Raw genomic sequence first — 72089 nt, forward strand, 5'->3', positions numbered from 1 at the left:
AATGTGCTCGGAGTCCATTTGTGGGAAATGTGTTGACGGTCAGATGTCTGCCCTGCCCTGCCCATCTGTGGAGCTGCTGGTCCAGCTTCCACCGTGTCTAACGGGTGGGTGTCTGCCGATTGCAGGAAAAGCACATCTCCCATTGAAAGCCTGTAAGAGCCCAGCAAGCCCCGTTTCCATCTGCCAGGAAGCTGAGAGAACCCGCGCTGGTTAATCTTTATCCCACCCCAGTGGTCTGTGACAAAAGTGCACACAATAGTCTTGTTCACACACCTGAAGCTGTGCTACTAAGCATTAGTACCCTGGACAGGCCTGGTAGCAACTGCGGTGAGCCTATACTGATGGTGTTTTTAACCATGATGGACCTGTTAGTAGACAATGGGTTTGCACAGGCCGTGTTACACTGTCTATTGAACATAAGATAGGTTCCCAACAGCAAGAGGTCATTTTGCCATTTGGTAGTTGTACTGTTAGTAATTGAGCCAGGGATTCCATACAGTTTTTTCAAGAAAACAAGCCTGGGCATCGGCTTTGAGAGCATCATTGGGCGGCTTATTTCATAGTCCCACCACCCTTTGGATAAAAGTGTGCCTTCAGCCCTGATTAGTGTTATCCAGCAGTTTCTTGACATAAGCCAGGATATCAGCTTTGAGAGCAAGGCTGGGTAGACTGTTCCAGACTCCCACAAACCCCAATTGCATTGTTTAAGCTAACTGGTGGGGTGATTTAACAAAAACACACTAAACACTAAAAAAAACTAATATAAGCTGTCAGAAAGAAAATCACAATATCTTCGTTCTTAACTGATTTAAGATATAGCTGCAATTTCTCCATTTGTTCAAATTGATTATGCTAACAATTGGTATATTCTCTGAGGAGATAAACAAATGCATATGATTGTGGTATTCTATGAGTTCCCGTGAACTTCAGATGTTCCTTTGCTTTAACCATAATGAATTATGTTTCCACATTAGAGGTCTGCATGGGCAGACATTATTTATTCATCCATTTTTCTAGCTGTTGTATCCCATACAAGGTTCCAGGGGAGCCGGAGCCTTTCCTGGCAAGCCAAAGGGCACATGGCAGGATACAGCCCGGGCAGGACACCAGTCTATCATAGGGCACACACTTGTACCAGGGCCAGCTTTACCAGTATCCAATTAACCTACCCAATGTTTTTTGGACATTGAGAGGAAACTGGAGCACCCGGAGGACCCACATGAACACAGGTAAAACATGCGAACTCCACACCGACAGCACCCCAGGTCTGTAAGTTCACCCAGGGCCCTGGCGCTGCAAGGCAGCAATGCTGACCACAGCCCGGCCACGCCGTCCCACTCATTACCCTACATAATGGAAACCTGATACAAGGATTATTACTATGGAATATTTACTGGGGTATTTTACAAAATCCTGTATTGATAACCACTACTAAGCTTGGAAAATGAAAGTGCTAAAACATTCAGGGAAGCTATAAGGTGCGATGACTATCCTGCAAGTAAAGATGATTACAAGACAGAAGATCTCATTACTATCTTATTTCAAAGATTATCTGGAAATTGTGCTTTGAAGGCCGTTTCTTCCCTGATGGTGAAAAGTCAGTAGGTACTGTTATAAAACAAAATATATTTTGTTTTGTGCAGTATGTGTGCTGTGTTCATGATGGAATATCTAGAATACGACAGGAACAGGTACTGGCTACAACACACACTGAGCCCAGTTCAAGTTACACACACGGTGCTTTGACACTTTCGAAATCCTTTAATTCTCATGGGTCTTTCTAAAATTCTGACCATCAGTAAAAAAAAAAAATGTTTTTTTTGGGGGGGGACTACAGCTCAATGCACAGACTGGGTAACATTTCAATTTCAGTGCAAACTATTTTAGTAAGAAAGAATACAGCACACCTAAATATTTAACTTTCTTATTTCAAGTGCTAATGTTAAAGATCTATCATAGATCTAGATCTAATCTTCTTATAGTTGTGTGGTATATTTAACAATGCATTGCTATTTTGTACAGTATGTCACTGTGTTAACAAAGCTGCCATTATGGTTAATGAATAACCAATATTTTTGCCTGTTCTGATTAAATATTATTTACTAGATAGACTATTGTCAAATCTCTTGCCAAATGTGACCTTTTCTCTTTTAAAGCAAATCAGGTTAAAGAGAGACAATCCTGGTAGTCAATAATCTAAGATTACAGTTTGCGCATTGGTTACAATTTTGTGGAACAAAGCATGCAGTATCATCCCTGCAGTATTTAAAATATTTTCCAGTGCATTTTACATTCTTTCTACCTTTGAAATTCACATTAAAGAAAAAGAGATCATTACCTCTTAGTAATTACTCGACACTTTTTAATAAAACTCATGAGAACAGTTTGTTAGCTTATGTAAAGAATCAGATTTTAAAAATGCAATAAGAAAAACTACATTTATGAAATTCTTTTAACCATTCTCTTAACACAGGCTTATAGACAAAATATAGGTCACTGTAATGCTAAATGCTAAATGCTAAAAATTTACATACATTTTATTACAGTTTCATTGTGCTTTTAAAAGTCTCAAAAACATCAGTGTGGTTCTTCTTTTCCCATTCATGACATTCGTGGCTGCCAGGAGAAGATCTAATGTAGCAATGTGTCTTCTACAGTACACTATGAAACAATCTCCGTCAAGGGCAGATCCAGAAACCTGTTACAAATGGCTACAGTAACTACAGCTGGCCAGTATAGATTCATTTGTCAAGCGCATCTTTGTGACAAAAAGGTTTCATCGCAGTTCTAGATGTTACAAAAGATGATTTCAGTTCGGGGTGTAGAGAAATACAGCCGAATTGGATCTCTGGACATAACAAAAGGTTCTCAAGGGTGGGGTTCCCTGCCAGTGAGAGGATCTGTGTGAATACTGGAACTGGTTCGCTCGTCTTTACTAACGACGTCACTAATACTGGTAGCAGCAAAAACATCTTATCTGTTTATGCTGAAAGAAATGCTCCCATGCTTTCTGGATAGTGCTTGACCATGGTGGCACAACAGTGACACAAAACAGACAGGTTTAAAGCCCTGGACTGGCCAACCCATTCTCCAGCCTAAAATGCAGTTGAGGATAATTTACATGCTGAAATAAAAAAAAAAACTGAAAGTCAAACATCCCAAGAACTCAAAATGCCTGCAGCAAAGCATTTCACATGATTACCAAAGGCGTTTGGTGAATGCAGTGATGTGACAAACTTCAAGCAGTTATTACCTCAAAGGGATTTGCAATAGAATAGTTTTACACTCTGAAATTGACTGTGTCCCATTACCTATGTGCATGTGACAGCACTAGGTTAAATACGAAGCACATTCTGTGCAAAATGATCAGATATACGAATGGAATTACCCAAAACTAAAATACATATTATGTATGTTCATATTAATGTTAAGATAAGATAAGACCACTTTATTGGCGATACACAATTTCTTGTATGAGGAATTTGTCTTTTTTCGCATACCCCAACTTGCTCTCCATGAGACACACAGACAGGGAGAGAAGCTTGGGTTCAGAGCGCAGGGTCAGACATTTATAAGGCGCCCCTGGAGCAGTTGGGGTTAAGGGCCTTGCTCAGGGGCCCAACGGAGTAGGATTCTTCAGCTGGCCGCGGGATACGAACCGGCAACAGAGGCATTCCAGAGGCGCAGATCCTGAGCCACAGAGTCACCGCCCCATGTTATCGACACAAAGACTAATTTGTGAACTGTGAAGGAGTTGTTGCTTGTTTTGATTTTTTTAAGCATTTTGTAACAGCACCAACCATGTGTTACAGCCAAGTCCTCAGAGCTACAGCTCCTGACCCAGCCGGGGAGCGTCGAACACCAGCATCCTCTCACACAAGCGTCATCACGTCAGGCACTTCCTGTGCCACTTAGAGCTTGACTGGCCAGAAGCCAGGCTTGTGTGTTGAAGAGAGGACTGATATGCACATCACTGGCGAGGAGAATTCGACCCTGGGCATTACTGAATGAGAAGGGGCAAATGAACCCCACCCACTCTCATTTGTATCTCTTCTTATATTCCCAGTGTTGTAGAGCTACAGCGGACAGACAGTTTTCTGCTCTTCCACACCTCTGCCTTTTCTTTTTAATCTTCTCATGCATCTGCAAAACACAGCATTCAGATCTCCTGCACAAGCAGAGTTGTTCATTCAGTAATGGAAACAGATAAAATGCTGGGGAACAGCTAAGTCATGGTGACAACAGCATCGTTTTCAAAGATCTACTCTTTTCAAAGATGCAGTATATTCTAGTAATATTGGATTTCCAATACTTCAATACATCAAAGTTATTACAGCATGATGTGTCATGGAGCTGTTACACCGGGCCCAACAAGGGGTTGAGACGGGCTCAGTGAAAATTAGTCGATGAGACAAGATATAAGGCGATCAAGGAATTTATTTGGTGGCAGCACTGAAGAGGATCAACAGAGCTGAAACTGAGAAAACAGCTTAAGCAGTAGCTGCACAGCTGAATCAGGCGGAGGCTGGAGGCTGGAGGCTGATACTTTTGAGAACCTGAGACTGAGAAACTCATGCAGAGTTAGCAACTCAATGTCTGAGCCCTGAGGAATGATTCTTTAGGGCACTACAAGAGCAAATTCAGAATTCACCTTTTCTTGGACATTTAGGTATTGTATTCTATGTGTGTATACGTCAGGGGGCACTAAAATAAAAGATTCTGAAGTCTAAAAAGATAATATAGCTAGTGCCACTTAAGTTATGTACAGGACACTTCCACTGCTGTCTCAGGGTAAGTTAATTGCTTTTATGGTCTTGCTGTTGATGAAAGCAGCCTTCTTGAATCCAGCCTGAATGAAAAATGAAAGAGAAAAAGAAACATTCAATGCAAAACATCTGCCTAGAAATGCACTCCACTTGTGTCGAACTGAACCAAAGATCAATTCATGTTGAAACTAGAAAAGATTCTTCGCATACACACATCAAAAACATTTTTAAAACCCTGATTCATGGCTTACTAGAGTTTAGTAATTACATCTAGGCAAAATATTTAGTGTACATAGAAATGATAGAAGTGATGAAGAAACTGACCTACTTCCTTCACACACAATCACTTTTTATTGAAAAAGATGGTGCAAAAAAGACTATGTGGGCACCAGAAACAGGCACTCAAAATCCTGACAAAGTCAGCCCTTAGAAGGATTTCAGGACCAGCAGGGAAATATGGGTCTAAGAACACAAGTAGAAAGGAAGAGGGTGTTACTGACATTCTTGAGGTCCTTCAAGAAATGACTAGTCAAGTTTAGTCTTGACCTTTCAACTACAAGACATCCCACGCAAGATAATCTGAATGCCCTCCTCTTGCTTGTAGCTTTTCTTAAATGCTTGTACTCAGGACACGAATTCCCCTTCACGACGTACCTTTCTGTAGAAGTTGTGAAGCTCGGAGAGTCTCCACATGGCGTGAAGCAGGCTTGCGGCTGCTTTGGCCACTCTAGTAGGACCGTACCTGAAAGCAAGGGGCTCGGCGTTTGAAAATGCAATTTTACATCTTTAAATAATTTGTCTTGTGTGCAACACATTTTCTCAATAATAGACGGGTAGGAGAATCCAGGAGTCATAATTACAGTATTTATCACAACATAAAAAATTTAGATAGTAGTTGTAGTAGTAGTAGTTGTATCCATGAATCATTCAGCTATTAGACAGATTTAGTGTTTTCATTTGTTTTGTTTTTTGGCTAAGGGAGTTTTGAAATGCTGTCTGGTTGCCTGCATACATACTGTATATGCTCAGCTGTTTCAGTCAGTAGTGAAACAAGGACACGGGGTCACAACTGAAAACTTAAGGGACTTTATTTAGGCAAGAGAACAGGAAACTCTTTGCTCAAAGCGTTGTGGGTGTTGGAAACGTATTTCCCAGCCAGGTTGTTGAGGCCCAAACTCTAAACTGTTTCTGTTTAAGAAACAGCTGGAAGACATTTTAGATTCACTCAGCTACTAAACTACTAAACAAGCAAGATGTGCCACACAGCCCCCTTTCATTCACAGACCTTCCTTCTGTTCATATATACAGCGAAGTCATGATGGGTGATGGGGGGCCTGGCAATTGTGGAGCAATACATCCATGCAAAAACCCAGCGAGTCCTGGTTTTCAAGAGAGAAACCGAGAATAAAATAAACTGCTTTTCCCAAAACGCTCAGCACTCCTGAGATAGAAGGTCCCAGGAGGGCTCACCTGTGCTGCTGACATGGTATTTAAAAGAAGATTCTGTTCAATTTAGCTTTGAAATGTGACTGGCAGGACACCTGCACCAGCTCATTAACTGGGAAGGGTTTAGCGGAGCTCTGACAGAGCTAGTCTTTATTGCTTTACTGTTTCAGTTTCTCATCTTTTAGTATTGAAAGAAAAGCATGGCTTTATAGCATCTTTGAAGTCTGAGAGAAACAACAAATAAAGCTGGTTTTGGTTAATCCAGCTCTGTTAAAATTTTGTACTGTGACCCAGACATATGCTTAGTGGAGATGGAAGTCAGTAATGCTTAATAAGCAGTATTCTTCTTCTCATTTAATATTCTTTAATGAGCACCATTTCTACGGGAATCTCTATTGAACACTGAGTCATATTGCTACGATAGCTACGACTAACAATGCTGATAGGTCTATGTCTTGCTAGATACTATAGGTCCAAAAAGTAGCCTTTTATCTTCATGTATGTGAAGAGAGGAACACATGACAAAGAACACCAGTCAAAGAGTCAGTTTAATTTGACCGGTAAAAGTGATGGATCAGCTGCTCTAATTTGTTCACTCTGATCAACAGCATAGGAATCTGATGAGGAGGAGCTTGTGTTACAGTGTGATTGCAGACAGCGTAGTAAAGGCAAAAAAAGTTGAGAAAAAAAATAATCACCCATTGTCGCTGGTGCTGATGCTGATGATTTTATTCATCCCTTTATTGTTGACGATGCTGCGTGCGTTCTGGGTGTCATCCTGGACCAAGTTCATGAGGACGCTGCAAATGGACACGGTGGTTTCTGGGGGAACATCTGTGCTGGTGCCAGAACTGGGTAGAATCGTCAGGAGATCAGGCAATATCTGGTTTCCTGGAAGAGAAAGTAAAACATGAAAAGACAGCCAACATGCATGGTGAGGCCTGTGATACCTCTGATCTGGCCCGTGGTAAAAGCATGAAGTGGTATCAGGCTGCTGGAAAAGAAGTCTCCACTCTGGCTTATAAAGTGATAGTAGTAAACCAGTTCTACAAAAAAGTAACAAAGACCAAAACAAACTGAGTCTAACAAATGCAAGGTTAACTATGTTAACACTGTAACAGCCAGCGGATGCCATGCCCAGTATCACAAGAGGTCAAATCTGGGGTTCTCCCTCAAAGCCGCTGTCTTACCCATTTCCCTGTGCAGCTCGTGGTACCGGGACATGTTCCTCAGCAGGGACACGGCTGTCCTCTGCACACCGCGGTCCGCTGACTGAAGCATCTTCTGGATGTGCTGGAGGCCGCTTTCTTTCCGGACAATGGTGTGTGCGATGGAGTTCGACAGCTGCGTTAAGCAAATGTTGAGTTACTCATTTAGAACAGGGATCCTCAGGCCTTGCCTTGCCCTGGGTGTCCCCAGTTGTGGATATTTTATAAGTAACCACCACGTCAGCAATTTCTAAAAGTCCTGGGACATACAAGCTGCAACCAATCAAATTTGCAATTTGTTAAACTGTGTAATTGAGAGATCATCTGGGACTCAAGTCAGAATATCCTTCATTCTGCAAGGACCAAAGTTCCCTTCACTGAAAATATGACTTTGTTAATTGTCAAATTAATTGTTATGACTTAGTTGATCAATTACATTTAAAAAACAGATGATTCAAACTAAACTTCAGTGGATATAAGAAGTCTAGACACCCTTATTGAAATTGCAGGTATTTGTGATGTAAAGCCAGAAATCAAGATAAATCATGTCAGACATTTTTCCATCTTTAATGTGACCTTGCAACCAACAAAATTCAAGATAAAAACAAATAGATAATTATTAGGAAAAATAATTGAAATTAAAAAACCTACAACAGCCTGGTTGCATAAGTTTTCAAACCCTTTTATAATGGAGAATGTAGCTGTGCTCAGAGTTAGCCAATCACATTCAAAATCATGTCCAAAGGTAGCATACACCTGTCATCAATGAAACCGATTCTGTTTAACCCCAAATAAAAATCAGCGTTTCCTGTAGGATTTCCTTGAAACTTCCATGGTTGCATCCTACTGGGATAGCCATGGTCCAAAAGGAGCTGACAAAACATCTACGGGCTCTAATTGTTGAAAGGTTCCGATCAGGAGAGGGGTATAAAACAATATCAAAGGCACTGAATGTACCATGGAGCACTGTAAAGACTATCATCAATAAGTGGAGAAAATGTGGCACCACCGGGACATGGACAAGATCAGGACAACCCTCCAAAGTTGATGACAGAACAAGGAGAAAATTTATCAGGGAGGCTACCAAGAAGCCTTCAGCAACATTAAAGGAGCTGCAGGAATTTCTGGCAGGTATTAGTCACTCCTTGCATGACAATCTCCCGTATTCTGCACACGTCTGGGCTATGGGGTAGGGTGGCAAGACAGAAACCATTTCTCACAATAAAGAACATCCAAACTCATCTAAATTTTGCAAAAAAATACATTCAATCACCCGAAAACATGTGGGAAAATGTCTTATGGTCTGATGACAAAGGGTGAACTTTTTGGCCTTAATTCTAAAAGATATGTTTGGTGCAAAGACAACACAGCTCATCATCCAAAGAACACCATACCTACTGTGAAGCATGATGGTGGAAGCATAATGCTTTGGGGCTGCTTCTCTTCAGCTGGGACAGGGGCTCTAGTCAAGATAGATGGGATAATGACTAGCTCCAAATATCAAGATATTTTGGCACAAAACCTGCTGGCCTCCGTCAGAAAGCTGAAGATGAAGAGGAATTTCACCTTCCAACATGACCCAAAACACACATCCAAGTCAACCAAGGAATGGCTTCAGAAAAGGGAGATCAAAGTCTTGGAATGGCCCAGTCAGAGGCCAGACCACAATCCCATGGAAAACCTGTGGAATGACCTAAAGAGGGCTGTGCACTGGAGATCCCCTGGCAATATGAATTTCTGCAATTTCCCTCACGGGATCAATAAAGTATCTATCTATGAAGGAGCTTGACCTTTTTTGCAAGGAAGAGTGGGATAAATTTGCAAAGTCCAGGTGTGCAAAGTTGATAGAGACTTATTCACAAAGACTTACTGCTGTAACAAATGCAAAAGGTGCTTCCACAAAGTATTAGTTGGGGGGTGCACCCAAGGTGTTGTAGGTTTTTTAATTTCAATTATTTTTCCTAATAATTATCTATTTGTTTTTCTCTTAAATTTTGTTGGTTGAAAGGCAACATTAAAGATGGAAAATGTCTGACATGATTTATCTATTTTCTGGCTTTACATCACAAGAACCTGCAATTTCAATAAGGGTGTGTAGACTTTTTATATCCACTGTATAAGATTAATAAGACTGGAGGCTCTCGGTTTACTAGTTATTTGATGACACTGAAACAGACCGGAAATAAAGAACAACAACCTCTCCCCAAGCCTGTGGTCTTGTATAGGAGCTCAGTTGCTTAGAAAAACTTTCTTAGTAAAACAGCACTATCACATACCATTTGAAGACTGCACATTTAACTCGATTCCATAGTCAACTTGGACATCACCAAAAACTATCTGGGGTATGAGCTTTTCTTAGGCCCTAAGCAAGGTTGGGTATTTTTTTCTTCGGTCTGTGTTTTCTGCTGCTGTGAAATCATCTTTAAATTTCCAGAAAGTGTATCTTTTATATTAGACCATTTTTCCCCATATTGGCTGAAATTGAAAATGTTCCCTAATGTAATGAAATTTCTGAGAAACGAAAATGAAAACTAACCAACAAGCATAATCAATTATAATTCAGTCTTATTTTTATGCATTATTTTCAATGTTTTGGACATCTTAAAACAACTGTGAACCTGCACAGAGACATTACGGGAGTAGGAAACATAAAACTGAACAAACTCATAGAAGAATATTTCATGACCATTAACAGAGTTAAGCTGCAAGTTAAGCAGCTTCAGTGGAGATACATAAGAATAAAAAGGACTGAATGAAGATAGCAGCACTGTCTGAACTACATTTCCCAGGTAGGTCTGTGGGCAAATGAGTAGCTGCTGGGCATTCGTCTTCTGGAGTTCAGAGAGTAGATCCTCTGTGAAGTCCTACCAGAGGGAAAGGGACAGACTAAGAAACAGCGAGTCTTGAGATGTTGAAAGTTTTGTGAAGAGTATTGCAGAAAGATTTGGATTTGTCTGGAAGACGTTTGTGACGAGTCTCAGAGAGAGACCAAAATACTGTGTTTGTTTTGAAGCCAATACGCAGCTTAGCTGCCCTGCGAGTTAGGCAGGGAATGAAGAATTGAGCTGGTAGCTCAAGGGGAGCTTAGGCTTTTGTTTTGTTTTGGGGTTTGCCTAATTCCTGCACTGTAAATAAAGAGCACGATTTCTGAACAGCTGTGTGTTGGTGTGTCTGTTGTTCTGGACCCGCCTATTTGAAAAGATCCCTTTACAACTTGCCCATGGGAGGACAAATGACATTCTATGACTCATGATCCTTTCCCAGTATAACAATGCGTTTGCGTGAAGGACAACAGAAGCTTCAGCAGGGGGGCATCGCTGTTACGCGGGGTGATTCTATCTATTTACCAAGCTGTTCCCCGCAGTGAGGTTCTGCAGAGACCCGATGGAGGCCTCCTGAGTGAACTTCCTTGTGCTCTTGGCGATCAGTGACAGGTACATCCTGATGGTGATGGGGCTCCATAGCCACTCCACTCCTCGTGGGTTGCTCTTCTCTTCTGGGAAGGGTACTCTGCTTTCTGGGGCCTAGAAATGATAATAATAAACTTTATTTTATATAGGAACAAGTAATAGGTTTATTCCATGCTGAAAAAAGAAGAATACAACGTTTCGGCCGTGGAGCCTTCTTCAGGTTATTTTATATAGCACCATTAAAAGTGTCTTCAAAAAGCACTTTACAGAACACAAAAATACACAGTGAGAGGATATAGTAGGATGGGGGATTGGATATTACATTAGGAAAGCAAAGGATTAGACAAAGGCTCAGTTCCATACAAGCCCGTCTAAAGAAGAAAGTGTTGTCTAGATATGAAAGAGCTCGGGGAAGGTGACTCTTTGATATCCTTGCGGAGAGAGTTCCAGAGCTCTGGGGCGCAGCAGGAAAAGACCCAGTCACCCACAGAGTGTAGACGGGCTTGGTGGACAGACAGGAGACCAGAATTAGAAGAGCGAAGGTTGCGAGGTGGGGAGTAGTAGCTCAGACGGGTACTGAGGTGCCAAGCCATGCAGAGTCTTATAGGTGAGCTTGAGGATTTTGAAGTCGACGTGAAACCTGATTGGAAGAAAATGAAATGAAATAAGAAAAACAAAATAGGAAAAACCGCCTTCAGTGTGAATGCAAAGCTAGGCTGAATCTCAACAAGTGCATGTTCAGTTTAAAGAGTTACCACTGCAGAACCTATAAAAAAGAGTTTGCACTGAAAGACTGAGTGAAAGGCCATGTGGACAATTCTGGACAGCTCTAAGCCTTTAACAACCTTTTATTAAATACCTCTCAATGTAGACCTTACAGAACTGACAATACAGTGTTTTCTGGAGCAATGATGACCTTTATTAACCAGCTATCGCCATGCATGAAGTAAACGTCTTAAGTGAGAAATAGGTTGCTTTTGACCAATTATTTTAGTAATAACAATCCATTTTCCTCTTTTGCCTGCAATGTCTAAACTGCATTAGATCCACCCACGTCATCAGTTTCAATAACGTACTTCGTTAGGCTTTGTACTTCGAGACCCAAAACAGCCAGGTGTACTGTTTGGTGCCGCCAGGTTCTGTCTTGACTCGTGGATCTCCTTGATGTATTTCTGGGGCAGTTCAGCTTCCATCTGGTAGCAGAGGTTGTGAAGTATACACACACAATTCTCTGTGGACTGCAGAACACAGTGAAGTGAGACACCGTGAGCACACGCCTCAGACACAGAAGAATATTGATAGGCTGAGCTTCTTTAATAAATAAAAAGGGCAAATAATTTATGTTAGGTACAATATGCCTCTAAACATAATATGCTACCAACGTTTTCACATCCATTAAAACTGTACTGTGCATCTTCTCAAAATACATTCTTACAGTAAATACACACAGACAAACACTCTCTTAATGTGAAATTGATGTGGAAGTATTTCAGAACTCACTGGAGGAAGAGGACTGTTTCACTCATTATTCCCCGTTCAATATTTTGGTATTAAAGAGCCTCATTTTGAAACCAATTTTCATTCTACTGATATATAAGGCAGGCAATCTCATAAGCTGTACAACGTTAGCGATTAGTTACATTATCTGTCCAACAATTAGTACTTATGAAAAAGATTTCAATGACCAGGATGTGATGCCGCACAGGGATGTGCCTTGTAAGTTGTGGCTTTTCCTGCAGTTTGTATCGGTCTATTTCAAAGCTTCCCAGGATCAGCTGGTCATCCTGCTCCAGACTGTATAAATTGAGCGCCGAGCAGTGAAGAAGGTGGTGTTGGTGAGGGGGTGAATCCACTGAGGATCTCAGATTGCCCAGCACAGACTGCATCAGCCCGTCTGAAGGTTTGCAGCTCATTATAGTTTTTCTCATCTTTGGCTGAAAGGGTAGCACTACTGCCAACTTATTCTTCCCTAGCTCTGGGTGGAGGGCCACTCTTTTGCTATTAATTTCCTCTCCAGCTTAGGCTGAAGGGTAGTGTCATAGCTCACTATTTTTCCAGTAGTCCTGTGGGTAGGGCTGTGATTTATCCTTATTTTTACCACAAGACAAGACTCGAAAAATAAAAGCCTTATTTTGTCTATTTTATATCTTGTGTGAAGGGTGTGTCTTGGGGTTCTGGCTATGGCGGCCTACCCCCATGCGGCATCACAGGTATCTGTGGCGAGTCCAGGCCTCCGACATCTATCAAATGAGGTGCTGTTCAAGCCGCAGACCTCCGATCTGGATGGAGGGTTTTATTAGATGAGTCACTCATGCTAAGATATGCGCCTTTTAATGAGCACGATCACCATGTGGCTGATGATGATAATGAGATATTCATTATTCCCAGGCCAAAAGATAAAAACTTTTATCTCAAATGTTCTCAGTTTTGTAATGAAACAGAAAATTCTACAGCCATTGAAAGAAATGCTATAAGCACTCAGATTGTTTACCTTGTCATCTGGTTTATAGTCGGCAATGGTTCCCCGGACATAATGCACAAGTGAGTCAATGAAAGAGTCGCAGGATCTCATTGCCTTCCGTCCCTCCGGGCCTCCTGAACTAATATTCCTAGGAATCGAATAAACATTCACAAATTATTTTATTGTTTTGTTTAGCAGTGAAAAGGACAACTCGTAACAATGTGCTCCTTTTTGTCCTTTTAGTAGAACATAAAATAGTAATGCTTCGTTATATACAAGGTTGAATGGCCTTCTTTTGTTTGTAACCATTCTTATTTCCTCACTGGATCCATTATTACAGCTGAAAATACGATGAGTTTGAACTGCGACCAGGTGGAGAAGATCGGCACTGTACTGTTTTCAGGCGGAAGTGTCTTATACAGCACGTTCTTTGTGCGGATTTCTGTTACAACACCAGTACCGTTTGTCAGGCTGGAACACGTGACAGCTCTTCAGGCCACAGTACTTATTTAATGACTGAAAGAACTAAAGGTTAGTACGATCACAATTATAGCAAAACCAGAAAATGAAACAGTGAAATTCTCTGAAATACAATGCATTAAAAATACCCTTCTTTTAGCTTTTATGTATGTATTACCACACTTAAGAAAGATACGGAACTGCTCTGTAAATTATGGAACAAGGAAGGACCTTTTGCATGCAAAAGAATTGGGGAATTAAACAATCATTATATGCATAAAGTAATTTCACAAACATTTACTGCACTAAAGAAAACACTACAGAAAAGTTCTTTGAATGGACTGTTGAGGAGTGTTTTCCCTTCCTCTTGCTTAGGGAAAAAAAGCAGATAGAATTTAATCTGTTAATCCAATTTAAAGTAGAGGCATTCAATCTGTTAAAAAACCTCTAGCTCTAAACTCTTTATTTGGGCTTCAGCAGATGATACTGTGCCAAAAGCGATGGTTCAGATAAACAAATGTATTCATTTATGATAATTTAGAAAAATCAGGCAGTTTTCTAAATTTAGAGATTTAGTTTAGAGATGGGGATTATTAGGAGACCGGTAAAGTCCAGGGGAAACTTTGACCAGAACACCAGGGTTAAAAACCTTATTTTTTTTAGAAAAGCTCTGTGATTTTCAGCCTCCCAAGAGGTTTCCCATCCAGGTACTGGCCAGGCTCACTCCTGCTGAGCTTCAGAGAGCTGCCAGTTGTGAGTTGCATGGTGATACAGGTGCTGGCAATGTTTGTCAATGTGTTGTATTAAGGTTTACCATCTCGTATTTAAATGATTATGTATTTACTATGACTGCTGCTGTTTGCATTAAATGTCATCTGCTCGGTGTTTTCCCTGAATTGGAATCTGTATGAATCATTTTGAATTTCCTTTGCTTTTCTGGTAATCCACCTATTTTGAAATCATCTGCAGATTTGAACAGATTAATAACTATATACAAATCTAGGTTATTAACACGAATTTAAAAAAAGCAGTAGTGCAGTGGTACCCCACTAATTGACACCTCAAATTATTACAAATTTATCTGTATTTAGTTTTTGATCTATATACCAGATTCTAAATCTAAAGACATGCACTGCCTGCTTTCTGCCTGCAAACCTAGTCTTTTATGAGAAATTGATAAAAAGTCTCTGTATTCATTAAAGAAACAAATTAGATATACTGGACACATGAATTTCAGAATCGTCCCAAATTCTGATGTGCTTATCGATCGGAATATTCCATTTAAATAATAGAGATCATAATCCAGATTTTTAAATATATTAGTATACTGTATGTACTGTATACTATTTTTATACTACTATACTATGCTAATATATTAAAAACTATACATCACGTAATATATATGCTTATATAATAAAAACTTTATTATACACAACATGTTAGAATTGTGATGAACTTAGTCTCCGTAAAAAAGTGAATCGGCTAAATCAATTACATAAGCAAAACGTCTTGTGCGTTACCCAGTGGGCTCAGGACCGGCCGAACGAGTTACATTACTGCCGTGTACAAAACTTCTGCAGAGAACCACTGAGTCACAGGAGGAAGAGGAAGCAAAGCTATCCTCTGCAAAGGCAGTGGAATTATTACACAGGTGTAAAATGAAAATGGGCTCGGTATGTATGTAGCCCTGGTAGTTAATTGTCTTTGACTTTCTGAGAAATACAAATTAATTATCACTTCCAGAATTTTAGAATTAGAGAAGCATCAGCATATGCTTGCTGCGAAGAGACAAGTAAAGCTGAATTCCACACTGAAAGTAGAACGAATAAACACATTTCAGCTGGCTTCTGCGGAAACTGACCCTGGTGAGCGTGTGTGTTTGTGTCTGAGTGTCTGTGCTGTGATGGACTGGCGTACTGTCCAGGGAGTATCCCGCCTTGCGCCCGTTACTTGCTGGGACAGCCTCCGGCTCCCCAGTGACCCTTTACTGGATAAAGCAGTTAGAAAACTGATGAATGGATGTGTATTAACAAAATACACAGTGTATGTACAACTTCTCTTGAATTGATAGGATACCATCAGGCCACCATCTGATTTGTTTGAGGTGATTCTACCTAAGTTTCAACTAAGTACCTGCAAAACTTCTGTAACTTCTAATTAAATATTAATTACAGAACTCAGGTTAACATCTGAAGAAGATATTCATTTAGCCTATCACTCATTGTCTTTTAATTGTCTAAACAGTCTCTCATCCTTTCTTTAAAGAAATATCCTTTATTTCAGCCTCCATTGTAGAATCACCCGTAAGTCAATCAGACAATCCAAAGTACTGTATTAAAACCTAATTTATAATGAATTATTAAGACTTGCAAGGTCTTCATTTGGACAGGTTGCCTGGCAACTGCACCTCACGATAAAGCTGTTTTTAAAGAGCTGGGGAAGCTGGGCTTTCTGCCAGGTTGCCATACAGATTACAGCTCTACCAGGGCTTAGTCACTGCTCAGTCAGACAAGGATCAGAGGTGTGTCGCTGTGAAAACTGAGAAAGTGCAAACAGTGCAGCTGTGTGTCTGAACTGATCTGGCACCTGCTGACACTTTGGCAAAAACGTGAACAGGCAGAGTGGAAGGCTATTAAAGATGGGCCAATTGAAAAGAGCCACACACAGGATGTTCATCTTTACCACCAAAAGTTCTCCTGACTGCCTATGAAAAAACAAGAAGTGTGGTTACTTTCAAATACTGAATTAAATGGCCACTGAGGAAAAACAGGTCTTCGTGTGAACTTGTGAGAACTGACATGCCAGCACAGTGCTGCACAGTGACAGTTTCGCTCTTGAACAAAACAGCTTTGCCTCTGCCCTAGCGTTCGCAGCAGAAGTGAAACTTTGGTTTTTGGCTTTTTGTAGCGTCCCTGTCCTGAAACATCATTGGAAAACAAAGGCTTGGAATTGGATTGGGTTACTACTTATGGTTCGGGGTCAAATTACGCCTTGTTGAAAGGCTATAGCTGATGCATATTTGTTTAATGTTCTTTTATGTTGTCCTGTATATTTATTTAAGTTTTAAGTGGCTGCAACAGCCAAGCAACTTTTAAAATAGTTGTATGCCTTTATTTTGCACACATGAACAGCAGACTATATTAGGAAAAATCTTATGTCACATACATACTGTACACCTGAGAATAAAGGGCTTTTCATATCTTATTTGCAAATTTCTAAACTTAAAATATGGATTTAGTATTTACAATAGATAGCATACATAGCTTAAAACAAGTGAGTCACATTTTATTGAATGATTTATAAAGGAAAGATATATTTAAAATCAAATATTTATCAACAAAAAAAAAACATCCCATGCTGGGAAAAATCACTTCTTAAACATTTTTAAAAGTGAAGGTATCAAAGTTACTGTTTGTAAACAGATAACATGTGCCATGATCTGCCCTCCCATAAAACTCGGATTCTCTTTCTGGAGACAGGAAAGAATTGTTAAGCTGTAATTAATTTACCAAAGCAATAATCTGGTTAAGAGTCGGTAAATTTTTAACAAAGTTAAACAAAAGCCTTTTGTGTCATAGGTGGAATAAAAATTGTGGGGGAGTGGGATATGAGTCTGGAACAAACAACTCAGCCATGTTGTTGAAGCCGAAGCCCTGACTTCTTCCAAGAAACACCTGGATGAGGTCCTGGGATCACGTAGTAACTAGTAACCAAATGGACTAGATGGACTCGACGACCTCCTCTCACTATTTATTTAAAAGCCCTTTTCCATTTTGCATACTGACATAAAAAGACCTTTGAAATGATATCCCAATTCACCCCCAGGTGTCAAAACCATCACATCTGTGGCTGTATCGATTCCACTTTCATTTGTACAGCATTTACGGTCAGAAATTCAACATCATGGGTGTGCCTTGATATTTGTATTACAAATGTGGCATTTACAAAAAGCATTTTCAAACTATTCTGTATTTTTTAAATACTGCCTTGTTAATCTATTTGGTCAAATCAGGTGAACCAGATTTTATTTGGATTTTATTACAAAATCCAAGCAGAACGCATAAAACTCCAACCTGCCACCATCATTGAGGGCTGGAATTCCCACATCTACGAACAAAACTGTAAATTTGTAGATTTGACTTAAAAACAGCTGGAGAAAAAGCTGTGCTCGAATGACACATCTATGATCACATTAAAGTTAATCAATAGGGTGCTTCTTTCACCTTCTAAAGCTAGAAAGGGCATAGAGCAAACAGCGCTGGGCAAACCTTTTTTCACCTTTTCTGCTGTGCTGAAGAAAACACTTTAAAATATCAAAGAAGAGAAGACCTTAGAGAATTAAACTTATTATACACAAGCTTGCAAGGCTCATCTTGACAGTGGACAATGCAAGACAGACATACGGTTACAAAGGAGAAGTCGGCCTTTTCAGTCTGGAATTAACCTCTACTGATGCCTTTGCAGCTGACGCTGCACACAGCTATACAAACATCTTCTACAGATGGTTGACACCTCTATTAAGAGTCAGCAAAAAGGACTGGAACATAGTTCATGGAACAGGAGCACAGTTACCACCTGAAAGCAGGGAAATGCTAATCCTGAAGAAAGAAAAAAGCAAATGAGTGCTTGTATTCATACAACCCTAAAGGCAAACTGCAAGACCAGATAACATTAGGATTTACTTTTGTTCCCATAGCACACTCTCTTTTCAAAGTCTACATTACATGAACGAATATAATACTAATTTGATTTTCTATTGCAATCGTCTGCCTCTGCCTCCCACTGTGCTATTTGATTTAGGGTTTACTGGCTCTCTCAGCTGCCTTCTGACATGCTAACTGATTCTCCATTACGAAGTGTTCAGATGATTTACCGCTGCAGATTACCTGCTTAAAACTATCTTATGAGTTGGACACTGCTGTACTAATTAAATTACTTTGGTATCAATTCAAAGCAAAGATGTCAGCAGAGATACATACATGATGCACAAATCCTGATTTTAGAAATGGTCTGCATTTTAAATCAAACGCCTTTCTAATTCCTTAGTTTCATATGCAAAGACCTCATCTTCAAAGATGCCGTACCAACTTTCAAAGCAAAAACGCAAATGAAGAAAAGCCGCCGCTCTTGCCCTGCTCCCCCCGCCACGGCCCGCTCTGAGCCTTCAGCCCCTCCTCTGCTCCACCCCTTGTAACCACTTGCTCCCCGAGTTCCCATGTCCAGGTCTTGCCACATTCCAGTCGCTCTCTGTATCTGCCAGTTGGCTTTGAGTAAACAGGAAATGAAATCCTCTCTTGCCTCCCGTCTTGCTCCAGACATTCTCACTCTAACCGAAACCCAGGTCAATCCCGACAGCTCTACCACCCCCACAGCACACAGCTGGATTCCTCTCTCCCTCTATGCCTCTCTCCCACTTATCTCTTTTGACTTTCATGCCATTGAATATCTTCCCCTGCTCGGCCTCTTATCACTGTTCTCTACCTCCCACCAGGTGCTCTCACTGCTTTTAGCGAACAGTTGGATTTTCTCCTTTCCTCCCTCCCTGTTCTCTACCTCAGTGATCTTGGCGACTTCAAACATTTGCCTTCTAACTGTGACCCCTCGACTACGCTACTTTCTGACTTGCACTCCTTTATCTTCTCCAAGAGCCTCTGAGTTCCCTCTGTCTCCTGTTCCCATTACATTTCTGCTCTGCACCCCTGCTGCTTCTTCCCCAGCAATACTGGCCTGTAGAAAATGAAATTCAACATTGTTTAGGCAAATTGATCCATGCTGGATATAAGAACGTACACTATACATACCGTATGGGTGCTACAGAGCTAAAGGAAGCTACACATGATGATCAGAGTGTTGATGGAGACCTTTTTCTAGGTCCTCATTAAGACAATGTAGGGAAGCAATAAAAAAAGCAAACAGAATGCTTAGGTACACAGCAGAAAGTGTGGAATTTAAATACAGGGAAGCTTAAGCTCTGCAATACACTAGTACAACCTCATCTAGAATACCGTGCATTCAGTTTTTCCCCACCATACCACACAAAAAGATATGATAATGATAATCTTAGAAGGAATTCAAAAAATATCAACAAAAATTATTCCTAGCCTCAGGGGACTGTTGTATACAGTCAGGTTGAGGGAGATAAAACTCTTCAGTCTTGAACAGATAAACAGGCATAAAAATTCTAAGGGGAATATTCATCCCAGAGGACTATTTCAAGTACATTGGGTCACTCTTGGAAACTTCATTCAGGACAGGGAATTCATTCAGGGCAGAGAATAGGAAACACTTCTTCTCTCAAAAAGTCTCGAACAGGCTTCCTAGTATGGTGGTTGAGGCCTAGACTCATCAAATGAACAAGAAGGCGTAACAATACGGGTTTTTGGGAGGAGCCAAGGCAAATACACAGGTAAAAGTCAACAACTGGAGGTACTGGTGTGAGGTCAGCAAAAAGACAGAAAAGGAAAAAGAAAAAACACACTTCTTGGAACAGCAGCATCCAGACTGGAAAATAAAGAGCGAGGCCAAAAGAAACTCAGCCTGCCCCGGTCAACTCTCACAGCGGGACTGGAGAGGAGAAAAATACGGCCTTAAGGGTCTCTCCACAACCCCCTCTGGGACTGTTGCTCTTATGTCTCCCCTTGCGGGGGTTCAGGACTAGAGTCCTGCTAGCTGGTCCCTCCAGGGATGTGTTCAGTGTGATCTTAAACAGTTAATCCAAAGATGTGGCTCATTCAAAATTAACCACCTCTGCTGTGGTTGTCAAGGCAACAAGTCGCCCTTAGACAAGGGCTCTGCCTCCACACTGAACACCCACCGCGAAATGCCACAAAGGGACGAATAATTTCTAGAGCTTTCTGTATTATTGGCAGGGTCTGCTGCTTCCTCACTATCCTGTCTGCATGTCTAGCTCAGGCCCTGGTCTCCTGCCTGGACATTAGCAGCTCCTGCCTGCTGAACTGCCTGCCAGTGCTGCTCTTCTTGTCCAGCTCAGAGGAATTCTGCCGCCCTCCTGGTCCCTCCTCCACCTCCTTTCACTCCACACCACACTGTTACTCCAGTCCCTCCTCTGGCTCCCTACAGCTGCACACATCGGCTCTGCAAAACTCCTTTCTCCAGGCCCTCTTCTGTCCTGATTCCCCCTGCTGCCCTCTCCACTCCTCCTCTCTGATTCCCTGCCTCCAGGACCAGTTCAGTCTCATTGCTGGAATGAACAAGCTGTAGAAATCAGAAATGCTCAGACCCTCCTCGGGACTCATCTGTCCACACAGCAGATCTCTCGGACACGGCTGCGATCTTTCCCTCTGCTGTCCTGTAATCAATTACTCTTTAACTACAGGTGGTGTACTGATAGATGGACATTGTTTTCTTACTGCACTGCAATGGCTCTGCACTTCTAAAATCTGCCTCACTGTTTACTCTTGTCACTTGTATTTATGCGTTTTTTTAAATAATACTTGTATTACTATACAATGTGTCACTAATACCTTTTACAGTTCTGTGTAATAAAATACTTAATGTATATTCATTCATGTATATATTCATGTATATTATAGCCTGCTTATGTATAAGATAAGATAAGACTTTATTGATCCCGAAGGGAAATTGATGTGTTACAGCAGTCCAGCCCAAGACAAGCAAAAACAGACATCAGAATAGACGAACAATTATACAAAATAAATATAAAATAAATAAATAAAAATAAATACATAGGTGTGTGCAAAATATGATGATCATAGTCACTGTAAAAACTATAAAATATGTGCAAAATGTGCATAGGTTTATACAAAATGTGTGCAAAATGTGCATAGGTTTATACAGATTGATTGTCCAAAAAGTACAATGGAGCAACATGCTGTCCATAGACGAGCAAATAGTCCTAGCCTAGGGCAGCGTTATACACCCTGACAGCCGCCGGGAGGAAAGACCTGCGGAAACGTTCCCTTGAACACCAATGACTGTATATTCAGTACAGTCAGAAATGGACTAAATTGCTCACTAAACATTTCTCAATGCAGGAAGGTAAATAAAAGAGTTTTATTTTAATGCTAAAATAAACCTGACAGTTAGCCAGGTTGAATATTTTAATGCTAAACCTCCTGCATAAAAAAGCTGATTCGTTTACCAAAGACACAAATAATAAAAACTGAATGTTTTAAATCATTAAATATAAAATACCTTAAGAACACCTACCATATTTGTCTAGCTAAAAAGATCATTTGGTTTATTGTTTAATTGACCACTGCAAAAAAACACGGAAAGACACCAGGGTCTCCAGGAATTAATTTAAGACAACCATGTTCTGAATTAAAATGTACTAAATTTCTAAAAATTCTCATTCTCTGAACAAAAAGAGTTTTCAAGGGCCTCATTGCCAAACATGGCTATAAAGACTTGCATTATTTCCAAAGAACCAGAGATTTATTTTTCCTTTTTTCTTCTGTTTGAACACTGGAATGTAGAAAAAGGCAGTGAAATTAGAGGCTTTTAGGTCCAGCTAGATTCCTCGGCCATGGGGTTATCTAAGGTCATCGCAGCGCATACTTAGAGGTTACATACCGCAGACAGCCAGTAGCATTGTAGAAAAGGTCTGGATCCACCAGCAGGTCTTCCTTTGGATAGTCTCCATCTGACAGCCCTGAGCATGGGATAATGACTGTGTCTGTGATAGTCTGGAGGGCCTCTTGGGCAAGATAATCTTTCAGGAGGTCATGGGAGGATAGGTTCCACAGCAAACCTGATAAAGAAAACAATTAATTATTTTTAAAGTGTAAAATCCTATGCCACAGAAAAGAAAATTCCAAATGTGGACTGTTAGCATGCCCAAAACAAGGGACACTGGGAAATCATCTAGGATGAAATATTTTATGTAAGTACAAGAGCCAAAACACATTCATCATTGACCAGTGCAGTTCGATCTGAGCCTTACAGCTCTTCTTTTTTGAAAGATGAAACACAAACCAGAGGACACAGGTGGAAGTGGATTTAAAACAGGAGGTACTTTTTTACTCAGAGGATTGTGAGAATATGGAACAAGCTGCCCAGCCATGTTCTTAAAGCCCATACCCTGGCTTCTTTCAAGAAATGGCTGGATGAGATTCTTCATCAATTTACTACTTTGTGTTCTGTAGAGGCCCAAATAAAAGGACACTTTAACCAGTGTAATGGTTACTGTTTGAATAGAACTCATCATCATAAAAAAATATAACATTTCACAATCAGCTGGTGTCTGGAACAAGCTACCCAGTCATGCAGTCACAACTGGTCCCATTAGATCTTTCAATAATCCTCAGATCCAGTAGTTACTGCTCTAGCAGCCACATTGGAGGAAGGTCCCTCCTATCATACAAAGCCCGTTTATGTTCCTGTGTGTTCTGTGTCCCAAGAGAGAGATAAGAAGTTTTCAAATATATTATTACTAAATACAGGGCATTTGTCTGTTGTTTTTATAGTACATGCTGGCTATATTAAATATAAGGTATTACTCTAACTACCCATCTCTTAACTTAAAACTGACCTCCAGATGTGATCTACAGACAATGATAAAGAAATCTTGTCCAATGATTCTTCAGTCACATTTCAATTCTTTCCAGTTACTGACTGCTGGATTGACTAAATGGGCTGTATGGCCTCCTCTTTGTTCTCTTATCTTTCTTACATTCTCCAGTCTTGTTTTTAACTCTGTGTAATAGTTAAGTAAGCATAGACAATGGATGGGTTACTAACTTGAGTTTTCTGAAAGACTCAGAAAACCCAATAAAACTGTTGAGCATGACTGTATAGGTCTGACATGAACTCACAATCCTGATGCTCCTTTTTTTTTTCCACAAGGTTGCAGACGGGGCATGTCTGAGTTTGAACACTGCAAGTAAGATTCAATTTTTGTTTCTCATTCCTGCTACAAGGTCACTTTTTCTCCATTCCTGTGGTGAGCAGAGCAAGCCTTTTAACTAAATTCCCATGTGTCCCTTAGATAAAAGGCAGACCTGCATACTGAGAAGCACACAGTTCAGCTTCGGAGGATAATAAATGGGAATGGTGCTGGCTGAAAAAGGTTTTATGATTTTGTTACATTTCATGGAGCGCAGTGTTGACATTGTTGTGTACTTTAGTAAGACAGAATGCAATCCCTTCAAAAAAGATCAGACAATGCTAAATTAAAAAAAATAACACAAATGTTCAACCTTATCAGTCATCTTTCACAGTCCTAATGGATTTACAGAGCACTTTTCAGCCCAAGGGACCCCAGAGTGTTTTAGTGCTTTAGATCCCCATTGACCCCATTAGCCAGCAGCCATATCACTCTGCAGCTCACAACTGGCAGCCCACTGAAGCTAAGCAGGTGTGAGCCTGGTCAGTACCTGGATGGGAGACCTCCTGGAAAAAACTAAGCTTGCTGCTGGAAGAGGTGTTAGTGGGGCCAGCAGGGGGTGCTCAACCTGCAGTTCATGTGGGTCCTAATGCCCCAGTATAGTGATGGGGACACTATACTGTAAACAGGTGCCGTTCTTCGGAGGACACATAAAACCGAGGTCCTGATTCTGTGGTCATTAAAAATCCCAGGGAGATTCTCGAAAAGAGTAGGGGTATAACCCCGGCGTCCTGCCATTGGCCCTTACCAATCATGGCCTCCTTATAATCCCCCTCTATGAATTGGCTTCATCATTCTGCTCTCCTCTCCACTAATAGCTGATGTGTGGTGAGCGTTCTGGTGCACTATGGCTGCCGTCACATCATCCAGGTGGGGCTGCACACTGGTGGTGGTGGAGGGGAGTCCCCATTACCTGTAAAGCGCTTTGAGTGGAGTGTCCAAAGTGTAAGCAATTATTATTATTATTGAAGTGCAGCTCAGACCTGAGACACATGAGTCAGCCATTCTGCACCAGCAGATTAGCTAGAGAAGTGGGAAAATATACTAGCTGTATTATTAAAGGACAACTTTAGGCCAGACTGTATAGCTCAGAGAGCCCACTGATAACACCTCTACTCTTCTGAACTGTGCCACATGACCTGAAACACTGAATATCTTGAATAGTTGTGGTAACTATGCTACAAGAAAATATATCATATCGCTGCTTTGAAATGAGTTCAGAGATGGGCAACTAGACACTACTAAACTACTAAATAGTTTAGTCCCCTGGTCACCATACTGGGGCAGTGGTTTAAAGATTCTGGTTGACAGGGAAGATATTGAGAAGCTCCCCTGTCTCAGTGCTGACCAGTCTCAGAGCCGACCAGTCTCAGAGCTGTCTCAGTGCTGACCAGTCTCAGAGCCGACCAGTCTCAGAGCTGTCTCAGTGCTGACCAGTCTCAGAGCCGACCAGTCTGAGAGCTGACCTTTGCATGGCTTCTGAGATCTGACTAGATCAGCCTTGAGGGTGTTAATGCTACCGTCAGCATTCCTGTGCAGCAGATAAACATCTGGTTATCTTTTTTAAAATGTGGTCTCTTCAATGCAGGTTTTGTTTGCTGGGCATTACAATGCTTAGTGTAGATTAACTGCTTTATGTTGTGTTGACACAACTCATTCTTAGAATGAGTTACTATAAAGACAAAACTGATACAGCTACCAATACTCATACATAAGTAGAACAGAGGTAATCTTTTAGCTGCAATTAACATTTTTATAATGGGTTTTCAGATAAAGAGTGTTTTAAAAATATAATAAAATTTGTTGATCTATCAAGTTTGTTGATATGGTATCATTAATATACATATTATCTGAGGCAGAAAGGTAAGGTCTTTCATCTATTTTTCATTCTTATCAACAATGTAAAGTATTATTCAAAAGTATAGTATATAATGGGGCATAAATTAAATTTTTTTTTTTAGCTTTCCCATAAGAATATACAATCTTCATGTAAAAACTCAATTTGTCTTTTTCCAGAAGTGAAGTGTGAAGGGGGGCCCTAGATTCCAGCCCGTCACAGTGCACACCCTGCGAGTGTTAGAGGCAACAATTAACCGGGCCAGCACGTCTTGGAAAAAACAAGAGAAAACCCACACACAAACACAGGGGGAACAAGCAGACTTCCAACAGTCTCTCCAGTCCAGAACCAAACCTTTCACATGAACTGTTACTTCGCCATGCTGGCCTGGGCTCACCTCAAGCAATGACAGATAAAGCAACATCTGTCCTCCTAAAACTATCCAAGGAAAGCGGTGCGACTTACCAGTGATTTGCTTCTTGGTCTCTACGTCCCTGGTTCTCTTCAGGAGCCTGAGCAGGGCTGGAATGCCATCTTTGTCCTTCACCTCCATCTTGTTGTCATTGTTCTCGAACACAATGTTGCGAAGAGCTCCGCTGGCAGCCCTCTGGAGCTCCACGTTGTCGCACTCCAGGATTTTAATTAGTTTGGGAATGCCATGCATGTAAAACACCTGGCGAGACAAGGGCCCCATTATTAGTGACTCCTGATCTAAACTGTATCTTGGGAGAAGGTGAGGTCCACATTTAATTGATAAGAAGAGCATCTAAAAACTTTAAAAACAGCTATCGGATTTTTAATCTTTGTTGAAATGGGCAAGAAAGAAGATGAACAAGCTTTTACCCAATTTCCAGTCGCACTATATATGACTAAATGTGCTCCTTTGTCAGGTTCTTTTGTACTTCAGTATGGAAGAATATCTAAATCCGCATGAAAACATTAAATCAGTTTGCTCTGTTAATCATTTTTATATCCCTGTATGTTCTACATCATATCTGGCATTTTTCTTTTCTCTTTCTTCAATAGCTCTTCACTCTGGCACCTTTCCTTTTGAATATTAAAAAGTCTTCTCAGCAAAAACAATTCTTTTGGTCACTCTCTACCTGGTACTGACTGTTCGTCACCCATAATGACCTCTCAGTAGCTTCCAACACTGTTCACCACAACTCACTGCCTTTTTCACTCTCTGAAACTCGTATTCCAGATTCCAGACACTCTCTGCACTTGTCTTGCTCTCCAACTGCTCCTTCCAATTCTCATGGTGTGGTTCTCTTTCTTCAGAATGCCTCCCTCTATAAACAGGTGTTCACCAGGTATCAGTAGCAGGACCCATTCTTTTTCATTCTCTTTACCTGCTCTTCAGATTCTCTTATTTCCTCCTATGGTTTCTCCTACCACTTTTCAATCTGCATTAAGAGCTTTTCTGTTAAATCCTTGATTTTTTGCTTTGCTGTCCTCTGCACATTTCTTTCCAGACACTTATCTTTCTTTAAAAAAGTCTTCAACAATGCAAAACCTTGTTTCCTCTGCAGCTCTCCCCTACACTGCATGCCTCTTCAACTCTTCCAGAGATCTGCCTATCTTTCTCTCTGCCTGGTGTCTTCCATGATAACCCTCTTCACTGGCTGGACCGCTCACTTTAAGATGCCTAGCCTTACCTATGTCTTCTCTTCCTTTGTTACTCTGCCACCCCCAAACCCTTTCCTCTCCTTATACCCCTGAATTCCATAAACTCTTCTGATCTTCTGCTGTCTGCTTGGTTTTTCCTTTTCTTAAATTTCCTGCCTATTGCATTTTTTCCTCTCTTCTTTCCCTGTTGCTGAAACAGGATATCTGGAAAGATCAGGACTGCACCATGTCAGACTCCCTTCTTGAGCCTCCTCTAGTCTCACTTCAAACTGTAATCTTTAGCTCTTCAATGGCTGCGATTTCTATACTTCTGCTGTGTTTTATAGCTTTTATTCCACTAATTGTAAGCTCTACCTTTAAAGCCCATTCTTCATCCCTGTAGTTCAATACTGTTTGAATTCAGTATTTTCTGTGAACTATTCCAGCTTAAGACTATCTTATTTCTGCCCTAAAGATGTTAGCTCAAAAACTGCATTGTTAGAAGTTTTTAGTGTGCTTTCTGTCTTATTCGCCAATAAATATTTTTGCCTGCGCGATTAACTATAAATAAATCTTCAGATGCAATGCAATTGGTATTTTGAAAGAAGATAACAATGGCAAACATTGTTATAGACTTTATTAAGATTATAGATGTATGCACACATTTTAAATTTGCATTTTGTGACATACCTGTGGAAAAACAGCTAGAATACTGTTTGTAAGAACATGCCTATGAGAAACACACAATGAGCAACACACAAACACACAAAATATCTTACCACTTTCTTAGCTTCACTGCTTAAGAAGCACTGATGTTGGATGACGTTGGCAGCAGAAATCTGCATCTCTATGCTGCTATGAGTGAGAAGATTCACTGCTTTGTCCACTGTCAGCTCAGTTATCTGTCCCTCTGCCTTCCTATGAGAAACCAGAAATTATTTAAATTTTGGAATATCCTCAAATAATTATCCACAATGAAAAAGAGATCATTTTGATTCTTAACATATGCCAACATAAGACATAAGAATCTGTCTGAACTATATTTCCCAGAAGGTATTAGGGAATGACCTGCTGTCCTCAGTCACCTGACTTCTTGGAGAAAAACAATTGGTTGGTTGACACTTGAAACCACTGAGTAGAAGCTGTAACAGGAGCTAGCAGATCCCGGTTATGTGTTGCACCATATAACAGAAGGAGCAGAAGAAAGGGATCATCCAGGGGACTTCAAAGTGGGAGTGTTTGGAATTCCCTGAGTCTTAGTCTTTAAAAAAAACAAGTTTCTGAGAGAAGAGACTGAAACCAGCTTCGCTTCCCAGCTGTACTTTAGAGAAGTACTGAAGAAGTCTAGTTAGAAGTTCATGGAAGAACTTAAGTTATATTTTGTGTTCTTGATTCATATTTTCTCACAGACTTTACATAAAGAGCACTTATGTTTATCTTATGGCTATGTGAGTGTGTCTGTTTTGCCTACTCCTTATTTAAATATCCTATTACTGCCCAGGCATATCAAATAATAGGGCATTGTCCCCCATAAAACAACACTCACCATATACTGCCCTGAAACAGAACTGAGAGTAAAAGGTCAAGTATGATTTAATGTGGTAAAACCTAATTTAATGAGTAATATATAATAAACACCTCAACACCTTACAGGCTACATTTAATTGTTATAAACTGTATTTAAAATATTTGCAAAAGCAGATATCTCTTGCAGAACAGATTAGATAGAATAGAAAGAATAGCTTTGAATAAGAAATTGAAGATTTAAACAAAGGCAAAGGTTCAGATCTGCAGGAGAACATAAAGAAGGCCAATGAACAGAAGCCATTAGGCCCTTCTAGCCCATTTGATAGTAATGAATTGTTCATCCAGCTGTTTCTCACATGAAACATTTCGAGTTGGCAACAACAGTCTGCAACATACTCCCACAACCCTTTGGGGAAAACGTGCCTGTTTTTAAATGTTATCAATTTTAAACACACGTCCACATACTTTCCACTTTTGCCCTCTAGCTAGTGGAGAGCAAAATCTGTATGGAAACTCCCAGCATCACACCTGAAACCCAATACTACAAAAAAATGCTGTAGATGTTATACATAATGCTCACTGCAGGACAGTTCAAGAAACCTACTGTGCCTTCACTTCGCTGACAGATCTCCTCAGGATCTCGGCTCCAGCGGCTCTTTCCCGAGCGGCGGCTGTGCTCCTGGCGTTCCCGTCGAGCTCCATGCTGATCAGCGAGGAGGGGCCGGAGCCGCGGTTGGTACTCCGCCGCTGGCCGCTGTCCCTCTGGACAAAGGTTTGCTTCCATGTGCTCTGATGGGCGTGGAGCGCGGATCCATGGCGCCAGTGCTGCCGCATGCTGGCTCCCGGCCTGGCTGCCTCCAGGACGTTGGGAATGCTGTGGCTGGTGCCGGGCCTCTGGCTCTCGGTCGCCACGGAGAAATTGGGCAGGAAGACCCCATCATCCGAGGGGGGACCGGGCCTCCCTCTCTGATACTGGCTCCTGCCGAGGTGCTCGGCCCGGGCCATGCTGGGCTTCCGGCTGCTCAGTATTTCCGAATGGGCGTAGCAGCGCTGAGCAGCTCCCACGGAGTGCGCTCGGTTCAGTTCGGATGTGCGGTTCAGAAACACTTGATTCGCCGGCAGCGTGTGCACCCCCCTGTGCCCCATCCTGTAGTGGAGGCTCAACTGGGCGAACCGGGAATGTGGCACTTCTGGGCTGGACTGCGGCGAAACCTCCACTCTCATGGACGGCCGCGTTGTGCCCTCTTTTAGCACGTGGCCGGAGGAACATGCTCTTCCAGTGCTGAAGCCATTCTCGTAGCCCACAGCGGAACGTAGCTGCAAGACGTGCATTTGTATTACAAAAATGTAAGTACACTTGCAGTACACTAAACTGGCAATCACAAGAGCAACTCATTAATATTACTACTTTTTTACGTCCTTTGTCATTCTGTAAAGCACTTTGAGAAGCAACCTTTAAAGTTTATTATTATTATTATTGTTATCATCAGTCTAGGAATGTATCTTAATAAGTATTAAATAAGAGGAATGACACGACATTGACTTTATATCAGCAGAATACAGTAGTAACAGATTTATTAAAGGATATTTTTTAGCCAAAAGGTACCCTGGATGGTTTTGAAGTAGTCTTATTTAGTACTATGACATTCTAAGGCCCACTGAGATGTCATGCAGACAAGCACATAGAGCACTGGAATAAATATTGTCCTAACTTTGTACAGAACTGAAATCTATAGTAAACAGCCAGCAGCCATATCACCCTGTTGAAGCTCAGCAGGTGTGAGCCTGGTCAATACCTGGGTGGGAGACCTCCTGGGAAAAACTAATTTTGCTGCTGGAAGAGGTGTTAGTGGGTCCAGTTGGGGACGCTCACCCTGTGGTCTGTGTGGATCCTAATGTCCTTGTATAGTGACAGGGACACAGTAAAAAGGCACCATCCTTCAGATGAGACAGAGGTTCTGACTCTCTGTGATCATTAAAAAGCCCAGGGTGTTTCTCGACAAGAGTAGGGGTGTCACCCCGGCATCTGGGTTTGCTCAAATTGTGACATGAAAGCGGTCATTTGCTTAGCAACTGCAAGCAAATGAGTGTATCTGAGTTGGTTGGCAGGTTGCTCTTATACTTAATACTTAAAGATATCTAAAAAGCACATCACCTTTTACGTGTCGGTTTAATGAAAACATTTACTATTAATATACAGTAGTAGCAGAATTTGCTTGGTCTAAAGCATATTTACAATGTGATAGGGCTGTTTTTGTATCATTAGACCTTTTGCTGCCTTGTGCTGAATCACAATGGCAGCAATATGGAGCTACAAACAGACAGAAACCGTGTCTCTTGTGATGTAAATTGGAGACAGCTCTTTCATGAAAGAAATTAAAGATGGGTAGGTATTAAGAAACAAGGCCAGGCAGGCCGGATTTTCACGCACAAGATTCTTCTTATGTATTTCAAACATCTCCCAATTTATTACATTTTGGAACTGGATTAGAAAGCTGAATTTGTTTGTCCTTTCCAAACACGCACAAGTCCAACCTCCACATTCCCGTCAGTGCCAGTGAGGAATATTTTCACACCAAACACGCCAAGAGCACTCGGCCTGACGCTATGGTGTAGCAGGCTCCTAGTATATCTTCCAGCATACTAACAAAATTGTTGCAATGCCTTTCTGAAGAGATTAGCATTATCAACTGCTTCCCGAAGGCTTTATGAATGTGAGACTTTCTTCTCTGGTCCATATCACTAAGCTTGCTGGAAGCAAAAAAAAAAGGGCAAAAATCCAGCAAAGAACCTGACAGCACAGTGTTCATTGTCTGGTGACATGTTGCTAAATATGACTGTCTCTACAGCTTTCCTTAATTAATATTGTGTTAAATAATTGGGGCCATTTCTCATCATCTCACACTGAGCAACTGAAGGAAAACTTTAATCCCTGCAATTTTAATGAAGTTTTAAGAGGATGCAAATAAGGGATTAACTCACCTGAGACCCAAAAATAAAATCATGAATTACAACATGAACACTTGAGATTGTGAAGCTAAGATAAAAGGGTGATACTCATTTCCTACTGTCAGCACTTATATTGAAATGAAAGTAACTTCCTTGTGCTCACTGTGTAATTGTTTCTGAAAAATACAAAAACTGGCACAGGACATCTTGATGTCCTTTACAAAATGAATGTACATTAACTAGCACGAGTTATGTGCATATCATATTTGTGAAAAACACATTTGCATATGCAGCATTCAGAAAAACTATTTGCAGAGTTTTACTTTCATTAGGAATTCTGCTGAAAGATGAGTCATCTTTGTTAACATGGATGTAATTCAGTCTTGCAGTTGTATAAAGTTTGGAAATGAAGGCGGATGATTTCAAATGGACTAAAAACTGTTAACATTAATACATGTAGACAAGGTGAGAGACACCTGGTTAACTAAAATCTGCAGTTCATAGTTATTAGTATACATAGGTTACAGTCAAAGCTGTGATAAGAACAAAAAAACTTTTTCTTCTGAAAAAATGTTCACGACATTAAATTCTCTATGTTCATGTAGGCAAAGGCAATGATAAAAGCTTTTGATCGGTACCTTCTCTGGTTTGGTTAGCGATTCCTTTTCATACTCGGATCTAGAATGGTTTTCTGAGAAACTGCTGTACTGTTGAAGAGACCCTGCAATTACAGATTTAATATTACAACCACATTAAAAAAAATACATGAGTAATACAGTATATTTGGCTACTGAGCAAATCTGATGAATTTGTACGAGTTTTCACGCTACAGTAGTGCTACACAAACCAATATTCACAAGACGTGTAGGGGGAAATATAATATTTATATTTGGGAATCACCGGATTGGGTTTCAGGAACTTGCCTCAGTACAGTAACTGTTATCTGTAGCTTCTTAACACTTTCAATTCGCAACTTTCATTTCAGCAAGACTACCAAACAATGTTTACCGGCTATTTTCATTGTTAAGATCAATACTATACTAACACTTCCTGTAATACTGTAATAAAACACCTCGTTTTCAGCCCTCAAAGAACTGAAATTTATTTCTAATGAACAAAAGGCTACTGTTGTATTTTATTTGCTCCAGGAACACACTTCAGTGCAGACTGTCAGAAAGCTGTTTAAAAAAAAATCTATAATCTTTACTTTTTATGCTTAGTCCTTGAGACTGAAAAGTAAGCAAATTGTAGTAAGGATTAGCATTTCTTAGACTACATACTTCAGCTGCTACATTAATAAAAACCTGCAGCCAATGTCTGTCCAGTAAGGAGTGACCAGTGATCAAGATATATTTTCTGATTAAGTTATTAACTCAACAAATAAAAAACAGGAATACAATTAACTGTACATGCTACTGTAGGTGCATGAATCTACAACAAACTAGCAAGATTTAATAGGATGATTTACTTTTTCCTTTACGAGATCCACATTAGACAAGGCATTTGGGAGATTACTGGAAGAAGACACACCCCTACAGCACCCGCATGTAGAGGCTTTTTAAGATTGAAATCTTTATTTTTTTCCTTAAATTCCCAGAGACATTCGATTCAGGTAAGGCTCAAATTTCAGCATTAAGCTACATGTTCTACAATCTGAGCTAAATAGAAACAACTTGTCTTTTGGATTGTTGTTAACCACATCATTATTAAGATCCATGATGCATAAATAACAAATACCACATAAAATACAATACAAACCTAGGGATAATGCATACAGTACTGTATATGATTTTATTATAATTCATTCATGATGCCAGTGCATCACCAATGAGTGCCTGTTTTGTTTTACTTTGTTTAAACTCACAGGTTTGGGGTTTTGTATTTTAAATTTTCTTGGTAGAATTCCTGGCTCATCAGTTCTACTCCTGGAAGGATTAAAAGAAGATCACAGTCTTCTAGCCAGCACGTGAAGATCAGGGAAAAGTTAAAAACGTTTTTGAAGTTTGTTAACGCAGTAAGTTCAATTCCTCACCTCACCAATAACATATCCAATCAGGCTTAATAAAGAAGATGTGGAACAGCACACAGACAAGGTTACCACCACAACTAAATGATGAGCCCTCTACCCCAGGCTTTGTCCAGGGCACGCCTTGATGGACAGACAAGAATCTGTTTGAACCTTGAACCACAGCTGAGTAACCTGACACAGAACGCGAGAATGAAAAGACAGAAAACCAACAAACACAATAATGAAGAATTATTGCAAATCCACAACAGGTACAACATGAGATGCAATGAACACAAAAGTACAAGAAAATGTCAAAAGTCAAAACAAAATGCTTCACGATCTATAAAAAAATATATTGTTACATAATTCTGTAATTGCTCTTGAAAAGTTTGAGTAAAAGACTGGAAAAAATTAACAACATCCAATACAGAATTAAAAACAAAAACAGCAATAATGACATGGAAAAGGAGTACTCAAATAATAGTAAATTAGTATAATATAGTACTTAGGTAAAAAAATCGACAATCATGCACATTGATGATTCGGAACAGGCAAGTTAGCAATCCCTATACAAAATGTATATACTGTATAAAGATGTGAAAGAACTCAAGTGAGTTAAGACAGACATCTGTCACCAAAACGACACTGTAATAATCTGTATATGGTAAACAGCCTGAGGATTATAGAACAGCCAGACCTCCATTTCCTAACCCTAAAGGCCTCCATGAAATGTATACTGTGACACCGCAGTATACAGTATGTGATCTGCAGTTCTTCATCTATCACAAAAAGAAAGCATATACAGTAACAATACCATCAGCAGAAGGACACAGAAAATAAAGTTGGACTTCGCCAACACATCACTTTCAATAACCTCTTATCCAATTCGGGAAGCACTGGGCGCAAGGCAGAACACTCACAGTCATACCAGGGCCGGTTTTTACAGAAGTCAATTAACCTACAGTACCAGCATGTATCTGGGCAACACCTGGAGGAAACCCACTCAAACACAGAGAATATGCCAACTCCAGGCAGACAGCACCTCAGAAATCGAACCCATGGTACAAGTGCTGCGAGGCAGCAATGCTCACCACAGGGCACTCTTGTTAAAGACCAGGGGTGTCTGCTACACTAGGTCATAACAAGAGAAAAGGAAACTTTTCCGTTCTTCAAATTCAAATTCTTTAGAGGGCTTATGTTAAACTCACGCTGTCTTTAAAGATGACAATTAAGAGCGATGTCTGTAAGGTAGTTAACTCTGTTATTTCTTCAACACAGCATTGAATAAAATGCTGTGTTGAGCCTCACACCTGAAGAAGGCTCCATAGCCGAAACTTTGTGTTTTCTTTCTTCTCTTTTCAGCAGGGAATAAACCCATTACTTGTTCCATTGAATAAAATGCATGGAGAAGACCTCACCTTCTTTCTTCAGTTCTTTGGACTGAACTGACTTCAGTGCTATTTGTAGCATTTTAGGTGATGCTGACCGGTGCTCACAGTCTATCTAAAAATATTCAAGGCAGCTGAGCTATCTTCTCTGCTGTACTAATGAATTATTCACACGCCATGCTTATATATGTAAAATAGTGGTGCTAAACCTGTCACACACAAAAAACCGCAGAAGAAGGACTTGGCTCGAGTTTCTGGTTATTTACAAAGAGATACCAAAGTTACAGGAGAATGTCGCTCATTGTGCATTAACAAAAGCGCAACGAGTTCTTGTCTTTGCAAGACACAAAGGCACTAAATAGCTTCGGGCGCTATTAAGGTAACAAAAAATCATTGCTTATTGCTTTTAGTCCAACATATGAAACAATGTTGTTTGTCACACCAGCTCAAGACACAAAGTGAAAGACTTTACTCTACTGTAGCTCTTACCATTGGAAATTCCTTTCCTGGATTTCCTTCTGATTGTGAGCTGCACTTGTTGCTGTACTCGGGAGTTCCTGTCATTGACCTGGCTGTTGCACAGCCTGATCTTCTCCTCCGTCGGCAGCGCTAAACTCGTGTCCTCAGGCTGGCTGACAGCGTCGGCCGACAGAGCAGACCTGATGAAATTCTCCGAATGAGTTTCGACTGATGCCATTTTTCCGTCGAATTAACTGATCTGCAAAGTCCCGCGATTAATGCTAATGCAATAAAACACCGCTCCTCCAGATTAGCCTACTTTTGGAAACTAAAAGCGCAGAACTCATTCACACTCATGCCGCATTCCTCACAGTACGACAAAGAGCTCCAGGATGTGGAGTACAGGGAGACTAATTCCTGCGGTAGTACCTTCTTTCATTCGTTGGGAGTAGCTGGTGAAGGGTGTGGCTTCAGCAGGTTTGCCTTAACCTTTAGTTATTGTTTTACAGAGGAGGAAGTTCCTCGAGGGAGGTATGGGGGCGTGGTGCTGCCTCACGGCTTCTCAGTCCCGGCTCGTTTCGGATGTTTTTCATCATGTATGTTCTTCCTTTGGTCAGGTGTGTCTTTATTTCCAAGTGCCCGCGTTTTCGCTCCTTTCTCTCCTTGAGGAGTGGGAATAAATATTTCTTTAAAATATTGGATTCTTACTGGAAGAAAAGCATTATCAAATGGTCTGGAAATGTCAAACGGACTGGACCAGCCTCCGTGCTATCTGTAGCATTTCGGGTGAGCCAGGCCCTCACATATAGTCTATGCAAAAATATTCCAAGCAGGTGAGCTATGAAAAGACAAAAGAATAAAAATAAAAATAAAACTACACTGCCACGACAGGCTCCAGGTTGTCGTGACCCTCTTCTGTTCCTGGATGAATAGGAGTTCCGTTGCTTATACCAGCTTCGATGTACAAAGAGGCGTAAAATTAGTCGTCAGCTATTTAATAACATTAGTAACAGTTTAGTTCACCTGAGCATGATAGCATATCGAGAAATTAAACTTGTAATGTTAGGTTAGCAATGCAAATGTATTTTAAAGCTGTATTTTAGATAATGAAAGTCCCAAGAAATGCACGAAGCAGCGAATTCAGTGAGATTGTATCTCCCTCTTGTGTCCCTTATACCGTAAAGCACGTTGACGGATCCGGTCAGCTTCTCCTCGGCTGTGCTGAGGATTACTCGGCAATTACTCAGTAATAAGAAGAGTGTCCGTCTACTTAGTTTCCCGATATGCGAATCTCTTTGTGTTTAAAGTGTTTAATAATTGAAAACATTTCAATCAGATGTCAAATCAAAATCAAAGAGCTATTAGAGAACCTTGTAACATGCACACTAATTTAGCTTCAGCAACTGTAAGCATAATCACAGGCATGGGTCTGTAACCATGTTGAGTCTGTAGGTTACACCAAATCGCCTGTTTTTTATTTATTAGGCACACTTGAATGATAGTGATCAATTATGAAAGCTACCATAGTATATGTGAAGAACTTATGGTGAGAACGTATGATCCCGAAGGGCTTCTGATTTTGATGGGGTGCTTCCTGGGATTGATTCAAGCCTTGGGTGCCTTCTGTGCAGAGCTTGCACGTCCTATCCACAGCCTCGTGGGCTTTCGCTATGTGCTTCTCCTGTTGAGCTACATTAGAATCTCTATGAGCTGCTCTCTGTGTCTGTGCCCTGTATCACACCTTATTGCTCTGAGGGATTGTTGAATTATGGACGGACAGATGGATGCCAGAATATGGTGAAGTGTCAAATGAAGTTCTTGATTACTTGGTCACTAAAGAGCCCGTGGCACTGTTTGGAAAACTGGGAACACACTGGCTCATGTGATCATCAGTTTTCCCTAGGGAAAACGAGTTGCTGAAAAAACCCTCACCCTCTGAGAGAGTCCTGAGCTGAGAGGTTTTCCTTTTGTATAATGTAAAATCAAGATTCCAGCAGTCAGTGCATAGTTTATAGTGCCAATAGGTGATTCACATTATTAAACTGCACTGTGGGTAATCAAAGCTTTTTAATTTTACGTAATGATAACAGGATGAATGGATCTGTATTCACGTCACATTTCAAGGTTGTCTGCAAATCTTCTCAAGACTTGGCCTTTATTTTTTTTTGTTAGAATTTTGAGGTGACATGAAATTGATCATTCATTTTGTGGTCAAATAAAATCATCAGGCAAACCACATTGCTCAATGAAGAATCAAGAAAAATCAAGACAAAGAAAAGTTGCATATGCATTGATGCTTCTGAGTAGGGGTGTTAACCCTGGTGTATTAATTCCACTCTGGGTTTGTACAGTATAGTCTGGCCTCCCTAAACCTGCCTGTTAGTACAGTTGGTCTCTGTCTTCTGCCTTGTCCGTTAGGAGGTGGATGAAATGAGTCCCCTCCAGAATGTGGAATGCTTTGAGATCCCCTGTAAGTGTTACACAAAGTCATATAATTGATCAATTATAGTGCTTATTACTTTTAATGATCTCTTAACAGGAGCCACAATGTTTATACATTATTACTTGGAATTATTTTATGCTTTTATTATTTAGTCTCCCTTTATTTTAAATTGACTGTTTTTGATCAAATAGGTACTGCAGAAGTCATGAATGGAATGAAATGTTTGTGGTTCCATTCATTTTTAATCATATCCCGTTCAACAGGGACATCAAATTCACACATGAGTGCTCATAAGCACACATGCAGTTCAGGATTAACAGGTCTTTCATCCGTATTCTTACAGCTTTATTGAACAGGGATCACAGTGTCGAGTGCCTATCCTGGGTACAAGGTCGGATACACCCTGGATGGGACACCAGTCCATCAAAGGTAGAGACTCAGACACAGATGCACACACACTCACAGCAGAGATAATTTCCCCAGAAGCCAATTAACCCACCAGTAGGTCTTTAGACTGTGGGTAGAAAGTGGATCAGCTGGAGGAAACCCACGCAAACACGGGGAGAGCTTACAAACTCCATGCAGACAGCACCCCTGATCTGGAAGCAGTGCTGACCACTGCGCCACCATGCTGCTTATTAACAGTACCGGCCAACAATAAATGACAAAAATAAATTAGTTGAGGTTTTTTGCTCAATGAGTGCAACAGTGATTATTTGTAAAAAGGGGGATCTTGGACTCATTACTATAAATCTTTTAAGGCCTTTTTAGAAGCACTTTTGTCTCTCTCCATGGTCCCCAAAATTCCATAGATCCAGTTTTGCGAACAACAGCATTAAGGCAGAATTATGTTAATGTGAAATGGGTTTTGATACAGTATGTATGTAATAAACAAATGATAATATGTTGATATTACTGGGTACATACAAATCTAACTCGTGATTTTTATTTCATTCATAGAAACATAACCGGTAATTTGTTGCTATTCATTATTTTTCTAGTGTTTATTGAAATTCACAAGAACAACACCAGCAGAAGCTTTGTTCCTTTGCTTTAATCTCTTGTTAGACATCTTTAGGAGTAATTACATTAACAACACTATGTTGCACACTTACTGTATACTCAGCAGATTAGGATCATTAAAACCCAATTTGTCAAATGCGTCTGGTTATCTGAAAGTCCTATTTAACGCGCTCAGAGTAGCCTAGACGCTGATATATAAAGTGTGGGCTTTTCCACAGGGCTTTTCGTGCAGAAGATTGTGTGGAACATGGGTCAAGCAGCCACATTACCAAGCAGGAATGGAGGGACCTACGTCATGGAGCTTTATGAATGGTATAGGTAAACTTTTACTTGTATTAACATTAATTGAGAACAAATACATTGATTCACTACCATTTTAGTGGTTGTTTTTGAAGAGAAGGAAAGACAGAGCTCATAATGGTTTGTATTTGTGCTTATGTTTTCACACTGGGTCATATTACTATACTGTATAGATACTCCTATATATACTGTATATATCATCCTTAAGGGCAAGTTCTAATCCCTTCTCTATAGTCCCAGCGCTAGAGGAAGGAAATCGGATACTTGCCACATGCATAACAAGTGTAGAAATGCCTACACTCGTCTAAGACAAGTTTTCAAAGGTTTATCACTGCTTAGCGGCATTGCCATGTGATTTTTTTCTCATGCAGGTAGCTTTCAAAGTGTAAAGAACTCTAAAGAGCACAATAAAGTGAGTGTTTATCTTTGGAATGTCATATTCCATGCTGTTCAAAATGCTGTCTAGAGATGTGATCCCTGGATCTACTTGGACGGCTAGGAAATGGAGTGCTCTTGTGAAACATGCCAGGGTTTAAAAACCAAAGATTCAGGTGAAAACGTTTTTGTATTTTTGGACTGGGGCTATACGTGTTCAGCTGAGAATACCACAAAAACATTGGTTGTTATTTCTTTATAAAACTGAGATAACTATATCGATTTTTAAAAGAAATTGAGAAAGAACAGGCAAGTGTACTTCACCTTCAGGGGAAAGGGATTTATGTTAAGTAAACGAGAATCTGTTACAGATCAACCTAGTTCAGCACTTACAGACAAAACTGCACCTTCAGGCAGAGGACCAGTAAAAAACAGTGTTACTAGCTTGAAAAAAATAACTGACCTGATAAATTAATTCAAATAGCAAATTTAGTGCATTTGTATGTATTTTGCCAAACAAACACACAACTCCAAGCAGGAGTTGCACAGATTCAGAGCTCATTAAAAATTTTCATACAACATATGGGAATTAATTCAAAGCACATTTGCGATATTTGAGTAAGTACATCCTAGAAAAACAATAATACAGTATATGCACATGCACATACTGTATCCACAAATATACATTTTACAAGTATCCTTTAATAGCTGTACCATAAACGATATGTATTCAGTTTATTCATGGATGCAAATTAATCCTAATATAGGTACTGTATGATCGAGCATCACTCTGATATCCTTTGATATCAAGTTTACGTATCCATAAAATAAAAGTGTACTGCTCTTTTTGAAGAGAGTGATATTGAGCTTTATGTTTGATTAACAGACTAGTCTGAAGTCTTGGCTCCCTCTATCTGCTTCAGATTGAGATCAGATAAATACTGTATCTTGTATAAACAGGCTTAAGTAGACAGAAACTATTTCAGCTTTATCACAGTGACTTACTGTACAATTAGCATTTTTTTTTTTACTGAATTACAAAACTAAATATTGGATTGTATGGCTGATACAATCTTAAAGGTGAGAATTTCAGATGAGCTGTATGTTACACACTTAAGTCTTCATTCTATGCCATTTAATTCTCAATCTGCAGTCATGGCTAAAACTCGTCTGTCTTGGAAGGCTAAGCTTGTTATGGGAGCACATGCCTTCTTTTCATTTAGCTTTTATTTGAAGTCTTTGCAGCAGCATTTTAATCGGAGCCAATTTAAAGTAATAACATATCAGTAGGTATTAATAAGAATAACATAAGATTAAGAATATTTTATTCTATATCAAGCTGTTAATCTAGAATGCAGAGAATTCATTAGAATTGTGCTAACAATGTTTTATTTAATCAGACAACTCTGTGGTTCAAGTGTCTTAAAATATATTAATATTAACAAATGTACAAATGTACAGATACCTTTAACACTGATTTTAGCTTTTAATTATTTTTCATTTTGGGAACTTTGATGTTTAAAAATACATGCTTTCCTCTTCAACGTTTTAGTAACAAATATTACATTTATCTCAATTTAAATTGAGATAGTGTGTAATACTTTCACTTGCTATAAACAACAACAATTATAATAATCCAAAACTGCAATGTTTTGGAAATAAAATGTTTTTTTTCTTTTAATTGAGAAACGCCAACCAAAGTTAATAAGTTTTTAAACATTTAAGTAATAGTATTTTAGAAGTGTTATTATAAAAGATGAAAAACTAAAAGATAAGTATGTTCAATTCTTGTTTCTGTTAGTGAATTTCAGCTCTGAAAATTTAAATAGGCTGACAGTGTAGTAGTTAGCTCTGCTGCCTCATAGTTGTTGGGTCCTGGGTTTGATCCCTGATGGAGTGGAGTTCTGTGTGGAGTTTGCACGTTCTCCCAGTGTTAACATGGGTATTCTCCAGGTGCTCTGGTTTCCCTGTCACCATTCAGACATCCCTGGTTAGATTAATTGGTGTCTCTTAATTGCGCGCTTGTGTGTGTGTGCGCGCACGTGTGTGCTTCTTGTGATGGACTGGCATCTTCACACAGTTATTACTAGGAATAAGCAGCTTTTAATAATGGATGGGATGATTAAGTGCAATTAGCAGTTTATATGAAGTACTTAAAATATTTGCAAAAGCTGTTCCCAGTGAGCAAACAAGCTTTCTGCAAATGCTGCTGATGTGTGAACAACAAGAAGATTGCCAACACTCTGCAAAAAGAGCTGCTGCCATAACTGTTTACACAGTGCTAATGAAGTTGGAGGAGAATTACCAGCATAATGAAATTGTAGCAGAACTGTTCCCTTTTGCCAAAATGATTTTTACATTTTATTTGGCTAATATCCATACTACGTTTTTTAAAAAGGCCCATTACAATTTATTGAATTTCATTTTCTAAGATGATAACACAAAGGCCTGATCCAGAAAAACATGCCATTGAAAGTTTAGAACTGACATTTAATTATCCCCTTGTTAATTTATCATATCTGTGTGAAGTAAATTGCATGTTGTTCAAACAGCTGAGACAAAAAACACTCAAGCACAGATTTATTTTATCCATGATATTAAACAGCCTGATTAGCATTTAAGACAACAATTAATTGAAAATAATTAGAAAATTAATAGGAAAATATAAAGGCTACAGAAGATTATCCGGTACCAACCTTGTTACTATACTGACCTTGTTCTTTGTCCTTGAATTTGTTCTTGTGCTCCTGGTCCTGATACCAATCATTAGGGCAGACTGAGACAATGTAGTAGTAGTAGTAGTAGTAGTAGTAATAATAATAATAATAATAATAATAATAATAATAATAATAATAATAATAATAATAATAATAATTGCTTACACTTATATAGCACTTTTCTGGACACTCCACTCAAAGGGCTTTACAGGTAATGGGGATCCCCTCCACCACCACCAGTGTGGAGCTACAGATTCATATGAAGCTGAACCATATTATTCTTAATCTGCACTTAAGAGCACCATTGTTTCAGGTGTTTAAATGGTTACTTTTCACAAATCCTCTCTGGCAGCAGTTTTAATCAAACAGTAGCTGACATCTCTTGAAAGTACAGGAATGCATTCAGTCACTGATAAAGTATTAAACATGGTGCCTTTGGTATGACACTCCTCTCTAGGTGTTTTTCCATCCAGCCATTTTCTAAACCACTTTATCTAGTAAATGGTTGTGGGGGAACCTGGACAAAAACCTGGTAAACAAAGGCCGCAAGGTGGGATACACACTGGGAGAGAGTCTGTTGCAGAGCACACACAGACACAAACACACACACTCACACCAGAGCAGATTTTACAGAATGCAATTAACCTGCCCGTATGTCTTTTGACAGTGGGAGGAAACGGGAGCACCTGGAGGAAACCCACACAAACACAGGGAGCACGTGCAAACCACAGATACCATAGCACCCCAGTGCTGGAAAACAGCAATGCTAACCCCTGCACTACCACGATCTCCTCCATGTAGTATTGCTTCTTTAATTTCACCCCCCAAAAAAGTTGCAACAATTCTATGGTGGTTTCAGCTGTGTTGAATTTCCTGTTTAATTTGTCATTCACATGAAAATTCTCTTTTTTAATTTTTTTTTTCATTTACACAGAAAATTCATCAACGAGTGCCCTAGTGGGCTGATCACACTCCATGAATTCCGCAGACACTTTTGCAATGGAACCGTGGGCCATGATTCCTCGGAATACGCAGAGCAGATATTCCGGACACTGGACAATAATGGGGTGAGTTCCTGGAGTGTGCTGGGAACTGCTTTTGAAAATAAGGGCTTAGCTTTATGGTGGACTTTAAAATGATTGCTTTCAAAGGCCCTGTCTAAAATAAATTACTGTCACTGTTCAAAAACCTTTAAGTCCTTTACTCCAGATGTGTTTTCTCTTAAATTAATTTGATGACTTTAATCAAGTGGTGTTAGGAAGCACTCAGAACGAACACTGAAAAGATGAATTTAGTGCCCTCATAGCAGAGTGCCCCCTCCATAAATACATATTGGTAAATTTGATCAGTTCTTACCAGAGTGATCATTATCAGCAACAAGTGTTTTTTAACTCTAGACTGAGTTTTGTAATTATCTCTTTGTATTACTGTCATTTTCTATTAGTGGTGTTGAGCAGTTTGTTCTGTCACAGGACGGGATTGTCGATTTCCGAGAGTATGTCACTGCCATAAGCATGCTGATCACAGGCTCCCCGGAGGAGAAGCTGAGGTGGTCTTTCAAGCTGTATGACAAAGACAAGGACGGGGCCATTACTCGATCAGAAATGCTGGAAATCATGAAGGTTTGTCCTTCCTCTGTTTTTCTCAAACATCTAGTCAAAAACAGCTAGAAAGCAATGCTTTCCATGGTGCAATGTCTTGGGAATGTGATATACAGTATAAAAAAGACAAAATGAACAGAAATTCAGCTTTTAAAGCATTTTAAAAGTCTAGTGCATGTATTGTTAGTGGTAATTGCACTGCTAAAATAAGGGATAACTAATAAAATAAAAGAGATAAACATCTTTCTAGTGCATGTATTGTTAGTGGTAATTGCACTACTAAAATAAGGGATAACTAATAAAATAAAAGAGATAAACATAAACTCAGCCAGCAGCCATATCACCCTGCAACTCACTGGCAACCCACTGAAGCTCAGCAGGTGTGAGCCTGGTCAGTACCTGTATGGGAGACCTCCTGGGAAAAACTAAGGTTGCTGCTGGAAGAGGTGTTAGTGGGGCCAGCAGGGGGCGCTCACCCTGCGGTCCATGTGGGTCCTGATGCCCCAGTATAGTGACGGGGACACTATATTGTAAACAGGCGCCATCCTTCGGATGAGACGTAAAACCGAGGTCCCAGGGCGTTTCTCGAAAAGAGTAGGGGTGTAACCCCGACGTCCTGGCCATATTTCCCATTTGCCCTTATCAGTCATGGCCTCCTAATAATCCCCCTCTATGAATTGGCTTCATTACTCTGCTCTCCTCCCCACTGATTGCTGATGTGTGGTGAGCGTTCTGGCGCACTATGGCTGCCGTCGCATCATCCAGGTGGGGCTGCACATTGGTGGTGGTGGAGGGGAGTCAAGCGTTTTGAGTGGAGTGTTCAGAAAAGCACTATATAAGTGTAAGCAATTATTATTATTATTATTATTATTATTATCTTTCAAGTTGTTTCTTTGTTGCCCATAGAAAATGTAAAATAACAGTAAAAGGGCATTAAGGACACTGCTGTGACCTTAATCAGGATAAGTGTTTTTAGATTAAGGCTTTTCTCCACTAGGTAGAGCCAGATGACCATATTTCCTGAGAATCACTACCGTTGCTAATGTCTGTTACTTTCTTTGCAGGCTGTGTATAAGATGAGTTTAGCAGCCTCTCTGACTAAAGCAAACCCTCTGACCGCAGAAGAGTGCACCAGCAGAATCTTTGTGAGACTGGACAAAGACAAAAATGGTAATATGATGCATGTTTGAGGGCAATAATTAACTACATTTATTTCAAAGTAATTGATAGTTGACAGCAGTGTCCCTGTCCTGTAGTAGACTCTTGTCAGATCTCACAAGCTAAGCAAAGCTGGTCAGAACTTAGAAGGGAGATCTCCCAGGGAAAACAGTTTGCTACTGGAGGTGGAGTTGGTTTCTTATGAACCAGAATTTTAAAAACATTGCCCCAATGTGGGGGCCAGGCACACAGCGCTGTAGCAGGCACAGGCCTTCAGATAAGATTAAATTAAATATCCATGGCTGTGTGTTAACCCTGGGGTCCTGGCTAAATTCTGCTTGGGACTTGTGCAGTCTGACCTACCCTTTAATTAAGCTGGTGAAGCTGTTTCTCACCTCTCCCCCCGATCTGAAGTGCAGTGGGCTGCTGCTCATGAATGGCGAGTTTGTCAGGTTCAGTGAAAGGGAAGAGGCGTGAAGCGCTTTGGGGTTCACTGGGATCAAAAAATCCCTTAGGAAATGCAAGTAACTTTTAATTCTCAAAACTAGTACTTCTCAAGGTACATAATAACAATCTTGTTTCATGCTAAGGGGTGAAGACTCTGACAACAATTGTTACAAACTGGATCAGAGAGCCCAGTGTGGGCTCGTGTATTAACAAATAGTAATAACAATATATTAGTAATATAAGTAATAATATATGGAGACCCAACCTGTCTCTGTAGTCTCCCCCAAAAAGGTAGGTACAGTAGGTACTTTATTAACCCCATGTGGGAAATTCAAGTGCTACAGCAGCCAGGCACAATCAACACAGTACAGTACAAATGTAGTAATACAGTAATACAATACAATATATAAATGAAAAAAATGGAATAAACACACACACACACACACACACACACACACACACACACACACACACACACACACACAAGGTTTGGATTGTTTGCTGATCACCCAGAAATATATTGGACATTTCTAAACCTGCTTGGCTATCGCAGCTGCCTAGATCTGTTAAGGCTGTGGGTAACAGCACTCTGAACAATTATACTTCTTGCCTTACCTTCCTACTCTTTGCACACAGCGATATAAATAAACTACGGTGTTGACAATCACATATCTTAATATTTCCCTGCATTCTGCTGGACTGAACTGAATTTGACATAAAGGTCAGTGCTCAGTGTTTCACTCCCCACTTGACACTGCCCTGTGGGCTGAATGAGCAGTGTTGCTGCTGGTTCCTTTGCATCGAGAGGAGCTAGACTGTGCAGTGCAGTAGGTCACAGCTTTTCACTGGAAGGCAGTGGCTCCCAATGCATTCCAAATCGTCAACCAAGTTCACCACCTTGTGTATTTTAGCTACCGCATATTGCATATGGTTGGACATAACACATCGGTAAGAATGGCCATCAGTGTCTGCATGAGATTATGTCTTACCCTCATAAACAAAACGAAGACTCCGCAGTCCTTGACAGGCAGAGCTGTTTCAATCAGCTGTAATCAAGGCTTAGCACTTGGCAGGAACTTTCTATACTTGCCCTTTGCAGTACTTGATTAATTCTTGTCTCCTTGTTCTTTTGTAAGCACAGAAACACAGAATAATGAAAGTACACTGGTCTTACGAAAACAACCTAAAGCTTTTTATAGAAATGCTCCAGTTCGCTATAGAAACTAATCTCTATAAAAATCTAATTTTCGTAAGGGTGATGCCAGAACATGGTTGGTGAATAGTGTGCATGAATGGGCTTTGCTGCTGTCATTATGTACTGTTGGAAAATTAATTATTAAGTTCTAGAGCACATTTATCTTTTGGAAGGTTTTGATCATGTATGAAGGCTGTCTACATGTCTACAAGTGCTCCTACGGTCAAAGACAGCATTTAAAGCTGTTTTTTTTTGCTTAAAAAAGGATAATGAATAATTATCCACCTACAATGATGGACAAAACACCTCAGCTTCCCTTTGTAATGTCACCTAAACTACAGCAAATAATGTATGCATCACATTGGTCCTCAAAGAAAGTATAAAAGTATGAATGAAAATTAATTTCACACAAATTGCATTGTGAAAAGAATGGAAGTCTGCAGAACATGTTTTTGTTCGAAACCGTGTGTAAAGTTTTGTCTGCGACAAAGCAGCTGACAAAAAAAGGCACCCCTCTCTCTTTTTTCTCTCCCTTCAGCCGTTATCAGCCTTGAAGAGTTCATCGAAGGAGCATTAGACGACGAATGGATACGAGAAATGTTGGAGTGTGACCCCAACACTGTCAAAGTGGAAAGACCTCTGAAAAGCCAGCCTCCTGTCTAACTGTCTTCCTCTCTGCCACATCGCTTGACATCACAAAGAAGCCCTCTTACCTTTCAAACAGCAGGAAGACGCATAGCTCCTTGGCAACAGGCTATTTCTGTTCATTAGTCAGTGTGGTTTGCAAATTTTAAAGAGACACTGTCAATATTGTTCTGTTAAAACGTTATTAGTCTTATTAGTGGACCAAAAAGGGTCCACTGTGATGCTAAGGCACGTGGCTACTTAGAATTAATTTTCCTTTCATTTGACAGAAGGTCAAGGTGTTCTTGCTCTGCTTTCGTCCTGTGTCACCCTGATCTCTAGTTTGTTTGGCACTGATCAAAGGCTGCACACTCCCTGCATTACATGAATTGTCCAACAAAATGACTTTTTACTTTTCATTTCTGTTCTGTCTAATACAGGGCTGGCAGATTGGATCTTGGCACAGCTGTACGCAAGTAAATTGGAAAGATGTGGTCTTGATGAAATCTGCCCTTTTTTGGTATTGTTAAAGACAATACTGTATATCCTGCAGAAAGAGGCAGTGTAGCTTTTAAACTCTGCTACCAAAATGGATAGTGTGCAAATCGATTTACCTCAGATTTCAACTGCTGTGCTTGTGAACTCAAATAGCTGAACCTGAACACCCTGTCAAATTTTCAAAATAGGCAAAATCACAGGTTGTTTTTCAGATAAAAGAATTCAGTGCACAAATGCAACAAATCCAATTGATTATAATGAAACAACAGAAGGAACACAAACATTCTTAGAGTTTGTCAACATGCTCAAGGACTTCATAGAATCAATCATATTCATAAGCATACTGTACTTGGTTTTCTAAAAACTACACAGATATAATACCAGAAGACAATGAAGCAGGTGTGATGCTGTAGTTGTATCTACTGAATCTTATCAAGAAAGAAGTATTTAGCTTTGAATTAGTACAATGTAAGAAAATTTGAAATGAATGGTTTATTTTGTGTTCAAAGCTCAATTATGCATTGATTTTGTAATGCGCTAAATACATAAAAAGATAAAACACTCTGCACTTATGAAAATCATTGGAAACCAACATGAGAAAATCCTTATGCTTTGTTTCATGTTTCTGAATATGCAAAAATAGCCTGTTACTTTTAAAATCTTGTAGATAATATTATTAAGGGCTGAAGAGAAAGTTTTCCTATTGAAAGTCAGATGGCTGATATTAACACTAATAGGGACATTTGCTTTTTTAGTACAAAATTAAAACAAATAAGACTCCTCTGGTCCTGTCACGTCTTAATGATTCTAAATTTAAAATTCATGGTGGTGCTTATATGATACTACAGGATAGTTTTATTTTATGCTATATATAAATAGCTATATATACAGTATAAAAGTTTTTAAATGTTTTTGGTATCATACTATTAAAACGTATCTTTATCTGTGTTTAAATTACAGAGGAAGGTCTGATGCAAGTGTAAATTTAAAATATATTTTACAAAAAGGGTCAAGTCCTTAGCTAAAACTCTTTATGAGAGAAGAACTTCCAATTTTATATAGGATTAAACAAATAAAGAGGACAAGACTTCTCTGAAAAGAAGGAACGTTCATTCCAGGCTCTTGTGAAGAATACCCAGGTGATTTTGTCAGTCGCAAAGCTCCTTTCATCCAGGTAAACATGATGAGCTGAACAGTCTGATCTGAAGCTCAGAGAGAGTTTTGTGATTACGGTGACAGAGTTAAGTAAATTGTCAATATTCCTATGGTTTTATGATCAAATGTACAAAGCTGATAAATGTGTTAGTGTCCTTTCTCTCCATGTTTGAACAGCTAAGACAACAGTCAACATTACAATAAAGATAAGAAACAATTATAAGGTACATAATTTGTTCTATCATCCATATATGTATTTTGTTCCTTATAACTGATTAACTCAGTTAGTTAATCAATCATGCATACTGGTAGCTAACTTCTTGTAATTGATTGACTCAGCTGGTTAATCAATGTATCCCATAATACTTTTTTTCTTCAAATTGACATTATTGTGCTCTCCTCTCCCATCAATCTTGTTAATTCACCCCCATGAATTTAGAATTGGCATTATGGTATCTCTCTTATAGTTAAAATGTGAGATAGCCCATTACTAATCAATATTTGTTGGTAATTTGACTCCAGGATAGACCCCTGAGAACAAAATGTGCTCACATTAATAGTCTGCTCATCCACGTGTGTCCTTGTGCCCTTGATAATTCTGAAGCCAATGGAGCTACCACCTAGAAGGTGCAAACAGCATGTACTAATACAATAATAATAATAATAATAATAATAACTTACACTTACAGTATATAATGCTTTTCTGGACACTCCACTCAAAGCACTTTACAGGTAATGGGGACTCCCCTCCACCCCCATCTGGATGCAGCCCCACCTGGATGATGTGACGGCAGCCATAGTTCACCAGTACACTCCCCACACACCGGCTCTCAGTGGGGAAGAGAGCAGAGTGATGAAGCCAGTTCAGAGATGGGGATTATTAAGAGGCCATGACTTAGGAGACCAAGGGAAGATTTGGCCAGAACACCAGGATAACACCCCTACTCTTTTCAAGAAATGCCCTGGGATTTTTAATGACTGCAGAGAATCGGAAGCTAGGTTTTACATCTCATCTGAAGGATGGCGCCTTTTTACAGTGTAGTGAAATACAATAAAACAGGTCACAAGTTTTCACCGTAACCAAGGAATCTCCCAGGAATTCCCAGGGAATTTCACCCACTCTAAAGCCGGTTGTGGTCTGCAAATAGTTTCTGCCAAGGTAATCATCTTAACCTGTCTTCTCCTGGCACTGGGGGTTTCAGGATGCAATGTGAGTGTGCCTCTGCAAGCCTCAGATTTCATTCTGCATTCAGTCTTCCTAGTAAAGGCTTTTACTTGAGGAGACACTTGAACACCCCTACGGCAGACCTCCTAATCTAACCAACAAACTCTTTTCAACAAAGCTGGCCCGATTTCCTTGCTGTGAATAGGCTAAGATTGTCACAGCTGCAGAAAGCTGCCACAGACTAATGAATTTGTTCGATCACCCAATCTGCAAACTATCCCTTAATCAAAATGGCAGTGAAGTCAGATATATTTTTCACAGTAAGCCAGTGATTTAGCTTAAGTGCTCAATTCACTTGCAGGGGTCCCACAGCAGTTATTCTTTGCCTGCACGGTCAGTTGCAATTTAGTTCTCACAGCAGAGAGAAAATCAGCAGAATTATCTGAATTCACAATGAGCATAGGACAGGGGAATTGACAGAAATATTGAATTTAAAACGGCCTTACAGTTTTCTACACTCTCCTGTGCTCCCATGGTTCCTCAGCAGAATGATGGCACTGACACAGTGCTCCTCGTAGAGCTGAGCTGAGTTAGCTTCAGTGTTTCAATCAACAACAATAAAAAAAACAGCGATGGTTAATAAAATCTTATTTTTGAATGGAAGAGCACTGTTCTGAATTTCAACATTTACCCAATCATAAATTATAATTTTAGCTGAAGCGGTGAGGAGCAGTTTAAAAAAAACAGCAGTGTTGTCACCTTCTAAGATAATCTTGTCAGATCTCAGACACTAAGACTAGGTCTCATCAGTACTGGGGTGAAGGACCTGCAAGGGCTTCTTCTCTCAAAGGCTGGAACTACCTATCAAGATTTAATAATCATGTCATGATTGTTCACGGCTGGATGGGATTGGTTGGGATTATAATTAAATCACTTCTTTAGGAAGCAAGGTGGACCAACAATTTCTTTGTCAATTCCACACAGCCAAAATTCAAAGAATTTTATATTATTAAATGTTATTTTATATAGTGCCTTTAATGGTATAGTGCCTTCTCAAAGCGCTGTGAGAATACACAATGAGAGGAGACAGTAGATGGGGGTACTGAGTACAGAAGGAACAGAGGGTTAAAGAACAGATCCAATTAAGTAAAGACTTCTTCTAAAGAAGAAGGTTTTGAGTCTGGATTTGAAGGAGTTTAGAGAAGGTGACTCTCTGATATCCTCGGGGAAAGTGTTCCAGAGCTCTGGGGTGCAGCAGGAGAAGGCCCTGTAGACGGGCTTGGCGGACAGACAGGAGACCAGAATTAGAAGAGTGAAGGTTGTGAGATAGGGAGTGGGGTGATAATAGCTCAGACAGATACTGAGGTGCCAAGCCATACAGAGCCTTATTTTGACAGTTTCCATCACTGTTTTGTATGTATGTACAGCTATACAAAAGGAAAATGGAAAGGATCCTGTCTAAAGCCTCAAAAATAATAGGCTGTGAACTCACTTCCGTTTCTTCCCTTTACACAGGCCGTACAGTATCTTCAGTTGTGCCTACAAGATTATTTCTGACCCCTCTCATCCGGATCATGAGCTTTTCCAGCTCCTGCCTTCGGGAAAACGCGTTAAATCCTTTCATGAACTGTCCACTTCAACTTCAGCTTCTTTCCCACTGCCATATGAATTTGGAACTCTCCCCCTTCAGCTATATAAGCATCTCTTTTACAAGATGGCCAAACATAAAGTTCCTGTTTACCTTCACACGTGATTGTGTCCTGCCTGTCTTTTCGTTTTAATTTGTATTCTTTTTTTAATGATGTATGTGTTGTAAGTCTGCTCCATCAGTGTCCTCTTGCTGTGCCGCAGAGCAAATTCTACCAGCTGTTGTTGTTTGGGAATAAAGAATTCCATTGTTCTGGAAATCCAGGTTGCAGCTGTAACTGGTTGTTGCCTGACCAGTACGTGGCACTCGCTTTTCTCTGACTAAGAACTTCCAAACCAATGTACAATTGGAGATACTGGGTTAATAGCAGGTGCCTTCCTTTGGATGGTTAAAGATTTAATTCAATTACACTAGAAGCAACTACATTTTGAGTTAGATCTTTTTCTTGCTATACAGATTGATCTTCCCACGTTGCTGTTTCAGATAAAAATACAGCCCTTGGCTCTTACTAATGAGTTTCATTATGTTATACTGTGTGGTTCAGACATGAGAGCTTTTGAAAACTTCCACCTCACTCCATCACAGATGTTCCCCCCCAAAAAGTGTGTATAAATAGTTTGGCGACCATTTTTGTTGGCAAATGAGCACAGTGTGCAACACAACAAACCAATTCTGTTGCTCATGTGTCTCCATAGTTATTGTCCAATGACAACAGTACTAGAAATGTCTCTCTGTGTCTGACAGACAGCATGTAATTTTACCCACTCAAGTGGATAATGGCATGTCTTGTTCAGGCCTCCTGAGGACAGTGTTGCTGTTCAGACAAGTTTAGTTCTTGCTCCAAGGTGCAACTGAAGAAAAAAAGTAGAACAAGATACTTTTAAAAGGAGTAGGAGTTGCCAGAGGGAGACTGCAACCTAGGCAATGGAATAGTTTATTTTCTCAGATTACAAATACAACTACATAGAAAGAGAGAAAAGAACATGAAAAGCTAAATATTCTGTCTCTGACCTTTTGTGCTAAGACAGGCTGGAATATCAGACCGGGTTCATTCTGGGTGAGGGTGAAGATTCTGGAATATTGCACCAGGCTCATTCTGGGTGAGGGTGAAGATTCTGGAATATTGGAGAGGGCAAGACAGGTGAAAATTCCAAAATTCCATTTAAACAGAGAAAATGGCTGCATCAATCTCATTTAATTATTAACTAGTCCACATAAAAAGTACATATTAAGCTAAATTGTCTTTTGTTCTAAGAGAGAATTGCAAGGATAAATGTAACTAAATCTTACACAGCAAATTTGAAGTAAAGCGATATGTATTTCTTAAAAGACTCTGGATCTTTGGCACATGGAGATTTTGCACACAAAGTTAGAGCTGAAGAAAGTTGCTGTGAGTCTCTCTAGCCCCCTAGTGGGTTCTGTATGCGTCTGCCTTTAAAACGAGCAAGTAAACAGACTTGATTCTGGTGTTGTACCCCTCTCTCACACCTTGAGCTGACTTCATTTTCCCAACCTGTTCTGCCTTCTCCCAGCAGATGGCATTTCAGGACTCAGAATGGACTGACACTCTTTCGCACTGTGCTGCTCGGAATCTCACGCAGGAAGAAATGGTAGGTTAAAAGAGTCAAAATCTGTAATATGAAAAGAACATATTCAAAAAGGAAATTTTACCAGTGACCACTGGGTTTTATGTTTTTTTTTATGAGTAGTAGATACAGTTCTCCACATGTTTAAAGACATTAGGACTCCAGTATGTTTCTTTTAGTGTGTGGTTTTCATGTTCCAGAAAGGCACTGACAACATCAGTCCAGCAGACTTCAGGACAAACAGTGCTAGTTTAACCTGAGGACATACATGCATCAAGCATTGAAATTACATAGAGACCTGTGCAGGTTTGGATCGAACTATCCAGCCACGGTACTGAAGTCCGTTCCCAGGATACTTCAAGAAACTGCTGGATGAATCAATAGAAGAGAATGGAAATGGAAATTGAAAGAGAAGACCGGAAACATGATTTTTTTAACTAAAGTCTTCATAAAGCAAGAGCTGTCTTATGCAATTGGCCTTTTTGTAGAGATAAAGGTCCAAGCAGGTTTCGTGATTCTGACCTCTGCTGTTTACTTTCCAGTTATGCATGTAAAACACTCTGCCTCTCATTAGTATGCAGAAATCTGTGTTCTACAGCATGAACAAAGTGCTTTTCCATTGCATTGCATCAAAGCAATTAAGTTGAACTAAAAATTTTGATGAGAAATCTACCTTTTCAAGACATTGTGTCTTGTTAGAGAAATTAATTATGGTTTTCTACTGATGGGTGGTTTCCTTTCTGTTTTCAAACAAGCCTCCATTAACAAAATATACTTCAGAACTACCATTCTGTCACACTTTTTCTCTTGAGAAGTAAGAGTAATACCAGCTCCTTGTTTTTCTCTCACTGGGGTCACTGCTTCACTGTAGTCTTTTGTACAGGTTTACTCTTGACACACTGCTGTCTGTCACAGAGATTTGTCACTTAGGTCAGACTGACTACCAGGATCCCAAATGGTTCTCTAAACTGTCTTCCTTCTCTTGACCATATGAAAAGACAAGATCAATTAAAACATTTACTCTTCCAGATGTTCCACCAAGTAAGAAAGCATTCATCTCCAGGAATAATGACCATGAATCAGCCATTGCCTGCTCTCTCCATCGGCTCTCTATCGCTGCACGCATCCGATTTCAGCCTCTTGCTCTTACCTCATGTCTCCTGCCGAGCTTCAGCTCTTTCGTCTCTTCACCACTCCGCTGTACCCCCTCTCCATTCTCTGAAGCTTCCTCACTCACTCCTCTCAGGGGTGGAATGAACTACCCACAGAAATCACAGAAATGGGCACTGCTCGGTCCTGTAGCACCTGTCACTGCCTGCTCAAGGCTGCACCTGCCTGTAATCTCTCAGATCCCAACTACATCCTCCAATAATCCCACACTGAGCTGCACTAATTTGTGCAACTTGCTAATTTCACTTATCTACTGTAATTATGAATTAGGTTCTAAGAGGGTGTTTACATCACAGCTCTCTTGCCTCACTATCTACATAATGTTTAAGATCGTAATATTGCCTTTTTTTTGTGTGACAATACTGAGCTCATTTTAAGAATGTAGTGCAAAAAAATACTATGTTCAAATAATTCATGAGTTAAACCATTTAACATCAGTCCTGTCACAGAGTAAATAAATAGATCATTAAGGCAAGGAGTAATTTAATAGGGCCTGTACAAGCTGAAGACATTCAGCATTCCTGGTACTGTCTATTTAGGTTCACCAACACTACAAATTCTATTGTCTGCATGCGCTGAGGAATACAGGCATTTCGCATATTTAATTTATTGTGGAATAAGGAAGGAAAAAACAAAATATAAATTCAATGAGAAACCGTTTAATTTCAGAAGTTTGTAAATGGCAGTCTTTTCTGTGCCCACGACTCATTCATTATCTAGACTCATAGTGGAAATTCTTTTGATCTAACACTAACTAAAAGGTAAATTTAGATGGAAGAAGAGGACTGTCATACTGCCTTATTAGAATTAAATTATACTTTTGTTTAACCACTATCAACTTGGGAAATACTGCCCGAGACAAAATTAAAATCTCTGCAGACAGATAGCATCAAAGACACATTTTCTGTTAAAGGTTTGCCAGGCTTGACTTTTTAAATACGCAGCAATGGGACGACAGTTTGCACTCTGTTATCTGTCTGCTGGAAATATTGGTTCATTTCTGTGAAACAAAGAGTATAAAATAAGGCTGGGATAAAATCCAAAAAGTTATTGCATCTTAAAAGTCAAAGTTACATTGCTCTGCTGTGTTTGTAATAATCAGATGTGGATGTGTTTACACATTCCAGACTCTGTCTGTACACAAGGTTGCATTTTGTTAAACCTTCAGTCTCGCCGCTGCAGTAGTTGCTAGGGACTGTATTGCAGATTGCATGAATAATCTTTTCAATGATCCCAGAGGGTATAGTATGGACTAAGGTTTCCATAGAGACTACAGCAGATCTGTGGTGGACTCCAGATCAATTGCTTAAAACAGATTTGTAATAAACTTTTCCTCTATTGGAATGAGTGGGTTAAAATGTAAATTTCAAATCTATTCATCTGATTAAAACAAAATTGCTGTCAGCTGATGCTTTGTATGTAATATATTGTGAGTCTGAGCGAGAGACATGCACCACACCATTGAAATTTGCTTTCTGTAAAATCTTCTGCACAATGGCAGAGAAAATTTGGTCATGGTTGTCTTAAGAATCTTATATTGTAAGAAAAGCCTTTACTGAAAACATGCCGAAAGAATGATTTGGCACTGATTGCTTTTTGATACAGTGCTAGTTCTGCTAAGTTTGGTGTGGTTGCAGTCTTTCTAAAATAGCTCAGAATGTGATTTATATACTGTACAGTATGGTCATTACCATCATCCTGTCAGGTACTGTCTTAAACATAAACGGTATTTGGTCTAATCAGATGAGCTAAATGAGATTCAGTAAAATTTTAAAGGTGTAACATAAAAAACATAAGAAACCATAAGACATAAATTAGATGCTGCTAAAAGCAATAAAATGTTTTTTCTTTGCCCATATTATACACAGATTATTAACTGCATACTAAAAAAGGATGGCAGTGACTTACACGTACTGATTAATTTCAGAGTTTGACATTTATTCTGGTATTCTGGTAGTAGAAGGTGGCAGTCAGGCCTGTGAAGTCTGAATCATTATTCTGTTGTAGGAGAACCAACACAAATTAAAAACATATAAATAAATGAGTTCAGGAAGCCATGCTGAATCCTGAAAAGTCCTCTGCAGACAGATGGCAAAGCACAGGGAGGCATTGGATTTAATGTCCAATAAACGGAAGTAAGGGGACCTCGTGTTAAGAGTCAGATTGACAGCTTTAATTGAATTCATGCTGATGGTACAGGGATCTGTCATGCCAGGTCCCTCTCTTCTCTTACTGTCAGATATTTATATCCTAGTTCTCAAAATTAAAAGAGAAGGATAAGTGGTAAAAAATGCAGCTGTGCCAACATACTGTATACACCAAACACCCTGCTAGTGTTCCAAACGAAGAGGGAAACATTTGTTTTAATCCACTAGAATGAAGGGTTTTTTAATATCAGGATTTGGTTTTATAGTTAAAACAGTTGCCAGTTAAAAAGAACCATGGATGAAAAGAGCCTAATGAAATAGCCAAAGGAAACTCAGAACATGATCTCCTCCAATCAAGCAAATACCAGCCATTATAATTAGCACCTAGTCTATCTCTTCACATTTGTGCGCTATGGGGATCAGGCTTGTTTTAGGAGGTTGTGCACGTCGTCTTCTCCGCTGTGTGGGTAAGGACAGCACTGAAGTGAACCAGACTGGCTCTTAGGTTGATAAACAATGATTCCACACTAGGAAAAATAAAATGAAAAACCACTGTTGAATCCCAATCTAAAAACATTTGAGACCAATCCTGCAAATACATTACTTTTTTTTAATGATGAGCGAAATATTAGTCTAACATTCTCCTGCAAAGCCAGAACCTGCTCCGCAAATGAGAATCAATTAGACAGGTCTGCATTCAGGATGTGCCTGATTGTCATTCTCAATGCAAAGCGAGTATCTGCTGGGTGTACAGTATATAAATCCATTGCCTGACATTGAACAGGTTTTTCTCTGAAACAAGGGGAATGCTAAATATGATTAAAGAAATTAAATCAAAAGATAACAAACCCTATTATACCACTGCATCACAAGTAAAAAAATATTTTAGGATTATTTTTACTGGAATAAATACTAACCAGTTTATAATTTGACCAACCTTTGTATTCGACAGACTCCTTACTGGAATTGTTCACATTGTCTGTCTTGAATAATTTCCCTTCACAAACTGTAATTATTTATATTAAACGTGAAGGACCATGTATCGTGTCTAGACATATTTTCTTAAAGAGCTGTTCAAAGGAATTAAAGAAAAGCTTTTGGGAGAAAGAAATAATCAGTATTCCCACTGTGCACAGGTAAAAGATAAAAGATAGAAAATACATAAAAGATTAAATTAGAGCTTAGAATAATAAATTCTAAATGTATTATTAAATAATAATATAACTAATTATATAATATAAAATTAAATTAGCGGAATTTAGGATTATGAACACAAGTTTTATATTAAATCTTATTATATATTAATTATAATTTTAAATACTAAAATATAAATTTTGTTTTGTATACATTTATTTGAAAAATTCAAAGATTCTGAAAGTGTTGCTTCAATCTTGTCACAAGTCTCTTGTTTCCTTTCCTTTTTCCAGGACACTCTGGTGGCTTATTTCGAAAATCGTGGAAATTGCAACACTTCTGTGGAGGTTTGCAAAGGTCCAGAAATTCCTATCCAAATGAAATACCTAAAAATTGAATTTCAAGAATCAACACTTACTTCTAAACTAGGTATGTATCCTGTGGTAAATTATTATTGAACTGGAGTTTTGAAGAGAGTTTTTGAAGAAAAGCAAAAGTTTCAGAAAGTGATCCATTTTGTGATTGACAACAGGCAAAGGACATGATTTTGAAAGTGTAGATTTCACTGCCTGCTATGTTTATTAATTAAGCCCAAGGTATGAATGAATGATGAAGTTGCATAATTACAAATTTATCTTAAAAAAGCGGTCGTATTTTGCACAGAAATGTGAAGATTGCCCAGCCTTACACCACAAATACAGACATCATTGTAACAGAATCACCACATGAGCATGAAAGTAATCTCATCAAACATTGATGCAGAAAGACCTCATACAATTCCAGAGTTTAACAGGAATCCACTGAAACAGCAAATATGCACGTTAGCTACAAGCTACAAGGTTTTATTGTGTAGCAGAAAACAGAAAAAGAAAGCCTCAATGAGTAGAACGACAGGTAAATAGTTTAATAACATATGTACTGACAGCACACAAAAAACCCTTTATTTAAACACTATTATGCATTTTCACCTGTAAACAATACCAATGATAACATTTTGTATCAGGGAAAATGATATGAAGCTGTCACAGTTTCAAAACAAATTTTGTGTTTAAAATATTATGTTTTAGCCCTGTGGCGCATTTCTGATGTCTTTGCAAGAGTAAAACAGATGGCTTCACTTTAAAAGGGTTATCAGCTTCAGAGCAACTTTGGAAAGTTGTGATTCCAAAATAGATATATACAGTCATATAAAATTCCAGTTTTAGAGAATGTAGACATACAGTAACTGGAAGAAAGAGGTACTGTATATGGAACAAGTTCCTTAATCTCTTGCATTAAATATAGAGTGACAGAAACCTAGAACTAGTACCATACATACTGTTCAAGGCTTGGGTGTGAAACCAGACATCATGGATAACCAAATAGACAAAGTATATATTTTTGTCAGATACTGTATATTGGTTTACATTAGTGTTTTACAGGAAGGTTCAATAATGCGTTAAATGTATGTCATCATTATTATTGAGATACTAGGTGTACCTGTTAAAGGTTGTGATGGCTGTGCCTCCAATCCCCCTCCCTTAAGGTGTGCACAGTGGGTATCCACTACGGCTTTCATACAGACTTGCACATTCACATGTGCACTGGCTTAAATGAAGCTTTCCCTCTGCAACATGGTTTGCTAGATTAGGAGAGAGGTGTAACAGTGCAATCACAGCTTTATTAAACCTCCCACAAATAACGTGAAAGATCCATTTATATGGAAATTTAGAAATAATTCATTAATGTGGTTAAAAATGACTAATCCTCCAGCTCTCACCCACTGTACTGTATATAGACTGAAATTACATTTTATAATGAAATAAAATACAACTTCTCATTACTTTTCATTATTTAGCCAATAAACTTAAGTGATAAGACACTAAAAATATGACACCACTCAGGCAGAATATTTTTGCCCTATGCGTCTGTCTTCTGCGCCTTCCGATGCAACAGATTTCAGATGAAATATGTTCCATTCCACCAAGAATGAAGCTAGACAGCCGATAGCTTCCCTGCACGTTACAGCCAAAATTGAACTGGGATTTGCTTCTGCTCAGTGGGATAAAAGCGATTTACCAGATCCAACAGGACATCCATCTTGTTTTCTTAATGGTTTCCAAAGGACATGCAGGACATCGATATAGTCTCAGGTGAGAGGTTTACAGCAAAGTGAGGATACTTTGATATGCATAAGGACCTTTCCAGGATATTACAGAAGACTGTTTAATACATGATGTGAATCACGATTATTATATGTCACTAAAATTGTGCATACTCTTTCTTAAGAGTGCTTTAACGCTGATCCATAACAGTTTTGCCAGAACTGGACAGGTTTCAGGTTTTTAAATTCTGTAGCACGAAACTTCTCTGTTAATTAAAATGACTGTTTAGTTTGCCATCATTCTGTAATACAATGTTATCAAATACTCCCTCCTTTAAGGCATGAAAATGAAAAAAATCTTACTTATAAGCTGTATAATAGAAAAATTAAAAAATTTATCTGAATACATTACTTGGTATTGACGTTGTGCATAATCCCCAATTAAAAAAAATCTGCAGTACACTATACAGTAGTATAAAATCCTAAATATTAAGATAAGCATTTTAAGACCGTGCTTGTATTTAAAGGCGCTTTTTAAAAAGTGGTGGTTTCAACAAGGTGAATGGGATTTGTAATTTGTATCACCCCTATTCTAATGAATGAGTTTCTCAAATTCTCAAATCTCACTCACCGTGGGAGTGTCTGATACGATACAAACAGTAGTGTCAGGTCAAAAACTGTGTCAGGTCATCATAAACTGGTCACCTATAAAACGCTTTTTAGTCAGAAATAAGGGAGCAAATTGCTAACTAGCAAACTGAGCAGAGAGCAGGCTTGATTTATTATAAATAATATTCCCTGATTAGTGCATTTCTGAACCCTAGCTTTGAACACAGGAAATAAATCTTAACAAGCAAGTTGATTCGATGCATCATTTAGCACTGGTGATGAAGAGCCCATTTTGAATGAATACTGGCAGACAAAGGGGTCCACTGAGCTTGTCACACCCCTGTACACCTATCCAACAAGTGACTTTGAACACTGAGAGACTGGGAGAGATGTTCTGCTGCTCCAAAGCTGTGGGCTGTGGAATGAGTCCTTAGCTACCATCAGGTCTTGCAAGTCAGGATGCTTAAGTTCTGTTAGAAAATGTACTTTTATACTCTTACTTTCAATCCAGTTTAATTTGTCGTGTTTGAATTTGTGTAGAAATGGATTCCTAAAGTTTTTGCTTTTGCTTTATTTAATTGGAAACCAACCAGGCATGCACTTAAATTATTTAAAGACCTTTCTTTAAATTAAAACTAAATAAATTCAAATTTGTTGCCAGTTCAGGTAATTCATTTTACTTTGATGTTATTTTTGGGGATTTATAATATTCAGCTTTAGTCTGACATTTTATGAAAGCTTGCTTGGCTCAGATCAGCCTGAAGAACAAGCCAAAGTTTAACAACATTGCAAAAAAGTGTTCTAGAAACGCTGTGATAATTAAATGCAGTGAATCTGATGAAACTAGATTGTTTCAGATTGTTTTTGAAATTGAAATCATATTGACTAAAGATTTAAAGAGTATTTTAATTTCACTTTCCTAATAGCTTGAACTATGGTTATTATTTCCAATTAAATTATAGCTAAAATGATAAAATAATTAAACATTATTTTTTATTATGGAAATGTATTCATGTTTTTAATGAATGATTTAAGTTGAAGTCCACAGTCAATACATAGGGATTCCATTCCCTTACTTAGGATAAAGTACAGTTTCCATGTTCCTGATTAAAGGTGACATGCTGCTACTGCAAAAGAAAATGAATATGATTAAAACTCAATATCAAAGAAGCATTTATGCTTTGCTTTTTCCATCATAGCCTGGGCTAACAAGCATGTCTGTCGCTAGAATCTCACAGTGCTCCTCAATGGCAGCTGAACAGCAAGGGGCTTCATCGGAACTCTGATTTTACAGCGTATACAGTACCCCCCCTGCCCCCCCAACTCCCAAGAACAACAGAAAAAATGAAAACATAACCAGTCATTTCAAACATGTTTCCTTGTAAGACTTACAGTAGATAAATTCCGCATTCCATCTACATGAGCTTTAGAAAAACAATACAATACATACAATACAATACAATACATTTCCATCTTGATTAAAACAGCGGTAAAGAAGCGTCACCCCATCGTTAATCATTAGATCTCAATGTGTTTCACGGACGGCAAGCCATGATTCCATTTCCCCTTTTCTCTTTGACCGTAGTTTGCCAAGGATCTCACACTTATCTTTATAATTCATGTGCTGCATCATGCAGCAGACCTTGTGGAAAAGGAGGCCACCTTTTCCACAGTCTTGCGTCTGGAATTAGGTCATTACTACCCAGAAATGGCCAGTGGTGGTTTCCTCCTTTGTTTTCATGTGTTAATAGATTTGTATGTTTGTTTAAAAAAAATATTTTTTAATTTCTAGGTGGTTAACTGATATAACTGAGGTTAGCTGATGGATAAGTGATCTCAAAACAGAGGCGCGCCTATTCAAGTCATTTAATAATGCACAATATGCGGAATAATGCAATAATTTGGATTTCAATTGGTTTTAAGTCTGTCAGACCCACGTAACTAGCAAACTGTAGACGTCACATTTTCAAGCTGGATACGTAGACTACTGGATGTTTTAGTGGAAATTAACAGATTCACCTTTCCTGCAATTGTACACCTGACATGTGGCAAAATAAATGCCCGGCTGAAAAAAAGTGTGAAAGCAAACAACGTACAGTACAAAATACTGTTCAGCGATTATACGGTGTCTGCATTTCTCCTGTTTTTCATTAAATGGGGGTTTTGTAAATCCAACCTGTGGCCCTTCGGTTTGCAGTCACTCTCCCAGTGATGGCGGCAGGAGCAGAGAGGAGCTGTTCAGGGCTCAAGCTGATTAAAACATACCTGAGGTCAAAAATATTTGCAAATTAATTTATAGAACATTTTTTATAACTTTCCCATTTGCCCAGCCTTACTGATTTCACTTCCCTTGTTATCGAGTGAACTTGTTTGTTATTTCCTACTTATTTCATTTATTTCTGCCTGCAATTTATTTCTACAAAGGTTTCAGTTTTTTGTAAGTTATGATTTGCTAAAATTTGGAAGTAACGGAGATCTATTTTTAAATTATTAAAAATGAGGGATCTAATTTATTGTTATTAATGCTCCTTTTTATGACTCTCAGTGCTAAAATACATCATCTTTGTAAAGTGTATGCCTTGTGTTCTTGTTTAAACATTATTATGTGTTCTTCAAAGCCGGTTAATAAAAGTTTTCTAGTTATACAATTAATTTATTTTATTGTTCTAAATAGTAAAAAAAAAGCTGTGTTGGGAGCCGATAATAGGAATGTCTGTGCAAAATATGATCTGGAGGCGACCCTTTCCAAGGTCTTCCTTTCCAAGGCCCAAAAAGCTAGGCCAGCCTGTCATGATCGTAATCCCTCGATTAAGGGCACTCCGGCTCTTTCACATTTTGCTGATTACATGCACCTGCCCCCAATCCTGTCCCTCCTTATTTAAGCCTGGTGCTCTCGATATTCTGGGCTCAGCATAGCCCAGATGGATGCCCGGAAGCCCACCTACCAGTGGGTCCAGGAGAGACCCGACAGCATAGGCTTCATCACGGTGTCCTGACCCTGCTGCTGCTCAGAGTGCCTGGCCTCGTCATCACGTTTTTATTCCCTGTTCCTGCTCCGGAACCTGTTCCAGTTTTTTTACTATGTCTTGTTTTCATCGCGGATGGATCTACTGGATTTGGACCTTGGACTCCCTTGGACTTGTTTGCCATGGCCACACCCCCCCAAGCACCAGTTCACTATCGTCACGCCCCCCTGTCTGTCAACCTGCCCTGATCCTCGTTTTCTCCTCCCCGTTGTCCTACTCCACTTACTTCCAGATTAAACCGTCTGCATAGGGTCCTGAACTACACTTCTTGGGAGCCGGTCCGGGAGCTTGGAGCAAATCGTTCTGGAGGCATAGATCAAAATAAAAATCGTTGTCGCTTTTACATTCGCCACCGTGTACACAAAATGTGAGAGACAAGTTTTCTGAATGGAAGTCAGTCACTTAGTCAAACATGGCTCATTCTCAATGGAGAATTTTATGTTGCCTCTCCAACATCTCGGTGACCGTAGTGTGGGGAAAAATATAGAACTTTTAACGAGGAGCCCCTGTATTATACAGACAGTACTAAAATACTTGAGATGGCTTGAAAGGTTAGGCCATCCTTTATTGTAACATGCTGGGATTCTCCATGACCTACTGTTAGCCCATATGTAAGGGATCATGTATTATGCTGAGCTGGTTTAAAGGCCCATTTCCTGTCCTTTCATTTTCTTCTTTTTCTTTAAAACTTTAATTCCACTGATGTTATTTCACAGGGCTTTACAGTGACCTACAGCTGTGGATTATGTGTGCACACACCATCAAGTTCACTATCTGTGCAGTGCTGTGCTCATACTGTACTTGTTTCAGCAAAACTACACATGCAGTACTTGGCCATGGCTGCCTTTTTATTGTTGAACCCCCTTCACTCCTTCTGGACAAGGCAAGGAGTGCACACACTTCAGGATCCACGAATGAGAACCACATTTTTATTAATATACAGGAAATTGTTACTGAGCAGAGATTAGAACCAGCCCAATGTTTCAGACTTTCCATTCTAGATCTTAATCTAATGTTTTAAATCACTGCCGGATCCTGTTTGGCCAATGGTCCAGACCTAAATTGTTTAGTCTTTTGACTATGTGACACAGCAAATATTGGTTGTGTGAAAGTTCCCTGTAATATTTCATCAGACAATAAAAGTCTCTCCAAATAACCCTTGTGTTGTTTCAGCCGAGCCTTTACCAATGTACAATAACTGTCTGGGAGCAGACACTGTCTTGTTCTGTTTTCTTATATAGGTGGAGAAATCAGCTCACTACAGGTGACTCCAATATCTCTGACAACCACATGCATAATGCACATTGATATATTTTGTTTGTCTCGGGGTCTCTCAGATGTTTGATCTGAGCTCAACACTATAGATTGCTATCCTCCGTCACATGATGTAATAGCTTTGCATGGCCAACAGGAATAAAGGAACATCTGGGTGTCAGAAATGAACCAATAAAGTTTGTTGCATTAGTTCTCTTTTGCTACTTGTCACGCCCTCTGTAGCCAGAGGGCGCTCCTTCTCTGTCCTGTCTCTAGTTTCCTGCTTTGCTGTCCTTCTGGTGTTTCTCTCTCTCTGGGGCTATATATTTCCGGGTCTTTCATTGTGCCTTCGCTCAGCATTGACGTTCGGATGTCCTGAGACCCGCCTAGCACCAGGTCGCCCCACGTCAACTACCTGAGGGCATTGGTTTCTATACGGCATTCCCTGAACAGCTGAGCCCGGGCTAACTCCCGTCTCGCCGCTACACATAGGGTCTTTTCGCTCTCCTGTCATTCCACGGTTCGTCCCTCCGAGATCCATGACAGAACGCTGAGCCATTTTCGACCCTGTGAGCGGCGCCTTTTTCCGCAGTTTTTTCTTTTTTTCTGGGCTTTTTTTCAGTTCCTCTATTCTAATCTTTGGATATCACTCCGATCTTCAGTGCCTGTAAGCGGGTCCTGTACCTGGCTTTCCTCAGGTAGATCACTTCGATATCGGTGATAGGATGCTGAGCTTTTTCCTCTCCCTTTCTAACTGTTGGATATCACTCCGGGCATCCGTGTCTGTGAGTGGACTACGGTCTGGCTTTCCTCGGGTTACCCACTCTGTTATCAGTGTTAGTTTGGTGAGCTTTCTGCCCTTCCTCCATTCCTTTTGCTGGATATCACTCCGGGCATCTGTGTCTGTGAGCGGACTACGGTCTGGCTTTCCTCAGGTCGTCCACTCTGATATCAGCGTTAGAATGTGAACGTGCCTATTGCGCAGTCTGCGGTATTTTTTTTCCCCGGGTTTTTTGTTTTTTAATCTTATTTTTTGCCAGTTGTTTGGATTTCTCTCTTCCTGGTTTCCCCTCCTATTTTGTCCCCCCTGTTCTTTGTGTCTCGGAACTTTTGGTTCCTACCTGTTTGTTTCCCTGGTCTTTCCCAGGTTTTTATCTGTTGTGTTTGTGCTTGTGTACTTTTTGTTTTAAGTATCCGGAGCTCTACTCGCCCCCCCCTTCCTCCACCCATTAAAGGTTTATACCCCGGAGGAGGGGGTAGCTCTCAGCCGTGGACTCCCGGAGGTTTCCTTGCAGTTAAATGAGGTTTTTCCTCCCCCCAGTGCTGGGCAGCTCATTTATTAGAATGGGCATCAGAAGCCACCCATGAAGGGGGGGGTACTGTCACGCCCTCTGCAGCCAGAGGGCGCTCCTTCTCTGTCATGTCTCTAGTTTCCTGCTTTGCTGTCCTTCCGGTGTTTCTCTCTCTCTGGGCTATATATTTCCGGGTCTTTCATTCTGCCTTTGCTCAGCATTGACATTCGGATGTCCTGAGACCCGCCTAGCACCAGGTCGCCCCATGTCAACTACCTGAGTGCATAGGTTTCTATACGGCATTCCCTGAACAGCTGAGCCCGGGCTAACTCCCGTCTCGCCGCTACGCATAGGGTCTTTTTGCTCTCCTGTCTCTCCACGGTTCGTCCCTTCCGACATCTGTGACACTACTCCCATAACAGGGAATGGATCAATAACTGTGAAACAGAAGTGATTCATATTATCAATGAACATCAGGATTGTGCTTGACCTAATGGGAGCAATTGTTATTGCTAAAAATTCTATTCTGGAAATGTTTTGCAGAAGAGGAGAAAGCAGGCTTGTGTGAAAATCAAACCATGAATGAAGGTCCTGAAGAACAAGTAATGAAGGTACCGTGCTGTCAGGGTTACTGATAATCAATGTCCTAGAGCTCCAAAAAAATCTTATTTATATCTCACTTTTCTGGTATTAAACATTTACTATCCATTTTTGCTTGTTCATAATTTCACATGTAAGGGTAGTATGTTTATGTGTAGAAAAACTAAACAGATAAACTACAACTTTAAAAGCATGCCAAGTGACAAACAAGTTCCTCTCAATGAGATATCACAATCTTTACTGTGAACGCATATCTTATTCTAACTGGAATTTTCCTTCAGTGGCATCTTCTCATTCTTCTTGGGTTACCTCCTATAACAAAGGCTCTACTTTTCACTGAAAACTATACAGGCCATTTGCTTCTAAATGTGTGAATTAAAATATATTCTAAAACACTGAGCTGTCAAAATGAATGCTATTTTATTTTTTGTGTAACAGACATATACTAATAGTATAAACTGTAGAAGTAGGCTTCCACTGCTCCCCTCAAAAACATGCCTCACTACACATTATGCAATAATGGCTAGATAGTCCCAGAAATACTGTATATGGTGCATAAGACATCAAGTATTTTCATGTCTCAAAACAACACAATTGTGAAGTTTTATATACTGTAGCAAATGACCAGGGGTGTTTTGCCTTGTGTTTTGCCTAAATTCCACTCTACACTTGCCCACTCTGACTTTCCTAAAACATTCAAATTGATATAATTGGTGAAGCAATTTATCACTTTTCCAGCTGATCTGCTGTATAGCGGGACTGCTGGTGCAGACTGACTGCTGTGTGTCAGCTACCTACTGTACAATACTGTAGGTGGTGCTACTTTTCATGAGTGGATGAAGTTGATCTCCTCTTACAGTGACTTTTATAAGTATTCTGACTTGCAAGTTCCACATTTCAACTCACTGTGCACCAACAATTTCCTCAGCTCTACTATGTAACTTGCTATGGGTTGGTCTGACTGCTGTTTGCAATGATGGAAAGGAAATTGCAGCACTATAGCGGATGGCATTGGGTCGTAATTGTTCCGCAAGTACTCAATTAATTCTGCATAAGCCACTTCAGAATTAACTGAGGCAACAAGGGAAATACCGTAACATGGGCAATAAACACGCAGAAGAGTGGGAATGGAAGTGCTTTTTCATTAATCAGAATGGCATAGGGTCACTGTCCTTGAGTTTGGTGCCTTAGACCACTCAGGCATCCTGATGAGCAAGTTTCACTATCCTTTTTTTATGTCAAAATAAACATCTCACAATAAGTACACATTCATGCAAAGTCATGCAATCTCTACTACATTACAACAGTTCTTAAAAAGGGTGATTGCCCTTTATCAAACTGAGCAAGTGGATGCTGGGGCTGGATTTGCACAATGAAAGACCTATCACTTGTTGTTGTCCATGCATCAGCAGCCTCATTCCTCACCACTGCCTGGTGAGGGTGCTACAATCCGTCGCTGCTCCACACACACTTAAAAGAATTGAAAGGTTCTTTTCAGGGCTCACAACGTCATTTGCATGAGAAACAAAAACACTCCAGCCTCTCTGCATATGCCAGCCATGAACTTTCTTTGCTTGCAATAAACTCTTTCATACATCCATAAGTCACCATTTTAATTGATGATTATGCTGTCAGCACAATCGGCTTCACGCGCGGAGCTCCAATTGTATTTCGTTCCCTGCTTGGGCTCATACATGTAGAACGACTGTTTCTTCCCTCCGCCTTGTTGTTATACAGTATCTACCCACACTGTGGAGCCACTGAAGGATTATGCTGAATTCTAACTTAATTGAACAACATACAGTAGCTCCCAACAGGTAACTAACTGAAAAACGAACTACTTCCCCTGCAGCCACTTAACATAAACCCCCCCACACCCCCTGGAAGGGGAGCAACGACTATTGCTCAGTTCCACAATACATCACACAAAAACTGCTTCAGGCCAGCACATTTTTGATAGATACCCAAACCATCTTGCAGCTGTAACTGCTGTAATTCATGAGTCTGAATACTTATGCAATCAACATATTTTAGCTGTTTCTCTTTTGTTTTTGCTGACATTTACCATAAATCGGTCTGCTCACCTGTAGACTTGTACCAGGTGCAATAAACCCAAAAATTACAATAAATAACATGTATTTATCTGTGAGCAGGTGAGTATGAATTGGTGTAAACCATGCAATTTGATAGTGTCTAATTAAGTGTCTAATAAAGTCTGCAAAGGTGCATAATGTACATGTTCAATATTGTATTGAATACACAGCAGAAACATGAAGTTTTAGCTATCTGTTTTTGGAAGGGTTATTTTTTTGCCTGGAGTAGATGACCCCTGATATGGTACTGGCAGAACTAGCATGCTATAAACTTGGAGTGAGCACTTTCATTCATCCCACACAATAACTTAGCAGCTCCCGAATCAAGGGGAAACACTGTGCCAAATGTTAACTGTGATGCTCTTCCAGACAAAAGCAGACATGGAAATCTACTTTCCATCTTCTTTTCTTCCTGTGTACTGATGAGAGCAGGGAGCATGCGGGGGCTGAGAGTTGTAAAGTAACCCTATTATCCATTAGCTTCACCTCAGACTGACTCCATGACATGAGATACACACTGACCCACTGTAATTACTAATGAATCAGGGTGACTCATCAGCGTGTGAACAGTAGTACAATTGGAACATGTGAGACTCATTCAAAAAAAAAAATACTGGGAGCGTGGCCATGCTGTTTGACATTGTTCATGTTCCAACCACGGGGCCCAGCAGATGGGACAGAGTGTGGCTGCCTCAGAAATTACACTGGGTCACATCTCGATACTGCAAGTACTTTGACTTTTTCCCTGGCATCAACAGCTCCGACAATACATCCAGTAAAGGTATTCTATTTCCAGTTTAAATTTGGTTACTTTAGTGACATTATTCCATATACAAACAACAGAAGTGTAGATTGCTGCTGTGGATAGAGTTATAATAAGCTTATAATAGTGACATTACTACCTGTAAAGGGTTATTGTAGTGATGGCAGTCCCTGTAAATGACTATTTTAATTACATCTATCTGCAGTATGTAAAGAGTTATTATAGTGACATCACTCCCTGTAAAGGGATATTGTAGTGATATCAGCCCATGTAAATCTATTTTATAATTACATCAATCCATGGAAATGTAACTAAAGTCATATCACTCACTTAAAGTGCTATTAGAAGGATATTAATTCCTGTAGATGACTTTTATATGGCCAGCAGCCATATCACTCTGCAGCTCACAACTAGCAACCCATTAAAGCTAAGCAGGTGTGAGCCTGGTCAGTACCTGGATGGGAGACCTCCTAGGAAAAACTAAGGTTGCTGCTGGAAGAGGTGTGAGCACCCTGTGGCCCATGTGGGTCCTAATGCCCCGTATAGTGACGGGGACATTATACTGTAAAATGGCACCGTCCTTCAGATGAGATGTAAAACCGAGGTCCTGACTCTCTGTGGTCATTAAAAATCCAAGGGCATTTCTCGCGTAGAGCATAAAGCGCTTTGAGTGGAGTGTCCAGAAAATATTATTATTATACTGCCTTTAAAGGGTTATAATGTTGTAATAAAATCTCAGTCTAGGTCCCTGGCCTTTTGTTCATCTGATGATGCGGTACTGAAGGTGATGAACAATTTAGTCACTTTCAAGAGAACAGCACAGTGCAGACTGGAGATTATTTACACAGTTCTGTCCTTCATTACAGAACCTCCTAGCATGTAACTACAGTTGTGTCAAAGAATATTATCTGGGAATTTATCTGGGATTTTTTTTCATTTACTATCAGAAAACTACTTCTTCCTGAAAGGATCAGAGCCTACCCATCACAGGCACACCCTCACACAGATACACACACCTACAGACACACAAACACACAGACCTGCACACAAGGAATGATTTGAAAACACCACCTTACCTAGGAAAAATCTCTTTGGAAGAAGCTAGAGCACTTAGAGAAAATACACAAATGCAGGGAGAACAGGCAAACTTCACACAGAATAACCTATTTATAAATAGGATAAAACTGAAATTAACAGAAAATGGGGTCTTCCTGAAGTAAATTTTGTAATATTAGAAATGGTTAATACCTTGATTTGGCATAAACTGCTTTAGTATGTGCTGTACATTCACATATAAAGATTTTAACATTATTTATGGTTTCCATTACCTAGGATTACCGACTGAACTTTGTGCAGAGCCTATGGTGTCTTAAGACAGTACATAATTCAGCTGTAAACATTTAAATGCAGATTTTCTTTTCTTCAAAGGTGTTTAACTGCTCATGTCTGCAAGATATCGATGGTGATTTGAATCTCAGTGATGCTCCGAACCTCACTGACGAAGAGGAAGGAGAACAGGATAAACAGAAGTATGCATGATCACCTACTGAGATACAGTGACAGTAGTTACTAACTGTTAACCTGAGTGAATGAGTATCATGAGCTAGATGCACATGCTGCATTGTCACAGGCTGGTTTCTTGGAAAATGAGAGGAAATGTTTCAAGAAATGAAAATCACCAATAAGAGTTACAGCAGGTGCAAAATGAAGGAAAAATTAATTGAAAAAGTAGTGAAAACGAACACACAGAAAAGAAGAAGAAGCATATCACTTTCATAATTATGGCTTTTAAACATCGAGTTTCTCTTCCCCTCTATGTCTCTCACACCCTCTCACTCTTTCCCTCCCTTGTTGTCTCCATCCCTCCTTCTCCCTCTCCCTCTCATTCAAACTTCACAGCTAACCAGGCCGGTTTGTTCAATGGCCTGTAGGCTAAGGCTGAGGAATCTCTTCATGACAAGACTCACACCAACACTGTATGCAGTGCACACCATTGAAAACAGAAATAATCATAAGAACGTATTTCAAAATGAATTTACAGTATGTAACTATAAAACCTTAATTACTTATTCAAGGTATTTTTGACAAAGAATAATCAGTACTTTTGACAATCTGCTAACAGTGCATAGCTATGCACATACTGTACATTCTAACAGCTCACAGGGAAAAGCTAATAGCAGTATACTGTATAGCTCTCAAATATTGTTATAATTAAGTTCAGTATACTACTATAAAAAAACTTAGCTGAAGTAATTGTAATATTTTGGACTAATCCTTCTTTCTACTGTGTAATTGGTGGTGTGGAGTGTGTGGGTGGAGCCATGACTTGACACACACTTGGGAAATGACTCTCGGCTCTCAAGAGCCAGAGTCACGCCACAGCTGCAACTGATGCTTGAACGCTGTTGGAGACAGTTGTTGGAGACACTAAAACTCTTCCACTCTTTCTCTTGAAACCCCCCCCACCCCCTTCAAACTGTACATCAATTTGAGCATCGGACTGTAGCCCCTATGTTTGGAACCAGGATTCAATCCATGTTTTTTCAGACACCTATCGTCCGCAGATCCGCACAGCTTACACAAGCAGCA

General features: G+C 39.7%; 2 protein-coding genes across 3 annotated transcripts; one reads left to right on the forward strand and one right to left on the reverse strand.

Moving 5' to 3' along the window:
* Positions 1-4422: 4422 nt before the first annotated feature.
* On the reverse strand, positions 4423-35845 carry pkp2 (plakophilin 2). Of its 2 annotated transcripts, XM_088923184.1 has the most exons (13): positions 35425-35845; positions 32178-32260; positions 29195-29907; positions 27843-27981; positions 25921-26128; positions 22307-22484; positions 13322-13439; positions 11907-12068; positions 10768-10944; positions 7403-7556; positions 6911-7103; positions 5421-5508; positions 4423-4849 (listed from the first exon to the last, which is right to left on the reverse strand). In XM_088923184.1, the coding sequence occupies exons 1-13, from the start codon at positions 35630-35632 to the stop codon at positions 4787-4789; spliced, it is 2484 nt and encodes an 827-aa protein (XP_088779310.1). In that variant the 5' UTR covers positions 35633-35845; the 3' UTR covers positions 4423-4786. The 2 variants fall into 2 exon arrangements, with proteins under 2 accessions (XP_088779310.1, XP_088779311.1); XM_088923185.1 differs by lacking the exons at positions 4423-4849; positions 5421-5508 and adding an exon at positions 5723-6145 and having other exon boundaries at positions 35425-35840.
* Positions 35846-39101: 3256 nt separating this feature from the next.
* Positions 39102-47316, forward strand: LOC148830007 (guanylyl cyclase inhibitory protein). The gene is made up of 5 exons (XM_088923186.1): positions 39102-39178; positions 43187-43319; positions 43725-43874; positions 44918-45023; positions 47192-47316. The coding sequence occupies exons 1-5, from the start codon at positions 39108-39110 to the stop codon at positions 47314-47316; spliced, it is 585 nt and encodes a 194-aa protein (XP_088779312.1). The 5' UTR covers positions 39102-39107.
* The last annotated feature ends 24773 nt before the right edge of the window (positions 47317-72089 follow it).

Source organism: Atractosteus spatula, chromosome 8, assembly GCF_055471065.1.
Source record: "Atractosteus spatula isolate fAtrSpa1 chromosome 8, fAtrSpa1.hap1, whole genome shotgun sequence".
Classification (NCBI taxonomy): Eukaryota; Metazoa; Chordata; class Actinopteri; order Semionotiformes; family Lepisosteidae; genus Atractosteus; species Atractosteus spatula.

Excerpts from the sequence above, each read along its gene's own strand:
- pkp2 (XM_088923184.1), bottom strand. The coding sequence starts at position 35,632 with ATGGCATCAGTCGAAACTCATTCGGAGAATTTCATCAGGTCTGCTCTG. Across the intron at positions 26,129-27,842 it reads GCAGTGAAGCTAAGAAAGTG|GTGTTTTACATGCATGGCAT; the intron begins GTAAGATATTTT and ends TTGTCTCGCCAG. Across the intron at positions 22,485-25,920 it reads GACCAAGAAGCAAATCACTG|GTTTGCTGTGGAACCTATCC; the intron begins GTAAGTCGCACC and ends TTTCTTTATCAG.
- LOC148830007 (XM_088923186.1), top strand. The coding sequence starts at position 39,108 with ATGGGTCAAGCAGCCACATTACCAAGCAGGAATGGAGGGACCTACGTC. Across the intron at positions 43,875-44,917 it reads AAATGCTGGAAATCATGAAG|GCTGTGTATAAGATGAGTTT; the intron begins GTTTGTCCTTCC and ends CTTTCTTTGCAG. Across the intron at positions 45,024-47,191 it reads ACTGGACAAAGACAAAAATG|CCGTTATCAGCCTTGAAGAG; the intron begins GTAATATGATGC and ends CTCTCCCTTCAG.